General features: G+C 43.0%; 2 protein-coding genes and 1 long non-coding RNA gene across 7 annotated transcripts; 2 read left to right on the forward strand and 1 right to left on the reverse strand.

Moving 5' to 3' along the window:
* Positions 1-230: 230 nt before the first annotated feature.
* Positions 231-11,678, forward strand: LOC110525755 (mitochondrial sodium/calcium exchanger protein). 2 transcript variants are annotated; one of them, XM_036979893.2, is made up of 15 exons: positions 231-824; positions 1,388-1,540; positions 2,056-2,108; positions 2,614-2,671; positions 2,860-2,965; positions 3,182-3,349; positions 3,534-3,650; positions 3,995-4,060; positions 4,160-4,290; positions 4,494-4,635; positions 4,731-4,852; positions 4,946-5,099; positions 5,223-5,303; positions 5,783-5,847; positions 8,741-9,816. In XM_036979893.2, the coding sequence occupies exons 1-15, from the start codon at positions 630-632 to the stop codon at positions 8,927-8,929; spliced, it is 1,800 nt and encodes a 599-aa protein (XP_036835788.2). In that variant the 5' UTR covers positions 231-629; the 3' UTR covers positions 8,930-9,816. The 2 variants fall into 2 exon arrangements, with proteins under 2 accessions (XP_036835788.2, XP_036835787.2); XM_036979892.2 differs by having other exon boundaries at positions 244-824; positions 3,995-4,290; positions 8,741-11,678.
* A 132-nt stretch (positions 11,679-11,810) lies between these two features.
* LOC110525757 (two pore channel protein 1) lies at positions 11,811-36,525 on the reverse strand. 4 transcript variants are annotated; one of them, XM_036979890.2, is made up of 28 exons: positions 35,826-35,995; positions 29,393-29,659; positions 29,027-29,163; positions 26,933-27,109; positions 26,695-26,808; positions 23,894-24,024; positions 23,692-23,780; positions 23,438-23,472; positions 23,262-23,320; positions 20,550-20,649; positions 20,319-20,435; positions 20,107-20,231; positions 19,972-20,020; positions 17,679-17,742; positions 17,523-17,567; positions 17,335-17,391; positions 17,104-17,157; positions 16,913-16,985; positions 16,685-16,792; positions 16,447-16,518; positions 15,199-15,288; positions 14,896-15,011; positions 14,734-14,780; positions 14,537-14,605; positions 14,366-14,462; positions 13,515-13,654; positions 13,306-13,386; positions 11,811-12,942 (listed from the first exon to the last, which is right to left on the reverse strand). In XM_036979890.2, the coding sequence occupies exons 2-28, from the start codon at positions 29,514-29,516 to the stop codon at positions 12,805-12,807; spliced, it is 2,508 nt and encodes an 835-aa protein (XP_036835785.2). In that variant the 5' UTR covers positions 29,517-29,659; positions 35,826-35,995; the 3' UTR covers positions 11,811-12,804. The 4 variants fall into 4 exon arrangements, with proteins under 4 accessions (XP_036835785.2, XP_090093810.1, XP_021461848.3 ...); XM_090237684.1 differs by having other exon boundaries at positions 29,397-29,659; positions 35,826-35,955; XM_021606173.3 differs by lacking the exon at positions 29,393-29,659 and having other exon boundaries at positions 35,826-36,525.
* On the forward strand, positions 31,559-44,647 carry LOC110525758 (uncharacterized). Its single transcript, XR_002473821.3, has 3 exons — positions 31,559-31,857; positions 35,860-35,949; positions 44,467-44,647. It is a non-coding gene; the product is annotated as an uncharacterized LOC110525758 (long non-coding RNA).
* The last annotated feature ends 9,418 nt before the right edge of the window (positions 44,648-54,065 follow it).

Genomic DNA, 54,065 nt, shown 5'->3' on the forward strand with positions numbered 1-54,065 from the left:
TCATTTCAGTTAGCATTTTCATTCTTCTTTGTTCATCAAAGAAAAGACCTGGCTCCGAACAGCTCTTCATTCAGTAGCCATGATTGCTTTAAATGGGTGGTTGTCTCACTGGCCTCTACCTGGGGCCTCCAAATCACCAAGTCCGCCCATTCACACACACACAGTCACACACACCCGAAGGAGTCTGTCTGGACGGCTCCTCATTAAAATAGTGGGATGGGTTTATATTTGGACGTCAGAGTTTAGTCTAACTGATGACGTACCCTTGGAGGAGTGACCGCGAGTCAGACGTTTTGGTACATATTGTTCACGGACGTTTTTGAAAACTAGAACTGATATAATGTCAACAACTAGAAAAAAACGAGCTTTCCGCGCTTATTTGTAGCGAGTAGCTTACAACATAAAGAGTTGGCTGTCACAAAGGGTTGGTCAAGCAAGCTCTGTTATGAATTATTGCTGATCAGGGTGCCTTCCATCTGTCACTGCAACATTTAGTTTACAGCAACAAGGAACACTTTCAATTCTCCAGTATTCTATTCTCAGGTCTAATCCAAACCACCAAACCCACCTCCCACTAGTCTGATGTGGCAAGGAATCGGAATGGATGTATTTCCTGGACGGAGTAAAATATGACATCTCGGGTTGTATTTATATCCGTGTTGCTGCTGTTGTGGTGTCACTGTCGCCATGTTTTGGGCTCCGGTGATTCTGGGACCGGGATAGTTCCGTCTCCAGACCGATCCGCCGACGGTTCTGACCTGCTCTCTATGGGGACCATGGTGGACACACACTCCGTGATGTTACGTCAGGGAAACACAGACGAGGTTAGTCTGGTAACTAATTAGATTTCAACCTTGAATCTCAAGCTTTGTAACTCAATTTTCCCGACAGATGCACCCTGAAATTGCTATTTTTTCTTCTGAAAAAAATCTTGTTGATCTGATTTGTCACGTTTAAGTGGTGTTGAGCAATAGCTACACAACTGGCCAACTATTCAAGTAGGCATGCATGCGCATGTTGTATCTGGTCTCGTGACCGCTGTATGTGAGGGCAACCTTTTTGATTTAAGTTCAATTTGATATTATTTTTCGAGTGTTTTAAATCCTTCTCTCATTTCCTTCATCTGCACTGCAATGAAATAACACATGACATCAACCATATTGTTATATTTTACGTTAACATTTGATATTTTAGTCATTTAGCAGGCGCGCTTACCCAGAGCGATTTACAGTAGTGAGTGCATTCATTTCATACTTTTTCTTTTCTTCTCCGTACAAGTGTGTTCTGCTCAGTGCAGTAGATCATTGATGACGATGTATTTATTTGAAAGCTTCCCCTCTCTTCCAGTGTGATGTAGTAATTAAGTATTTGTGTGTGTGTCTTTCAGTGTGACATTGTGATGAACCTGAGTGCTGCTGATCGATGTGCGTTTGTGAAGGCCACTCCAGACTGCAGTATGGAAGACAGCTTCATCAACTACCTCAAGATGGCCTTCTGTCTACTACCACCCAACCTAACACCCCTCACTATCACACTCTGCGTAAGCACACTGTGTGTGTGTGTCTGCTCGCGTGTGCAGACCATTATTACATGCGTTATTACAGGCTTTATACACAAATTTGTCATTAGCAAGTGTTCTTAATCAGAATTACCTACATGCATTCAAATAAGGAATCTGAAGCAACCTCAATCTGGGCTAGTATCATGAACACGAATAAAAGCTGCCACTTCCCCTTGTTCTGAGTAGAGCTTCCTCAAACTGAGCCATGCAGTAAAACTCATGAGTCAGGGTTTAATTCAGGACTTCTTCTCACAGAGCTGAGTTAGTCTGGGTTACTTACTCCCCATAGGCCCATACTGTATTCACCTCATAGGCTCAATACTGCACACTTTACACTGTTTACCCCATAAACCTAGTCGTATATACCAGTGATTTTTGGGGGGAGAAAGAGACTCAATACCTGCTTGTCGATATGAAAGTTATTTTATAAACACTGACATTTCAGCCATGTCAGAAAACAAATCTAACTAATCTCTTTCCCCACCTCTCTACAGATTATCTGGTTGTTAATCTTGTTCATAGTTCTCGGACTGACTGCGTCAAAGTTGTAAGTTTCTCTCACATGTTCTGTTTCCAACATATCTTTACTGAACATGAGTTTTGTAACACTCTCTCTCGCTACCTGTACACTGGCTGTAAAGGGATAGGTATGGTTTGTAATTGTGTTCCGCTGACTGCAGTTACAACAGTAGTATCTCCAGCATTACATCCAGTAGTCCCTTGACCACTGGAGATAAGTGTGTCATGGTTAAGGTGTGTGTGTGTGTCTTTTGTTTTCCTCTCAGGGAGATAAGAGTTGCAGTGTTTCTGTTCACCTCTAACATTTGTGATCAGGTCATGTGATTGATCACATGTATCACAGACAGAGCAGCTGCTCTTTGTGTTTGAACAGTGAAAGCAGAAGCAGTGGTATCAACCAATGAACAGAGCAGTGTTTGATTGAAAGTAAACGGCACAGAAATATTTGGACAGTGTTTGGACTCTGTCAGGGTGTGTTCTATGTTAGCTATTGTTTGTTTGAAGGTGTATCTTTGTGTTTATTCTCTCTGCAGCTTCTGTCCCAACCTCTCAGCCATCTCCTCCAGCCTTCGACTCACACACAACGTGGCTGTATCCTTCTACAGGCCTCTCTCTCTCTCTCTCTCTCTCTCTCTACACACACACACACACACAACATATTTCCATGCAGTTTGCTTCAAATGTGCTTAAATAATCACCATTGTTACACACAGACACACATACTCATGGACAAACTCTACTCCAGTACCAGAAGTGTTTTCCCTAAATGTATGTGTCAGGGTGTGACGTTCCTGGCGCTAGGAAACGGAGCTCCAGATGTCTTCAGTGCCACTGTGGCCTTCTCCCGTCCACACACCGCTGGCCTGGCTGTAGGAGCACTGTTTGGTACATGCACACACACACACTGCCTGGCTATAGGAGCACTGTTTGGTACATGCACACACACACACTGCCTGGCTATAGGTGCACTGTTTGGTACATGCACACACACTGCCTGGCTATAGGTGCACTGTTTGGTACATGCACACACACTGCCTGGCTGTAGGTGCACTGTTCCGTAAACACACACAGAGTTTAATCCCTCGCTCCCTTCATTCATAGGAGCGGGTATCTTTGTAACCACGGTGGTCGCCGGGTCTGTGTCATTGGTCAAACCCTTCACAGTAGCGTCCCGCCCCTTCCTGCGGGATGTCATCTTCTACATGGCTGCAGTCTTCTGGACCTTCATCATCCTCTACAGAGGAACTATATCACTGGGAGAGACACTAGGTACACAGACAGACAGACAGACAGACAGACAGACAGACCACATTCAACATTACCCTGGGAGCTAAACAACACCAGACGTTTCTTGATTCATAGACACTGTGTTCCATGTACTTCAGAAGGTAGGAGGACTAGTCACGCTGATGGTTGGGGTGGAATAAGTGTTTGTCTGTGTTTCTCTCTGCAGGGTACCTTGGGCTGTATGTGGTGTATGTGGTAACAGTCATTGTGAGTGCCTACATCTATAGTCATCAGAAACACTCAGCAACTAGAAGTTCCATCCAGAGCTCAACACACGCACCAGGTGACACACACACACATATTATGTTCTTATGTCCACGTGGGGACCTAAACTGTATTATCCATTCAAAGTCCTATTTACCCTAACCCTAACCCTTAAGCCTAACCCTTACCATAACTGTAGCCCTAACACAAATGCTAACCCTAACCCTAACCTATCCCATAAGCTTAAAATAGCCTTTGTACTCATGGGGACGTGGGAAATGTTCCCCAGAGGGAGAATTTTCCTTGTTTTACTAACCTTGTGGGGACTTTGGGGGATTTTTAGGTCCCCACAAGTATAGCAGAACTAACACACACACACACACACCTACACCCTGTGTGTCTGACAGTTGATTCTCTCTGCAGAGCTCCAGACATCTGAGTCAGACCAGGCTCCTATTTTATCTAATGGCAGCATCCAGGAGGGCTATGGTAACAACCACAGTCACTGTGCACATTCCACTAAGTTATACCTCTGGGGTGTGCTACGAGAACCAATTCAGTCGAGTGTGTGTGTGTGTGCGTGTATAGACAGTGAGTACCGTCCCCTGCTTCCCTACTGTGAGTCGACCAGTTCCATCCTGCTGAATTCTCTAAACCCGGTGGACAGCAGGACCTGGAGGAGGAAGACCTGGCGCTGGAGGACTGTGAAAATAGTGAAGGTGTGTGTGCATGAATGTATGTGTGCGATTTGCTGGTTGCAGATCTGAATGTGTGTCTTTGCACTTTTCATTTGCAGATCTGTAGGAATTAGGGTTAAGGGTAAGGGGAATGGACAAGGGTTGGAAACAGAGCTAGAGCTTGACAGGAGCATCAGTGTGTGTTTGAGTGCGAGTGGTTGCTGAGCTGCAGTTCCCCCCCATAGATGCCACTGGAGTTGCTGCTGCTGCTGACTGTTCCAGTGGTGGATCCTGACAAAGAAGACAGGAACTGGAGAAGACCATTAAACTGCCTCCACCTTATCACTGCGCCGCTGGTTTGTGTGCTCACCTTCAGCTCCGGAGAGTGTGAGTCTGCATGCCTGTGTGGGGTCAAAGAACCTTCATCTCTATTCCTCTCCAGAGGAAGTGTGTTAATTGACTGGTGTTCTCTCTCTCTATAGACGGTTTGTATCTGATCGAGGGTCAGTTTCCTGTCTGGGCGTTGACGTTGCTCTTTGGCCTCTTCCTCTCCGCCATAGTCTTCCTCACCACTTCTAACGACCAGCCACCGGCATACCACTTAGTAAGACACACAGACTCATTCGTTCACTCTGTCGCTGTTTTTGTTTCTGCTAGGTGTTGTGGTGTTTGTATAATGTGTGTGTTTTTTCAATAGGTGTTCTCTCTGTTGGGCTTTGTGGTGAGTGCGATGTGGATCAGTGCTGCAGCCTCGGAGGTGGTCAGTATCCTGCACATGCTCGGTGTGGTCCTTAGTCTTTCCAACAATTTACTGGGTCTCACACTGCTGGCCTGGGGAAATAGCATTGGGGGTGAGACACACACACACACTGCGGTTACCGCTGCCCTCACCTACTAAATATACAAAAGATATACAAAAGACAAACAGACTGCTTACTTATTGTGGTGTTGAATCTGTTTGTTTCGGTTCCTAGATTGTTTTTCTGACATCACCATCGCTCGCCAGGGCTACCCACGGATGGCATTATCAGCCTGCTTTGGGGGAATCATCTTTAGTATCCTTTTGTGTGTCTGCTGTGCAACTTAAAAGCGAGTGCGTGTGTCTCTGCTGGATGTGTGTTTGTGCAAGTTAAAAGCGAGTGTGTGTGTGTCTGCTGGATGTGTGTTTGTGCAAGTTAAAAGCGAGTGCGTGTGTGTCTGCTGGATGTGTGTTTGTACAAGTTAAAAGCGAGTGTGTGTGTGTCTGCTGGATGTGTTTGTGCAAGTTAAAAGCGAGTGTGTGTGTCTGCTGGATGTGTGTTTGTACAAGTTAAAAGCGAGTGTGTGTGTGTCTGCTGGATGTGTTTGTGCAAGTTAAAAGCGAGTGCGTGTGTCTCTGCTGGATGTGTGTTTGTACAAGTTAAAAGCGAGTGTGTGTGTGTCTGCTGGATGTGTGTTTGTACAAGTTAAAAGCGAGTGCGTGTGTGTCTGCTACGTGTAGGTCCATGCAGTCATTTGTGCATCATGTTTCTGCCCTTGATCATGTTCCTTTCAGACATGCTGATTGGAGTGGGCATTGGCTGTCTGATACAGATGTTTAACAACGAGCCAGTGGTGACGGTACGTCTGCTCTTAGCTTCAGTACCATTCACCTCATATATGAACAAAAATATAAACGCAACATGCAACAATTTCTAATATTTGACTGAGTTCTTACAGTTCATATAAGGAAATCAGTAAATTGAAATAAATTCATTAGGCCCTAATCTATGGATTTCATTATGACTGGGAATACAGATATGCATCTGTTGGTCACAGATACCTTTAAAAAAAACTCAGTATCTGGTGTGATCACCATTTGCCTCATGCAGCACGACACATCTTATTCGTGTAGAGTTGATCAGGCTGTTGATTGTGGAATGTTGTCCCACTCCTCTTCAATGGCTGTGCGAAGTTGCTGGATATTGGTAGGAACTGGAACACGCTGTCGTACGTGTCGATCCAGAGCGTCCCAAACATGCTCAATGGCTGACATGTCTGATGAGTATGCAGGCCATGGAAGAACTGGGACATTTTCAGCTTCCAGGAATTGTGTACAGATCCTTGGGACATGGAGCCGTGCATTATCATGCTGAAACATGAGCAGTGGAGGCTGCTGAGGGGAGAACGGCACATAATAATGGCCAGAAGGGAGCAAATGGATACCATTCCACTGATTCCGCACCAGTCATTACCACGAGCCTATTCCCCAATTAAGGTGCCACGAACATCCTGTGAACATGAGGTGATGGCGGCGGATGAATGGCATGGCAATGGGCCTCAGGATCTCGTCACAGTATCTCTGTGCATTCAAATGACCATCAATAAAATGCAATTATGTTCGTTGTCTGCCCATACCATAACCCCACCATCGAGCACCCTGTTCACAATGTATACATCAGCAAACCCCTCGCCCACACGTCGCCATACACGTGGTCTGCGGTTGAGGCCGGTTGGCCAAATCCCCTAAAACAACGTCAGGGACGGCTTATGGTAGAGAAATTAACATTAAAGTCTCTGGCAACAGCTCTAGTGGACATTCCTGGAGTCAGCATGCCGATTGCACACTCCCTCAAACGTTGAAATATCTGTGGCATTGTGGTTTGTGACAAAACTGGACATTTTAGTGGCCTTTTATTGTCCCCAGCACAAGGTGCACCGTGTAATGATCATGCTGTTTAATCAGATTCATGATACCACACCTGTCAGGTGGATGGATTATCTTGGCAAAGGAGAAATGTTCAGTAACAGGGATGTAAACACATTTGTGCAAAAAAAATGTGAGCAAAATTAGTACGTATGAAAACATTTTGGGATCTTTTAGTTCAGCTCATGAAACATTGGACAAACATTACATATTGCTTTTATTTTTGTTATATTCTTGTTCAGTGTATATATACACAGTACCAGTCAAAAGTTTGGACACACCTATCCATTTAAGGGGTTTTCTTTCATTTTAATATTGTCTACATTGTAGAACAATAGTGAAGACATCAAAACTATGAAATAACACATGGAATCATGTTGTAACCAAAAAAAGTGTTAAACTAATCAAAATATATTTTAGATTCTTCAAAGTAGCCACCATTTGCCTTGATGACAGTTATACACACTCTTGGAATTTTCTCAACCAGCTTCACCTGGAATGCTTTTCCAACAGTCTAGAAGGATTTTCCACATATGCTGAGCAGTTGTTGGCTGCTTTTCATTCACTCTTCGGTCCAACTCATCCCAAACCATTTCATTTGGGTTGAGGTAGGGTGATTGTGGAGGCCAGGTCATCTGATGCAGCACTCCATCATTCTCCTTGGTCAAATACCCTAACACAGCCTGTAGGTGTGTTGGGTCATTGTCCTGTTAAAAAACAAATGATAGTCCCACTAAGCGCAAACCAGATAGGATGGCGTATCGCTGCAGAATGCTGTGGTAGCCATGCTGGTTAAGTGTGCCTTGAATTCTAAATAAATCACTGACAGTGTCACCGGCAAAGCACCCCCACACCTTCACACCTCCTCCATGCTTCACGGTGGGAACCACACATTCGTAGATCATCCGTTCACCTACTGCGTCTCTCAAAGACACAGTCTTTCGAACCTAAAATCTAAAATATGTACTCATCAGACCAAATTACAGATTTCCACCTGTCTACAGTCTCCTCTGAACAGTTGATGTTGAGATGTGTCTGTTACTTGAACTCTGAAGCATTTATTTGGGCTGCGATTTCTGAGGCTGGTAACTAATGAACTTGTCCTCTGCAGCAGAGGTAACTCTGGGTCTTCCTTTCCTGTGGCTGTCCTCAAATTTTCCAGATTGTCTGACCTTCAGGTCTTAAAGTAATGATCGACTGTCGTTTCTCTTTGCTTATTTGATTTTTTTCTTGCCATAATGTGTTACCAAACAGGGCTATCTTCTGTATACCACCTCTACCTTGTCACAACACAACTGTTTGGCTCAAGTGCCTTAAGGAAAGTAAGAAATTGCACTAACTTTTAACAAGGCACACCTGTTAATTGAAATGCATTTCAGGTGACTACCTCATGCAGCTGGTTGAGAGAATGCCAAGAGTGTGCAAAGCTGTCATCAAGGCAAAGGGTGTCTACTTTGAAGAATCTCAAATATAAAATATATTTTGATTTGTTTTACACTTTTTTTTGGTTACTACATAATTCCATGTGTTATTTCATAGTTTTGATGTATTCACTATTATTCTACGATGTAGATAATACAAATAAAGAAAAACCCTTGAATGAGTAGGTGTGTCCAAACTTTTGACTGGTACTGTATATAAGCTGTTTGTAACTGTCTGAAATAAGCATTTTGTAGAGGTAGTGACCAGAGAATTGAATTGGACTGGTACTCCCCTCTTGCAACAGCTTGATTTTATTTGTGTGTTAAAATGTGCCAAAGGTTAGTTTCTAATTTATTTTCTCCACCCCCCCTCTCGCTCTAACCCCCACCCCTTTACACCACCCAGTTGGAACCAGAGGGTTTGTTGACCTGGGTTCTAGCAGGTTCTCTGGGTCTCTCTCTGGTCTTCTCCTTCATCCTAGTTCCTCTGTGTTGTTTCCACCTGGGCCCGGCCTATGGAATCTTCCTCCTGCTCTTCTATGCAGTCTTCCTCCTGGTTGCGCTGCTCACAGAGTTCGGCTTTATCCACATCTGAAGCCTGTACGAGATGGTTTGGACCAGTCTGATAGAGCCACCTGTGAATACTGACCAGACGGGTTCGAGACCTGAGAGACTTTCCTCTTCCTGGGAGAGATGGAGTCACAGCCAATCACACTGTGCCTTAACGGAGTTGGAACCAATCAGACTGTGATTTAACTTTTGTCTGTTTACACTGACTATATTTTTTTATATTTAGATCGCCATTAGCTGTTACATAAGGACCAGCTTCTCTTACCGGGGTCCACAAAAAACAATTACACACATATACAGAAATAACAGTGACACAGTTTTAAAGTAACCCATGTACTGACAAGGAGTAAAAAAATGAAAAAAAGATGCAGTAGCACTTTAAGGGAATTTTCTCCTTTAAATCAATGTGAATGTAGTGTCTCGTAGTGAGAAACTGCTGTCTGGACTGGTTGTGAGTCAATTGTATAAAATGTGCTCTTTTGTGGGCCTCCCGAGTGACACAGTGGTGCATCGCAGTGCTACCTGTGCCACTAGAGATTCTGGGTTCGAGCCCAGTTTCTTTCGCAGTCGGCCACAACCCGAGAGACCCATGGGGCGGCGCACAATTGGCAGGGATGTCCTTGTCCCACCGCGCACCTGTGGCAGGACGGGCGCAGTGCACACGGAGAAGGTCCCCAGGTGTACAGTGTTTCCTCTGACACATTGGTGTGGCTGGCTTCCGGGTTAAGTGGGCATTATGTCAAGAAACAGTGCAGTTTGGTCGTGTTTCAGAGGACGTACTGTTCTCGACCTTCGCCTCTCCTGAGTCCGGACGGGAGTTACAGCGATGAGACAAGACTAAACTACCAATTGGGAAAATATACTTTTTTTTTTCTTCTTTTAAAAAAATAATAAAATGCTATTTGCAACACATTATCGATCATTTTGATTTCCTACTGAATTTTAAATAATATGGCTTAGAAACAACTACAGTGGGGCAAAAAAATATTTAGTCAGCCACCAATTGTGCAAGTTCTCCCACTTAAAAAGATGAGAGAGGCCTGTAATTTTCATCATAGGTACACTTCAACTATGACACAAAATAAGAAAAAAAAATCCAGAAAATCACATTGTAGAATTTTTTATGATTTTTTTGCAAATTATGGTGGGCAATAAGTATTTGGTCACCTACAAACAAGCAAGATTTCTGGCTCTCACAGACCTGTAACTTCTTCTTTAAGAGGCTCCTCTGTCTTCCACTCGTTACCTGTATTAATGGCACCTGTTTGAACTTGTTATCAGTATAAAAGACACCTGTCCACAAACTCAAACAGTCACACTCCAAACTCCACTATCGCCAAGACCAGCTGTCAAGGGACACCAGAAAGAAAATTGTAGACCTGCACCAGGCTGGGAAGACTGAATCTGCAATAGGTAAGCAGCTTGGTTTGAAGAAATCAACTGTGGGAGCAATTATTAGGAAATGGAAGACATATAAGACCACTGATAATCTCCCTCGATCTGGGGCTCCATGCAAGATCTCACCCCGTGGGGTCAAATTGATCACAAGACCGGTGAGCAAAAATCCCAGAACCACACGGAGGGACCTAGTGAATGACCTGCAGAGAGCTGGGACCAAAGTAACAAAGCCTACCATCAGTAACACACTACGCCGCCAGAGACTCAAATCCTGCAGTGCCAGACGTGTCCCCCTGCTTAAGCAAGTACATGTCCAGGCCCGTCTAAAGTTTGCTAGAGAGTATTTGGATGATCCAGAAGAAGATTGGGAGAATGTCATATGGTCAGATGAAACCAAAATATAACTTTTTGGTAAAAACTCAACCTGTCGTGTTTGGAGGACAAAGAATGCTGAGTTGCATCCAAAGAACACCATACCTAAGCATGGGGTGGAAACATCATGCTTTGGGGCTGTTTTTCTGCAAAGGGACCAGGACGACTGATTCGTGTAACGGAAAGAATGAATGGGGCCATGTATCGTAAGATTTGAGTGAAAACCTTCCATCAGCAAGGGCATTGAAGATGAAACGTGGCTGGGTCTTTCAGCATGACAATGATCCCAAACACACCACCCTGGCAACGAAGGGGTGGCTTCGTAAGAAGCATTTCAAGGTCCTGGAGTGGCCTAGCCAGTCTCCAGATCTCAACCCCATAGAAAATCTTTAGAGGGAGTTGAAAGTCCGTGTTGCCCAGCAACAGCCCCAAAACATCACTGATCTAGAGGAGATCTGCATGGAGGAATGGTCCAAAATACCAGCAACAGTGTCATAGTTGAAGTGTACCTATGATGAAAATTACAGGCCTCTCTCATCTTTTTAAGTGGGAGAACTTTCACAATTAGTGGCTGACTAAATACTTTTTTGCCCCACTGTATATAGTTCCAACTTCTGAGAAGGGGAACCAATCGTGAAACAGCAAGGCACAGCTATTTAAATCATTTGAAGATGGCCCTAAACAAGCTACTTTATGCAGTTGCATCAAACAATGTTATACATTTTTATCAAGGAATTGTATTATTTTACTACTACAGATGTACGATAGCTATAGAGGTAGTACATTATCGTCCCTGATGGATATTTGCAGGTGAAATTGTTGCATATAAAAAGCACCTTTGGTAAAGGATTCTCTTGTTGAAGCTGTCTGGGCTGTGTGCGTATGTGTTAAAGAAGGTGATATCAGGGTAAAAAGCACTTCTGCATAGACTCATGTCTAGGTTCTGAGATGATGATTATTGTGTATTGTACCCGTTTAAGATATAAATAAAAACATCCAAAATCCTTCCTGTAACATCCACACAGAGAAGATGGTTAAAATACCACAGGTGTCTATAGCCATGTCTCAGGGCTAGTCTGAGCCCTGCCACTTTAAAGCAATGGTAGCTACACAAACACACTTGGCAAAGTGAACAATGTATTTAAATGATTCCTCATTTAATACACCAAATACATTATAATACACTTACAGAATAACAAGTTATAAAAGTAAAGTCTTCTCTTAGGTTTGTTCAAACGCTGGCTAGGAGATATAGCTGTAGGTTACTGGACATGTGCAGGGGTTTGAGGTGTGTGTTGGGTGAGGGGGGTGGGCATAGTGGCTGTTGAGGGGGCTTAGCCTAGTGCTGGCAGACGGGGCGGGATCGTGTGAGTTTGTACGTATCTACAGGCAGCCTGGTATTCACCTACAGGTATGTGTCCTTTCACTGTCCAGACGTGTGTCCTCTCTGTGGTCAGAGCAGTGAAGAAGAGCAGTGAAGAAGAGCAGTGCGAAATTCCAAATTCTAGTGGCTCCTCGTACTCCGGTGTTGGCCTTGAACATTAGCTCTGTCTCACAGCTAGAGGGCCTAACTCTGACCCTTAAAAACCCTGCCCGTTAACCCCTAAATCGATGCTCTGCTTCGACTGTCAATGCATCAGCAGACTAAGGTCCTGTCAGGGTTGGGGTTAGATAAAGCTGTTAAACCTGTTTGAACACAGATCCATTCAGATAGAGAACATGATTCATATCAACATAAATCCCTGCTGCATCTCAACAGGTCCAGGATCCAGGCTCTAGTTCAGTGACACCATCACATCTGTCCACATCACAACTGTCCGACCAAGCTGCTAGAGTACACTTCCTCAGGATGGGAGGAGGGGGAAGAAGGGAAGGAGACAGACATAGAGACTTGAGGGGTTCTCGGTCTTGTCATTGTGGAAGACAATCACCATTAAGTTCACAGAGTGCTCTGTGACATGATGACAAGTTAAAGAGGTGTGTGTGTGTGTGTGTGTGTGTGTGTGTGTGTGTGTGTGTGTGTGTGTGTGTGTGTGTGTGTGTGTGTGTGTGTGTGTGTGTGTGTGTGTGTGTGTGTGTGTGTGTGTGTGTGTGTGTGTAAGAGAGAGAGAGCGAAACAGTGAGTGAGTGTTAGTTAATACTAAGTGGTCCTTGTGAGTTGGGTTGAGGTTCAGGGTCAGGGCAGGGAGGAGGGATTTCCAGCTCTCTTTCTACGAGGCTTCGGTCTGACTGGGGTAGGTTCTCTCTGGAGTACTCAGCATACCACTCCTGTACACACACCAATAACACATTAATCATACAATTTTTCTTGTCACAGCTGACATCAGAAATATACAAATGTATAATCCAATTTGCTAGACAGCAGAAGAAGCTGGTAGGAGGCGCTATAGGTGGATCTGCTCATTGTAATGGAACAAAGTATATGTTTGATACTGGTCCATTCATTCCATTCCAGTCTTTACACTGATCCTGTCTTCCTAGTAATCGTTCCACCAGCCTCCTCTGATAGAAAAGGCAAGATTAACATCACCTTTGTAGCTAGGTCACGTTAGCTAAAGTCTTATTTAAAGTGACAAATCTAGCATTGAGCAGTCAGCAGGATTCTGGTTGTCATGGCAGCATGAGGCTCACCTGGATCTCTTCCTCATACATCTTCATGCTGAGGTCACTCTTGGTCCGCGACCTCCGACCCAGGTACACCAGAAACGAGCTCTACACACACACACACACACACCAGTCTATATTTTTGAGAGTGTAGGACGGGGAAGGTTTGTGAAGCTGTGTGAGCGAGTGTGTGTGTCTGTCTATTTGTGAGTGTTGGCCTGTGTATGTGTTCTCACCCCGCTGCGGTCCATGGCCACCAGTACTCCCTGTAGAGAGTTGAGTGAGGAGAGTCCAGGGCACGTCTGCTTATAAAGCTCCAGAGTAGCCAACACCTCGTCACGACTCACCTCTGCCTCAAACACTATACCGTTCTCATCTACAACACACAAACACACATCTCAAACACTATACCGTTCTCATCTACAACACACAAACACACATCTCAAACACTATACCGTTCTCATCTACAACACACAAACAACATAGTTACACACATCTCAAACACTATACTGTTCTCATCTACAACACACAAACACACATCTCAAACACTATACCGTTCTCATCTACAACACAAACACACATCTCAAACACTATACCGTTCTCATCTACACCACACAAACAACATAGTTACACACATCTCAAACACTATACCGTTCTCATCTACAACACACAAACAACATAGTTACACACATCTCAAACACTATACCGTTCTCATCTACAACACACAAACACACATCTCAAACACTATACCGTTCTCATCTACAACACACAAACACAACATAGTTACACACATCTCAAACACTATACCGTTCTCATCTACAACACAAACACACACCTACAACACACAAACACAACATAGTTACACACTTCTCAAACACTATACCGTTCTCATCTACAACACGCAAACACACATCTCAAACACTATACCGTTCTCATCTACAACACAAACACAACATAGTTACACACATCTCAAACACTATACCGTTCTCATCTACACCACACAAACACACCATCGTTACACACATCTCAAACACTATACCGTTCTCATCTTACTAACATTTTTCATTGCACGCATGCACACACTTACCCTCAGGATCTAACAGTGGTTCTTTGTTCTTCCGGCTGTAGTTCATACGGAACACAAACGCATCCAGGATGAAGGCAACGATGATGGTCATCACCACCTAGAGAGGACAGAGAAAATTACACACACACACACGCACGCACGCACATGCACGCACACACACACAACTCTCACCATGGTGACAATGTAGAAGGTCATGAAGTAGAGGCGGCTCCAGTGAGTTGTCATGGAGGTCACTCCTTCCTGTTGGGTAGGGGACAGCAGCTGTCAATCAACCTCAGTAACTTGGACAAGCTTGACAGTCTGGCAGCAGCAGAGGTTTAATCAGACAGGTGACAGGCAGCATACAGTGTGAGAAGGAAGAGTCTTACCATGGTGATGTACCAGTTGTTTACCACAGTCAGCTCAAACAGAGTCACTGCAGAGAGAGAGAGAGAGAGCTGCTGAATCCCACATCAAAATCTATCCGTTTATTATATAACGAAATAGTATATAGGGAACTGCCTAGTATTGACGACTGTGTGTGTGTTTACCAAAGCTGCTGAGAATGTTGTCGAAGTTGTTGAGATAGTAGTAACCCTCATCCAGCACCGTCCTATTGCCTATGGTTACATTGATCTGCCTGTATGAATCTGCTACTGTACTGGTACTGTGAGAACGAGAGATAGAAGAGAGACAAACTGAAACCCAGGTGAACCACCCTGGCCAAGATGGCCGTCATATTACTGGAGCACCAATATCTTTTCTAGTATTCTTAGTCTGTGGTAGGCTCTGCTTCGAACAAAGTGTCAGGTTAGACTGACAGGTTAGGGTGTGAGAGTATATGCGTGACTCACTTGCAGCAGTTAGGGTAAACTACATCAGCGAAGAACTCCATCCCCACAATGGCAAAGGAGTAGTAGAAGATGATCAATGTCAGCCCCAGGCTGAGAACACATACACGTTTTTATTAAGTAGGTTCTTACACAAGGTTCATAGAGTTGTAGGTGGAAGTTCACATGCACCTTAGCCAAATACATTTAAACTCATTTTTTCACAATTCCTGACATTTAATCCTTGTAAAAATTCCCTGTTTTAGGATCACCACTCTTTTTTAAGAATGTGAAATGTCAGAATAATAGTAGAGAGAAAGATTTATTTGAGCTTTTATTTCTTTCATCACATTCCCAGTGGGTCAGAAGTGTACATACACTCAATTAGTATTTGGAATCATTGCCTTTAAATTGTTTAACTTGGGTCAAACGTTTCAGGTAGCCTTCCACAAGCTTCCCACAATAAGTTGGGTGAATTTTGGCCCATTCCTCCTGACAGAGCTGGTGTAACTGAGTCAGGTTTCTAGGCATCCTTGCTCGCACACGCTTTTTCAGTTCTGCCCACACATTCTCTATAGGATTGAGGTCAGGGCTTTGTGATGGCCACTCCAATACCTTGACTTTGTTGTCCTTAAGCCATTTTGCCACAACTTTGGAACTTCCTTCCTGAGCGGTATGACGGCTGCGTGGTCCCATGGTGTTTAGACTTGCATACTATTGTTTGTAGAGATGAACATACCTTCAGGCGTTTGGAAATTGCTCCCAATGATGAACCAGACTAGGTCTACAATTTTTTTCTGAGGTCTTGGCTGATTTCTTTTCATTTTCCCATGTCAATCAAAGAGGCACTGAGTTTGAAGGTAGGCCTTGAAATACATCCACAGGTACATCTCCAATTGACTCAAATGTTGTCAATTAGCCTATCAGAAGCTTCTAAAGCCATGACATTATTTTCTGGAATTTTCCAAGCTGTTTAAAGGCACAGTCAACTTAGTGCATGTAAACTTCTGACCCACTGGAATTGTGATACAGTGAATTATAAGTGAAATAATCTGCCTGTAAACAATTGTTGGAAATATTACTTGTGTCAGGCACAAAGTAGATGTCCTAACCGACTTGCCAAAACTATAGTTTGTTAACAAGAAATGTATGGAGTGGTTGAAAAATGAGTTTTAATGACTCCAACCTAAATGCATGTAAACTTCCGACTTCAACTGTACATGTGTTGTATGTAAATATGGTGGGTTATCGTTCAGGGGGAAAAGTTGTTACCTTGCCATCCTCGGGAAGAGTTCAAACATGGTGTCCAACACGTTACGATACCTCTGCTTTATCTTAAACAACCTAAGAGAGAGTACACACACACACTTACAACCTAATAGACGTGATGATCAACACAATATTTATGAATCTACATACCGGTAACACACATATATGCACCTAAACAAAATACCCACACAAACAAATTGCCCCGCTGACAACATACGTGCGTGTTGTCGTGGTAACCCACCTGAGTAGCTGCAGTGGTCTGAGCACCACAATGAAGTAGAAGGGCTCCATGTCGAAGGCCAGAGCAATCAAGCCCAGAAAGGCAAACACCGTCACAAAGAAGTCAAACCTGGTGAGGCAAACACAGAGACACTGATGGCTGTTATGCTACTGAATAAACACATTGGACAAGTTAAGGGTTGAGGGTTAGGGTTAAGGCTTTATTAAGGGTTTAATGGTCAGTACTCACAGGTTCCAGCCGGAGCTGAAGTAGGCCAACGGTCCCATGCCTGTTACCTTCAACAACACCTCCACCCCATAGACTAGAGATTGAAAAAGAGCGAGACAGAGAAAAAGAGAGCGAGCGGAGTAAAAATGTGTGTTCTCACTAGTGACGAAAAGGATGTGGCTCTTGGTGTATCTTTATGTGCGTGATCTTACTGGTGAGGAAGACAATGTAGCTCCAGGGGACTATTCTGGACGAGGAGAATCCACCTGCAGAGGGAGGGGACAGAGATCAGAAACAACCTTACTGTTCAACTTGTTGGCCTCTACTTGACACTTAGGGACGATTTCCTGGACCCAGATTAAGCCTAGTCCTGAATTAAAAATCATGCAAAATAGGGAATCTGCATTAAAAGTACTTAATAGTCTGGGAATAGGTTTAGTTACTATTCAACATGTAGGTTTCTACGAGGATCCACACTCCGTTGACGGCCACCACCACATCTACAGAGGAGAGAGAGGAGAGTTAAATGTGTCCTAGGGTTAGTCCTGTCCAAGAGTTAAGTTTGGTCCTAGGTTTACAACCCAGATGATAGTACTATAGCTAATACTACTAATAATGGATGTCCACTTACACATGGTGTACTGGAAGGCTTTAGACTTGACCAGCAGGTTGATGCCTGGTAGAGACATTAACAGAAGGAGGTCAGTCAGTCTGAGTCACCTCAGATAAGAGGAGAGGACCACAGCAGTGGATGCGATGGAAGAAAGAAGGGAAAAATACAAGTCACCTTTGAAGATAAGAAAAGTAGTGTGTGGAAGATCATCAAACCAGTGTTCCCCGCTCCGCCGTGCCTACAGAGTACAATCACACGCACGCAGGCACATATTTACACATTATATATATATATATATATATATATACTCCCCTACATATTTATTTGGACAATGGAGCTAAAACTTTTAATTTGGCTCTATATTCCAGCATTTTGGATTGGAGACCAAATGTTTCGTACATACAGTTGGAGGTGGAAGTTTACATACACCTTAGCCAAATACATTTAAACTCAGTTTTTCACAATTCCTGACATTTAATCCTGGTAAAAATTCCCTGTCTTCGGTGAGTTAGGATCACCACTTTATTTTAAGAATGTGAAATGTCAGAATAATAGTAGAGAGAATGATTTATTTCAGCTTTGATTTCTTTCATCACATTCCCAGTGGGTTAGAAGTTTACATACACTCAATTAGTATCGGTAGCATTGCCTTTAAAATGGTTTAACTTGGGTCAAACGTTTCGGGTAGCCTTCCACAAGCTTCCCACAATAAGTTGGGTGAATTTTGGCCCATTCCTCCTGACAGAGCTGGTGTAACTGAGTCAGGTTTGGAGGCCTCCTTGCTCGCACAAGCCTTTTCAGTTCTGCCCACACATTTTCTATGGGATTGAGGTCAGGGCTTTGTGATGGCCACTCCAATACCTTTACTTTGTTGTCCTTAAGCCATTTTGTCACAACTTTGGAAGTATGCTTGGGGTCATTGTTCATTTGGAAGACCCATTTGTGACCAAGCTTTAACTTCCTGACTGATGTCTTGAGATGTTGCTACAATATATCCACATAACTTTCCTGCCTCATGATGCCATCTATTTTGTGAAGTGCACCGGTCCCTCATGCAGCAAAGCACCCCCACAACATGATGCTGTCATCACCGTGCTTCATGGTTGGGATGGTGTTCTTCGGCTTGCAAGCCTCCCCCTTTTTCTTCCAAACATAACGATGGTCATTATGGCCAAACAGTTCTATTTTTGTTTCATCAGACCACAGGACATTGCTGCAAAAAGTATGATCTTTGTCCCCATGTGCAGTTGCAAACTGTAGTCTGGCTTTTTTATGGCTGTTTTGGAGCATTGGCTTCTTCCTTGCTGAGCGGCCTTTCAGGTTGTGTCGATATAGGACTCATTTTACTGTGGATATAGATACTTTTGTACCCGTATCCTCCAGCATCTTCACAAGGTCCTTTACTGTTGTTCTGGGATTGATTTGCACTTTTCGCACCAAAGTACGTTCATCTCTAGGAGACAGAACGCGTCTCCTCCCTGGTCCTATGGTGTTTATACTTGCGTACTATTGTTTGTACAGATGTTTGTACAGATGAACGTGGTACCTTCAGGTGTTTTTAAATTACTCCCAAGGATGAACCAGACTTGTGGAGGTCTACAATTTTTTTTCCTGAGGTCTTGGCTGATTTCTTTTCATTTTCCTATGATGTCAAGCAAAGAGGCACTGAGTTTGAAGGTAGGCCTTGAAATACATCCACAGGTACACCTCCAATTGACTCAAATGATGTCAATTAGCCTATCAGACACTTCTAAAGCCATGACATAATTTTCTGGAATTTCCCAAGCTGTTTAAAGGCACAGTCAACCTAGTGTATGTAAACTTCTGACCCACTGGAATTGTGATACAGTGAATTATAAGTGAAATAATCTGTCTGTAAACAATTTTTTGAAAAATTACTTGTGTCAGGCACAAAGTAGATGTCCTAACCAACTTGACAAAACTATAGTTTGTTAACAAGAAATTTGTGGAGTGGTTGAAAAACGAGTTTGAGCCCTGACCTCAACCCCATCGAACACCTTTAGGATGAATTGGAACACCGACTGCGAGCCAGGCAAAATCACCCAAAATCAGTGCCGACCTCACTAATGCTCTTGTGGCTGAATGGACGCAAGTCCCTGCAGCAATGTTCCAACATCTAGTGGAAAGCCTTCCCAGAAGAGTGGAGGCTGTTATAGCAGCAAAGGGGGGACCAACTTCATATTAATGCCAATGATTTTGGAATGAGATGTTTGACGAGCAGGTGTCCACGTACCTTTGGTCATGTAGTGCATGTATGAAAATACCCCAGAATAAAAGGAGAAATTCATTTGAAACATTTGATCTCAAATCCAAAACGCTGGAGTATAAAGCCAAATGTAAAAATGTTTACTTCACTGTCCAAATAAATAGGGGAGAATAGATATAGGTAAATCCACACAGAGACATATGCGAACTGTGTATTTGTGTGTGTGTGTGTTAGGCTTACCTTCCATTTGAGGCCAATTACTTCATAGAATTTATAGAAGTCATCTAGGCTGCAACAGAACATCACACACACCTCTTTAAAAAAAACAACACTTATAGTATGTGTGTGCTCACACACTATGTGTGTGTGTGTTACCTGAGCATGGGTGCTCCTGCAGTGTTTAGGGCCTTGTATGTGAGGAAGCGGTCTCTGGCAGACATACGGGGTCTGTAGAAACGCATTAGACCATCAAACTGCTTCAGAGACAGACCCATTGGCCTCTAAGGAGCAAACACACATGCACGAAATGCAACAGTTACACATAAGTTACAACAGCTTACCGACACTACCTGGGTGTGTGTATGTACCTGTCTGCTGACCAGCAGTTGGAAGGCATGGTCGATAGCGGAGCGTTTGTGGAGCATCAGAGATTTAAACTTCATCTTCTCAACACCGTTAAACGTATCGAACACCACTGCCAGAAGCTGCAACACAAACACACTATCAAACCATGGCCAAAGGGTACACAGGGAGGAAACAACAGCATGTGTGTGTGTGTGTGTGTGTGTGTGTGTGTGTGTGTGTGTGTGTGTGTGTACCAGGTTCATGATGAAATAGAGTTCAATGGAAAGGTAGACGATGAAGAAGACACAGGACCAGCGGTTCCTCGAGTATGCTGGCATCATCACGTCTGGGAAGCTAGAGGAAACAGGACACCAGCAATCTCATTAGGTACTATACTGTCTTGAGAGTAATACAAATTCAGCAAGCACTATGCTGTTCAGTGGTGTAAAGTACGTAAAGGAAAGGTTCACCCATTTTGAGTGATGTTCTATCGATTCCCTGGGTCATTTCATGTTTTCATGAGTATCTGAGTTATTGGCGTTCAAACAGGCAGAAATCCGGATGGTATGAGGTAGCACCGTGATAAAGTCGCTCTCACTACACTGGAAGTTAATAGGAATATGACTTTTAGATTGCAAAAACGTCTATAATACATGTCAGATTTCAATACTGACTGATGTCATAGTTCGGATGTCTTTTCTCGAATGAGCCATTGATCATATTTTTGTGATATTCCTACCTCGAGAAATGTGTAATTTAATGGAGGGTCTAGCACATTTTTCCTAATTGTCTGCCTCATAAGTCCAGGATGCCTTGCATGATGTCGTTGCCAAAGATATTATAGAAAGAAGATAGGAATCTAATGGCTGAAGGAATGTATAACGCCCCAACCAGACTGTCGACCAATCACACTCACGTTGTCATGCTGTGCCACGCGCTTGATAAGCTCATCGTCACGCAATCCCTTCTCAAAGTTAGTCTATATGTTGAGAAACGTGGCTATTTTCCTCGAAAGTACATAATGTCACAATTCCAAAGCTATAAGATACTACAGATAGAAAGTTAATTATCTCATATCTCGGCAAATCTTTGCAATGTTTTACATTATGTTGACGAAATTCGTGCTAATGTCGTGTTTTTGAGCTAGCGCCCTTGACTCCCATTCACTCTGAAGGAGAGAGCTCCTTTATGGGATCAACATTAGAGGTCGACCGATTATGATTTTTCAACGCCTATAACGATTATTGGAGGACCAAAAAAAGCTGATACCGATTAATCGTCCGACTTTTTAAAATTATTTGTAATAATGACAATTACAACAATACTGAATGAACACTTATTTTAACTTAATATCAATCAAATCAATTATGGCCTATGGCCCCTATGGCCTCCACAAACTGGAGCAGCAACACACACGTCTACACACAGGAGAGACCAGCTGTCAGTCATACGAAATGTTGAAACTATAACTGTTTGTAAACCATCTAACTGACAGGCAATAATGTGTCACTCTTGTGAGTATATAGGGTCTCACGGGGTCCCTCTGGGATCTATTCTGGGACCACTCTTGTTTGCAATCTATATGAACTGCTTGGGATGCTCCTATACAGTTGTGTGTATGTACTAGAGGTTGACCGATTATGATTTTTCAACGCCAAAACCGATACCGATTATTGGAGGACCAAAAAAGCCGCTACCGATTAATCGGACAATTTTTAAAATGTATTTGTAATAATGACAATTACAACAATACTGAATGAACACTTATTTTAACTTAATATAATACCTCAATAAAATCATTTTAGCCTCAAATAAATAATGAAACATGTTCAATTTGGTTTAAATAATGAAAAACAAAGTGTTGGAGAAGAAAGTAAAAGTGCACTATGTGCCATGTAAAAAAGCTAACGTTTAAGTTCCTTGCTCAGAACATATGAAAGCTGGTGGTTCCTTTTAACATGAGTCTTCAATATTCCCAGGTAAGAAGTTTTAGGTTGTAGTTATTATAGGAATTATAGGACCCTTTCTCTCTATACGATTTGTATTTCATATACCTTTGGACTATTGGATGTTCTTATAGGCACTTTAGTATTGCCAGTGTAACAGTATAGCTTCCATCCCTCTCCTCGCTCCAAACCTGGGCTCGAACCAGGAACACATCGACAACAGCCACCCTCGAAGCATCGTTACCCATCGCTCCACAAAAGCCGCGGCCCTTGCAGAGCAAGGGGAACAACTACGCCAAGTCTCAGAGCGAGTGACGTTTGAAACGCTATCAGAGCACACCCCGCTAACTAGCTAGGCATTTCACATCGGTTACACCAGCCTAATCTCGGGAGTTGATAGGCTTGAAGTCATAAACAGCGCAATGCTTGAAGCACAGCGAAGAACTGCTGGCAAAACGCACAAAAGTGCTGTTTGAATGAATGCTTACGAGCCTGCTGCTGCCTACTATCTCTCAGTCAGACTGCTCTATCAAATATCAAATCATAGACTTAATTATAACAAAACACAGAAATACGAGCCTTAGGTCATTAATCTGGTCGAATCCGGAAACTATAATTTTGAAAACAAAACGTTAATTCTTTCAGTGAAATACGGAACCGTTCCGTTTATTATCTAACGGGTGGCATCCCTAAGTCTAAATATTGCTGTTACATTGCACAAACTTCAATGTTATGTCATAATTACGTAAGATTCTGGCAAATTAGTTCGCATTGAGCCAGGCGGCCCAAACTGTTGCATATACCCTGACTCTGCGTGCAATGAAGTGCAATAGAAGTGACACAATTTCAACTGGTTAATATTGCCTGCTAACCTGGATTTCTACAATCACAACAGTCACTATTCTGTCTTGAGAGAGCATTACAATCAGAACAGTCAAAGAGCATGAAACATTTCAGACTATTAGAGACACAGGTGTATAAAGTAGGAGTTATGGTGTGTGGTAGATGAGCAAGTCTTACTTTGCGGTGGTCAGTAGTACAAAAAGACTAACGATGCTGTTCTCCAGAGTGTTGAAGTACTGAGAAGAGAAAAGCCAGACAAAACAGTATGAGACAGTCCCCTTCAGTTAGCACCACAACTAGCAGTCTTCAGAGGCACAACATACTGAAAAGGTCAGTCAAACTGTTTCACTTACTGGATCAGAAGTGTTAGGGGAGAACAGACAGAAGCCTGTAGAGAGAGAGAACAGATCCATATTCAGACAGGCATAATATAACATAATTTAATTTAGATTTTGTTTTAGATTTCAAGGTACAGTTGTTTGTAAGATCATAGAATTTCCACTGTTGTCCAATGTTTTTGGAGGCTCTTCGAGGATTGTCATTTAGGATCAATGTCATTATTAACTTCGATGAACAGCCAAGATGTGTGTGTGTTTGTGTGTCTCACCCAGGATGGCGAAGATGACCATGAAGAAGAGCAGCAGCAGCAGGATATCTATAAAAGGGGGAAGGGACTGGAAGATTTGACGCAGGTTTCTGATTGGACAAGAGGGTGACAACAACAGTTATTCATACTTTGGAAACAACAAAGCAGTGCGAGGTAATACAGGTAAAGGTGTGTATGTGATGTATCTGCGGTGTGTGTGTACCTGCGAACGGCACCACAGTATCTGCAGTCCACCAGGAAAATGGGTCTGAGAGCTCTGGTCACACGCAAGTGTGACGTCTGCCGGATCAGAACCACTATGGCCTCCACAAACTGGAGCAGCAACACACACGTCTACACACAGGAGAGACCAGCTGTCAGTCATACGAAATGTTGAAACTATAACTGTTTGTAAACCATCTAACTGACAGGCAATAATGTGTCACTCTTGTGAGTATATAGGGTCTCACGGGGTCCCTCTGGGATCTATTCTGGGACCACTCTTGTTTGCAATCTATATGAACTGCTTGGGATGCTCCTATACAGTTGTGTGTATGTACTAGAGGTTGACCGATTATGATTTTTCAACGCCAAAACCGATACCGATTATTGGAGGACCAAAAAAGCCGCTACCGATTAATCGGACAATTTTTAAAATGTATTTGTAATAATGACAATTACAACAATACTGAATGAACACTTATTTTAACTTAATATAATACCTCAATAAAATCATTTTAGCCTCAAATAAATGATGAAACCTGTTCAATTTGGTTTAAACAATGCAAAAACAAAGTGTTGGAGAAGAAAGTAAAAGTGCAATATGTGCCATGTAAAAAAGCTAACGTTTAAGTTCCTTGCTCAGAACATATGAAAGCTGGTGGTTCCTTTTAACATGAGTCTTCAATATTCCCAGGTAAGAAGTTTTAGGTTGTAGTTATTATAAGAATTGTAGGACTATTTCTCTCTATACCAATTGTATTTCTGTTAGTATAATTTAATTATGCCAATGTGCTTTCATCAATTGAAAGCCCTTAATCTATTTTATGAGAATTTGTAAGATTTCTTGTTTGCATAAAATAGACGCAGACCAGTCTTTAAATAATAGGTAATAGAATTTATTCTCGGAGCGCGCTACCACTCAAACACATGCATCAGTTTAAATACAGATCATGACGTCATTTCACTGCCTTAACCGAACCCCCTCCTGTCGACCGCGACAAAGTAAGGTGAAAAGTTCATTCTAACTTACTAACACACTCCCAGATAACCTTTGACCCCTCAACATTATCGATCACCACTGAACTGACAGTTTTAATTAACAGAAACCCTAGGAATGCACTCACTGCCTAATTTAAAAACCCAGAGCTAAGTTTCAGGTTGGGTCAACCATAGGCTAATGACCTTATGTGTTTACACAGTCCACAACCCATTTGTTCCTGCCCAGTTGGAATGGTGTTCTTTAACATTTTATTACTCCTTTCTCCTGTCACACAATTTCTTCTTATGAACTCATATTGTCTATTAAACATAATATAACAGAGTATAAGTTTATTTACAGTTCCATTTAAAATGACTTGTTCAGTCATATTAATCATAATTTCCTTAACAATTTCATATACCTTTGACTATTGGATGTTCTTATAGGCACTTTGGTATTGCCAGTGGAACAGTATAGCTTCCGTCCCTCTCCTTGCCCCTACCTGGGCTCAAACCAGGAACACATTGACAACAGCCACCCTCGAAGCATCGTTACCCATCGCTCCACAAAAGCCGCGGCTCTTGCAGAGCAAGGGGAACAACTAATCCAAGTCTCAGAGCGAGTGACGTTTGAAACGCTATTAGCGCGCACCCCGCTAACTAGCTAGCCATTTCACATCGGTTACACCAGCCTAATCTCGGGAGTTGATAGGCTTGAAGTCATAAACAGCTCAATGCTTGAAGCACAGCGAAGAGCTGCTGGCAAACGCACGAAAGTGCTGTTTGAATGAATGCTTACGAGCCTGCTGCTGCCTACCATCTCTCAGTCAGACTGCTCTATCAAATATCAAATCATATAATTAATTATAACATAATAACAAACAGAAATACGAGCCTTTGGTCATTAATATGGTCGAATCCGGAAACTATCATTTCGAAAAAAATATGTTTATTCTTTCAGTGAAATTCGGAACCCTTCCGTATTTTACCTAACGGATGGCATCCCTAAGTCTAAATATTGCTGTTACATTGCACAACCTTCAATGTTATGTCATAATTATGTAAAATTCTGAAACGCAGGAGAAGTGACACAATTTCCCTAGTTATAATAAATTCATGTTAACAGGCAATCTTAACTAAATATGCAGGTTTAAAAATATATACTTGTGTATTGATTTTAAGAAAGGCTTGATGTTTATGGTTAGGTACACATTGATGCAACGACAGTGCTTTTTCGCGAATGCGCTTGTTAAATCATCACCCGTTTGGTGAAGTAGGCTGTGATTCGATAAGAAATTAACAGGCACCGCATCGATTATATGCAACGCAGGACACGCTAGATAAACTAGTAATATCATCAACCATGTGTAGTTAACTAGTGATTATGTTAAGATTGATTGTTTTATTATAAGATAAGTTTAATGCTAGCTAGCACCTTACCTTGGCTTCTTGCTGCCCTCACGTAACAGGTAGTCAGCCTGCCACGCAGGCGCCTCGTGGAGTGTAATGTAAGGCAGGTGGTTTGAGCGTTGGGCTAGTAACCGGAAGGTTGCAAAAACGATTCACCGAGCTGACAAGGTAAAAATCTGTCGTTCTGCCCCTGAACAAGGCAGTTAACCCACCGTTCCTAGGCTGTCATTGAAAATAAGAATGTGTTCTTTAACTGACTTGCCTAGTTAAATAAAGGTGTAAAAATAAATAGATATGTTTTTAAATTGCCCACATTCGGTGTCCAAAAATACAGATTACCGATTGTTATGAAAACTTGAAATCGGCCCTAATTAATCGGCCATTCCGATGAATCGGTCGACCTCTAGTATGTACCTTCACCATGGTCCTCTTGTGTCTGATGAATGTGTGGAAGCCGAGCCAGCGCAGCTTCATGCAGAGTTCAAACGCCACCATAACCAGAGCCAATAACTCCAGAGTGGCGTGGACCTACAGAGACAGAACACATCCTTTAGCCTTTCACCCCTAACCTCTGACCTCTAGACCTAACCCAGCAGGTCCAGAGTGGTGTGGACCCGTGGAGGTGTGTGTGGCAGTGGCAGTGTGTACGTACATAAACATCCAGGCGTAGTGATGGTACAGCGGGAGCCTCAGAGAGAGAGAGCACCATCAGTAGGAGTCCTGTTAGCAGCTCCATCATGTAGAACAGGTGGTTGTGAGCAAACAAGTATGCTGCCAGCGCCTTTGGATTCCGAGGATGTGTGAAGAACTTATCATTGTTCTCTCCTTCCTATGGACCGACCACACACACACTTGCATCTGAATTTTGTTTAATGATACAAGTGTGAAAATAATACATTTGTTCTACAGCTCTCTACCATTCACCTGAGCTATACCTATAGCTACAAATAAAATGTACTGTCATAACTCTCCTGTGACCATCTGAAGAGTCAGGTTACAGTGGGTCCGCTCTACAGCGTGCACTCTCTCGTAGAGGGGGAGAGCGGGAAGTTGGCTGTTTTATGGTCGGTCATAAAATACGCTGCCCCCATGCTCTGTAGTGTTCGAGATTGGAATGTAAACTGTGGAACACAGAGAGACCCTTGGACATCGAAAGTTTGAGTAATTAAATAATATTTATATTTGAGAGAAGGTGGGAGTGGTCCGTGGACACTTAAAAGAGAGTCATGACAAGTGTGTTTCATTTGGTGATCTCATGAAGACAGGAAACACACATAACTGTATCTCTTAGTGTACATTTCCCAGCTATCAGGTTTACATCTAAATATTGTGAAACGTTGGTGATTAAACATGAAACTATTTGTGAAGAGATGTAATGTGATGTTAACCTTCTAAATGAGAAAACATGGGTTTTTATATCAAGTTAATTAAATCAATGGCCACGCCCACGTGAGCATAGACATTACGTCAGCATCATGGACTGCCTTTTTCTCAGAAGTTTATAAAACCCACTCCTGACTAAATGTACATTTGACCAGAAAATATGGAGCTGACGCTACATGTTGAAATGGTTAAGAACTACAACGCTATAGGCCACGGAGACCATACAGATGTAGTTTTGCCTACACGGTTGGAAATGGTTAAGCTCTGAGACTATCAATCACTACAGAATAAGAGTAAATCCTAGACGTATAATTACTAGTCTGCAGCTGGAAATGACGTAAGTCTAGTATGAGAATACCGACAACCGCGGAAACATCTTTACTATGCAACGACCATCTGTAGGCCTGACGTATCCATTACAATAGACACTATCCAGAGCCGCAGAGAAAGCTACAACCACAAAGGACATTGTGACTTCTGGAGAAGTTAACCAGACTCTGATGAACTGACTCTCCAGCAGATGGACAGGTGATTACAACAGAGAAGACAACAACATACGGGTGTAAATATATACATTGCAATTATTCTCGAATGAGCGGCCGTTCTTGTGCAAAGGATTAGCATTTCAATTAATATTATAATTATCAACTGTGTGGAGTGAATCCATTTTGTCTTTCCCGCTCTTTCTCAGTCTCCACCCCTTTGTCTAACAAGCTGTCATATCGGCTTTGTCCGCTAGGGACTTTTTATTTGTGTCATGTAGTAACCCAAATATCTACTCTTTGTTTGTTATATATTTCTGTAATTATTTAGTTAGTTAGTAAATAAATAATTAAGCCAATTTGTATATCACTGATTCATCATTTAGGCTAGGGTTCGTGCAGATATTCAAGGGTTTGCGACGTTCAGTAATGAGAACTGATGAGGTAATAATAATTCATTAATAAGCGACTGTTTTGATAAGATATGAAAATATCTGAAGAGACGATTCGGGAAATAGAGACTCAAAACATTTTCCCGTGGTGCCCCGACTTCCTAGTTAATTAAAGATGACCTGATTAGCTTAATCACATAATAATAATTACACATAGAGAATGTATTTGATAAAATAACAATCTTCACATTTAATGGTAGTCATAGACACGACAGTACACAAAAGGTTTAGCACACAAACTCACATGATCTACCTGCAACAAGATGCTGATGTGTCCCACCACAGCTAGGCTTTCTTGCAGTCAGCTTACAACTCATAACATTACAATGTAGCTTATCATTACCATCTAACTTTTAAAGAAAATACCAAGCAGACAGTAATATAGTCTAGCTAGCCAACATGCCAAAATGGCTGTGTGTGTGTGTGTACCTGTAGATAGATGGCTGCTTCCTGGTAGTTAATCTCCCAGCTTTGTTGAAGTGAGGCAATGTGTGAACTGTAGTTTGGTGGTGGCCCCGGTGTTGGTATCACCTGGTTATTCACTATGTCATACCCCCCTCCTCCATCTACACAGAAGAAACAACCACAACATTATTAATTCGTTACTAGAAAATAATTAAAGAGCCTCCAAAACCTGACAGATATATTTAGTCATTTCCTATACTATTACAGAGCTAATACACACTAGAGTAGACAAACTGGTGGGACGGCTTCAACAGCACTGTATCCTGCATGTTCACAACATATCCTACACGCAAGCACACACACAACACACCCACACATACCCACACATACCCACGCTATCTAGCTGTAGCTCGGTGCAGAATGAGGAGATGAGGACCGGACTCTCCTCCAGGGTCATCTCTACACTGTTGTCATGGATACCAGGAGTCTCCGTCTGCACTGCCGAACACTCCATGGCTCTGCTAGCTACCAGTGGTCCAGGAGTTTGAGTGTGTTTGGGTGTGGGGACGTGGTCCACTAAAGCAGTGTGTGTGTCATTCACAGTTCACAGGTCCAGCGTCCTCGCGCCTCCAGGGACACGCACGGGCTAACATTCCACTGCACATGGACACACGTCAGAGAGACAATGTAAAAACAGATCCCCCACAGGGATCCCCAGACAGAGGTTCACCACAGCTCAGAGTTCCAGACACGCGCAGAGTAGGTGGTTCACCCTGTGTTCTTAGAGACAGGTATGTCCTCTGTCCCAGGAACAAACAAACCATTAAATGAAAAACAAACGTTGCTGGAGCGTCCGATGACAACTGGTGGACAGATGAACCATCCAGAGTGTCTCTCTTCAGTCAAAGGGCTAGGGTAGGATCCCACAGCCTCTGTCAGCAGCCTACCTCAGCCTGGGAGACTGGGGAGTCCAGAATGCACAGTCACACTCTCTGCACACAACTTCTCTTACCCTCTTTCGCTTCTCTTAACCTCATTTTCCCTTCCTCTCTCCCTCTCTGGGCTCCTCCCTCTCTCCGCTCAGTGCAGTTTCACCTTTGAACTCAGTTCTGCTCTCTGTGCACATGGCTCACTTTTATAACCGACAACGCCGCTCTTCACTGATGTTAGATTGAGGAGTGTCCTTCAAGTTATAGGCAGGAAGTGGGGTCACCTCCTGATGGTGAGACACCAGACTGAGAATGAAGAAGGTCCTGATTAGATCCGTGCGATGTCTGGTTTGGCTGTCTGGAGCAGGCTGAGGAAAATCTAAACTACTGTCTTAAACTTACCCTAAGTACTTACAATCTGACTTCAGTCTCTGACACAACGATATAAATAATCCTTCAAATCAACCCAACCCATATTTAAATCCAACTTGAAGTCATGCTTACTAAAGATAATATACAACCAGCTAACCATTGACTCTAAAAAATCTAAAAGAAATCTATATTTTTATTTTTAAATCTTCATAAAACCAAGCAGTAATGTCTCCTCCTCTCTTTAGGAATTACAGACAGACATCTGTGATCACTGGATCTGACTGCCAAGTAGGCAGGAGTCATCGATATTATGCCAGCCAGCTGTCAGCCAGTCGGATCCTGCACACCGAAGCCAATTCAGGTACTGTGACAGTAGCGTGTTCTGAGCTCAGTCTGCTGCTGTGTAGGGATCAAACTCCAGTTGAGTGATAATAATCCTGGTGAGGCTCCTGTTCTCTCAGGCCTCTGGCTACGTGGTGATAATGAAGTGGCCTAGTATCTGCTGTTGTCCTAATAGCACTGTGTCTGTGGGTAAAGTCCCAGCCACTCGTTTGTTTTTCAGAACAATAAAACATTCAGAGCTCCCGTCAACAACGCACTGAGGTCAGGCCCCGTGCCTGCCTGTGGCTCCACAGGCCCATACAAACACACACAGGGCAGTCCTGATCAGTCCTCTGTGCTAAGAGGAAAATAGTACAGAAATCCTCTCTTTCCTCCACAGTGGCTTCTCCAACTAGGCTAGATCACAAGAACAAAGCCAGCAGCTGGATCATGTCCTGTCGTGAGCAGGAGCCTGAGTGACGGTCTGCTCAAGGCTGTGTGTTTTAGAGCAGGCCTCCTTTTACTGTGTCCTGCTCTCTACTGCCTGTGGAACAATCTTCTCCTCCCAGGCCTCAGGGCAGTCAGCCCTCCTCCCACTCCAGATATCCTGGAAAAACACCAGTCCTTTTCCTGTCCACTTCCAGAGGAGCTCTCTCTCACTCACACACACACACACACACACACACACACACACACACACACACACACACACACACACACACACACACACACACACACACACACACACACACACACACACACACACACACACACACACACACACACACACACACACACAGAACCAGAGAGGCCCAGGGGGCCCTAGAGAGGGAGACACACACACACACTGCCCTGCGTGCGCTGTGGGTGGGTGGGTGGGTGGAGGGGGGAGCGCGGGGCGGGCGGGGCACAGCACACACAGAAGTATCTGCCTTTGCTGATGCTGCTGTTTCCAGTGTGTATGTGAGAGGCAGTCTGCAATGTGTGTGTGTGTGTGTGTGTGTGTGTGAGGTACAAAGGCTACAGGATTACTGAAGAGGAGACGCACACAAACACGATCTCTGGGTCAGGGGGACACATCTCTCTTCTAATTTAAAGCGACAGAGGAGCAAGCCAGCTCTGCGTTTATCTGCTCTGATGACAATCAGCAGAACCTCCCAAACTACTGTACCCTCAAACTGTACCGCCATCAGCCAAAACCTAACCTCAGCTTGCAGAGGAGCTGCCTCTCTGGTGAGTGTCCTAGAAGGGGTTATGATATTTTATCTTCAAATAATTTACAGTCGCTGTTCAAGTAGATGCCTTTGGATGTACTCTTTGGTTCATGGTCGTTGCATATGATTTCAATCACTTTCTTACTGCACACCTTTATATATGAATGAATCCTTTCATACATGTTTGCCCATGGTAATAGTGGTCAGAAAGAAATGTTGCTCAAAGTACACCCATTTTGCATACCCCACCCTACCATGAGACTTCCATGTCTTCATCACTGAAAAAGATAAACGTTTGAGTTTGAATTCATTTGAAAGCTTACAAACAGGGTTGTCAAACAATTTGATAATTTCTTCAAAATGTTTTTATTTTATAGCCATTTTAATGCCAATTACCTAAAAACACGTAAACTCAGATTGTTCTTATTTTCACATGTTAGATCCTCCGATGTGTTTTTGTTGTGCCCTTATCGGTTGAGACACAGCATATTCTTAAATACAGGGTGGGTGTCAATTTAATCATAGAAAAATAATTCATAAAATGGACCTATCCCATTTGAGTAATTTTGCAGACGCTCTTATCCACAGCAACTCACAGGAGCAATTAGGGTTAAGTGCCTTGCTCAAGGGCAAACAGATTTTTCACAGTCGGCTTGGGGATTCAAACCAGCGACCTTTCAGTTACTGGCCCAATGCTCATAACTGCTGGGCTACCCGCCATCCCTTCAGACCACTGCAATTTAGCTGGTACACCATTGAAAATGAATTGAAATTGTAATTTCCATTTACTACTAGAAAGATGGCCGATCGGTCAACCAACCGTCGAATGACAAATTGAATGGGAATGCCTATTCTATTATCTATACAGTGCATTCGGAAATTATTCAGACCCCTTGACTTTTTCCACATTTTGTTGGATCGGTCAGGTTGGATGGGGAGCGTCGCTGCACAGCTATTTTTCAGGCCTCTCCAGAGATGATCGGGTTCAAGTCCGGGCTCTGGCTGGGCTACTCGGAGACATTCAGAGACTTGTCCCAAAGCAACTCCTGCATTGTCTTGGCTGTGTGCTTATTGTACTGTTGGAAGGTGAACCTTCATCCCAGTCTGAGGTCCTGAGTGCTCTGGAGCAGGTTTTCATCAAGGATCTCTCTGTACTCTGGTCCGTTCATCTTTGCCTCAACCCTGACTAGTTTCCCAGTCCCTGCCGCTGAAAAACAGCCCCACAGCATGATGCTGCTACCACACTTCACCGTAGGGATGGTGCCAGGTTTCCTACAGATGTGACGCTTGGCATTCAGGCCAAATAGTTCAATCTTAGTTTCATCAGACCAGAAAATCTTGTTTGTCATGGTCTGAGAGTCATTTAGGTGCCTTTTGGCAAACTCCAAGTGGGCTGTCATGTGCCTTTTACTGAGGAGTGGCTTCCATCTGGCCACTCTACCATAAAGGCCTGATTGGGGGAGTGTTGCAAAGATGGTTGTCCTTCTGGAAGGTTCTCCCATCTTGGCGGTTCCAAACTACTACCATTTAAAAATGATGGAGGCCACTGTGTTCTTGGGGACTTTCAATGCTTCAGAAATGTTTTGGTACCCTTCCCCAGATCTATGCCTTGCCACAACCCTGTCGCGGCCCTCTACGGACAATTCCTTCTCTGACATGCACTGTCAACTGTGGGACCTTATACAGACAGTTGTGTGCCTTTCGAAATCATGTCCAATCAATTGAATTAGAAACATATCAAGGATAATCAATGGAAACAGGATGCACTTGAGCTCAATTTTGAGTCTCATGGCAAAGGATATGAACACTTAGGTAAATAAAGGTTTCTGTTTTTTATTTTTAATACATTTGCAAACATTTCTAAAAACCTGTTTTCGCTTTGCATTATGGGGTACTGTGTGTAGATTGATGAGGACATTATTATAATCTTTTAAAATCTATTTTAGAATAATGCTATAACGTAACTTAATTTGGAAAAGGGGAAGGGGTCTGAATACTTTCCGAATGCACTGTATTTCTATAATAAAAATAAATGACATTTCAATCGTGCTTTTCATAATCTCAAAGCGATTCAAAAGCAAAAAAAAACAAGCATCATCATGAGTAGCCTAGCTACTGTATAGCAGCGGCAGGTAGCCTAGTGGTTAGAGCATTGGACTAGTAATCGCAAGGTTGCTAGATCGAAACCCCGAGCTGACAAGGTAAATGGCCTAGGAACCCACTGTTCCTAGGCTATCATTGTAAATAAGAATTTGTTCTTAACTGACTTGCCTAGTTAAATAAAGGTTTTAAAAAAATAGTTAGGTCAACCAATACAGAATCATGAGTAGCCTAGCTACTGTATAGTTAGGTCAACCAATAATAGATGCCAAGTTGTTGAGTGCATGCATCCTCCAAAGATGGAGGGACAGTTCATGGCTTGATCAGAGGAAGGTGCTCAGGGAGATGGTTGATGAAGATGGAGTCTGGTGTTGATCTTGTAGAGGGCTACTCTGAGAACCAGCCTGAGTTGTGTAGCTACTGGACTTCTCTTCCTTCACAATGCATGGCACCCACTTGGGTGATGACTCAGCAGCTAAGGGAGGCAGGAAGCTCACCACACACAGTTCAGAGTACAAGCCAGTCATCCTCACTACAACCCCTTTGCTTCAGAACTGCATCTCCCATTCCTCTAAAGCTTCAATTGATGTTTTCAAAAGATCAGCAACCAGGTGAAACTAAAAAAAAAGCTGGTACAGTACTGCATCATTTGGAAAAAAAATAAAAATAAGCCAAGCCAAAAAGAGTTGACCTGCCAGTCAAAAACAAAACAGCTGATAAAAAAAAACACACTATTAAAAAGACTTACAAATAATTAAATATGTTCATATTTACAGGAGCTCTCTGCTTAGGCTGCTACTAGGGCGCCATAGCAACTGTAGTACTTGTGAACTCAGAACACATATGATTTCAATAGGTATGACACATATGATTCCAAGCTTCCTGCCATCCAGGACCTCTATACCAGGCGGTGTCAGAGGAAGACCCTAAAAATTGTCAAAGACTCCAGCCACCCTAATCGTAGACTGTTCTCGGCAAGCTGTACCAGAGCGCCAAGTCTAGGTCCAAGAGGCTGCTAAACAGCTTCTACTAGCCATAAGACTCCTGAACAGCTTCTACTAGCCATAAGACTCCTGAACATCTAATCAAATGGCTCCCCAGACTATTTGCATTGCCCCCCCCCCCCCCCCCATCATCTATGCATAGTCACTATAACAACTCTACCTACATGACTCTGTACTGGTACGCCCCTGTATATAGTCTCGCTATTGTTATTTTACTGCTGTTCTTTATTTACTTGTTACTTTTATTTCTTGTCTGTTTTTTTGTTAACTACATTGTTGGTTAGGGGCTCGTAAATAAGCATTTCACTGTAAGGTCTACTACACCTGTTGTATTCGGCGCATGTGACTAATACAAATTTGATTTGATCATCAACCAACAACCCCCAAACAGGACAGGTCACCAAAACAATAAGGCTCTGAACAGTTCATAGTTGTTCCGTATAATCTGATTTAAAAAAAATATTTAACTAGGCAAGTCAGTTAAGAACAAATTATTATTTACAATGACGGCCTAGGAACAGTGGGTTAACTGTCTTGTTCAGGGGCAGAACGACAGATATATATATACCTTGTCAGCTCGGGGATTCGATCTAACCACTAGGCTACCTGCTGCCCAATCTATGCTGAACATTATAAATAATAGAATAGAATTAGTAGACTGAAGCTAAGCGCCTAGCAAGTAAGCTAATGATCATTATTATGAGACAAGAAAAGTTCAAACAGATTACAAAAGACAAGTCCTAAAAATGACGATAGCCATTATGAATATGCTGTGCTAAATGCAATTAGATTTGTCACGGGTTGCAACCACCTTTGATATATAACGTTTGCTAGGTGGGTCAGCTAGCAACGCAGTAAAATGTGGATGTCAACAAAAACTTACTCTCGTCTCCCCTCTCTGTCTCCTCGCTCAACAGACCGCTGGTAGCATCATCCCATGTCAGGATGAGGGGCACGTCGTCATCGGTACCCTCCATTCTCCCGGACTGGCAAGATGAAATCCACAGGTAAAAGCAACGTAGTACCCCCAAACTAGCTAGCTAGCGTTTTTAGCTGATAATTCCTGCTAGCTAGACTAGCCCTTAGCTACTGGCTAATGCTATGGTCAAAACATAAACGACATAGCTAGCATAACGACACATAGTGCTAGCTAGATGACATTAGCTACCTCTTGCTACCTGGATAACTAGCTAACTTTCCACGTGACTCCACTAAACTAAGAGTGCTCGAAAAGCACCCGATAAACGAGCTTATCTTCATTAACAGTCGTCTATTAGTCAAATGGCTAGATACTGCTGCTTGATTTATCCCGAGTTGACATCTGTCATTGACCAGTAAACTATGCTATTCTAACTCATCGATGTCCAGTCCATCAGCATTAACTGCCTACAAAAATATTTGCTAGCGGAAAGACTGAGAATAGTTTTGTAAATCATGACTCATAAGCATTTTGTTGGTACCACCATCAACTAAGGTTTGTATCCAAAGTCGAAATAAATATGAGATATTTTCAAATAACGGTATCTCCATCCAAATAGAGCCCCACAGTGAAGGTGTCATAATACCCATAAAACCTAGCGGTCAAACAGGGAAATGGTTCCAATCGTTTTTCACCCATTCATTTTTTTTCCATAGGGAATTTTAGAAACGTTTTGATTACCTTATAAATCTCTCTCGAACAAGGTGACTTTTATCAATATATTCAGCTCTCCTATTCGAAAATGCTAATTAGCATCAAAGTAGACATCATGTAAGACTACAAATCCCTGCAAGCTCCTGCATGTCATCTATAGTTACACCTTTGCTAACAGGTATTGTGTCAATATAAAACTTGCACAAGTCAGTTCAAAGAATTGTCAATTTAAATACATTTACCAAATGTATTCATTACTAAATTTAGCTAACATTAGATAGTTAATCCATAGATTCTTACATTTGCCTCGATTCAACAGTCTCGTCCAGATCATAAGGGCATTTATAGTTCTTTATGATAGCTACATTATCAGCTAATCAGCTTTTCATTTTTGGGGGGTAAATACAGACAATTATATTGATAAAATTCACCTTGTCCTTGAGAGATTTACACAGTTATCAAAACATCACGCCAGGGTAAACCTACATTAAACACAGCCCTTATTTGAAGTATTTCTAAAATCCTCTATGGGAAAATTTAATGGTGGAAAAATGATTGGATTTATGGGTATTATGACTCATACTGTGGCACTCAATAGCTTGCACAGTAGGCTGTACAATTCACTTGACATTTTACTACAACGCCACTGACGACCAGCAGTCCCTGTTTTTCAAAATGAGAGTTGTGGCTTGAAATTCTAAAGTTTATCCATCAGACTGGCTGCCATAAGCCTGCCTTTAATAATAATGTTTTTTTGTTGTTACCCTAATTTAATATATACAGTGGGGCAAAAAAGTATTTAGTCAGCCACCAATTGTGCAAGTTCTCCCACTTAAAAATATGAGAGGCCTGTAATTTTCATCATAGGTACACTTCAACTATGACAGACAAAATAAGAAAAAAAATCCAGAAAATCACATTGTAGGATTTTTAATGAATTTATTTGCAATTTATGGTGGAAAATAAGTATTTGGTCACCTACAAACAAGCAAGATTTCTGGCTCTCAGAGACCTGTAACTTCTTCTTTAAGAGGCTCCTCTGTCCTCCACTCGTTACCTGTATTAATGGCACCTGTTTGAACTTGTTATCAGTATAAAAGACACCTGTCCACAACCTCAAACAGTCACACTCCAACTCCACTATGGCCAAGACCAAAGAGCTGTCAAAGGACACCAGAAACAAAATTGTAGACCTGCACCAGGCTGGGAAGACTGAATCTGCAATAGGTAAGCAGCTTGGTTTGAAGAAATCAACTGTGGGAATTGAGGATATGAATTGAGGATATGGTATCGCATACCCCCTGCCAGAAACCATGTAGTTTTGAACACTGCCAAGTGGAATGGAGGAATGTTCCTTCATCTGAGCCACATCTAAACCATATGGAGGAGATATCTGGGTTGAACTTGTGCAGTCTAGATGGGGTGATATAGAGCTGATGGAGGAAATTAAACTGGATCAGTCTGTATCTGGAGTTCAATGTGGATGTAACACCATCCCTGCATAGGTCACTCCATAGATCCTCATCAAGATCAATACCCAGATCTTTTTCCCATCTAAGTCGGGGTTTATCTAGCCCAGGCAATGTTAGTCCTGACATAAGAGCATCGTATACACGGGAAATGGTCTTGAACAGTGGTTGGTCTGCGTGGCAGAGTTGTTCAATAGGTGACATCTTAGGTAGGTTCCATTGTCCCTTGAGAGTCACCCTAATAAAGTTTCGTAGTTGTAGGTAGCTAAAGAAGTCCCTGTTAGGCAAGTGGTATTTCTGTTTCAGCTGATCAAAAGACATAAGAACTCCCTCCTCGTAACAATGTTCCAGAAGAGTGATCCCCTTATCAGACCATGGTCTAAAGTTACTATTCTGGAAAAACATAGGGATCCATCTATTGTTCCATAAAGGGGTTTTAGGGGAAAGGAATCCCCCTCGTCCGAACAGCTCATGCAGTTTGCACCATGCCAGGACAGAATATATGATTAAAGGGTTGTCTGTGATGGTTTTTATAGATTTTCTGTCCCATTTGTAAAACAAATCTGCCCCAGTGTCATCATTTACCTCAAGCTTTTCAATGTTCAACCATGAGGGAGAGGGACCATTGTCAAACCTCTGAGCCAGAAACCTAGACTGTGCAGCCCAGTAGTACATTTAAAATTGGGGAGGTTTAAGCCCCCTTGACTGTAATCAAGTGTCAGTTTATCCAGGCCAACCCTAGGGGTTTTGCCGTGCCAGATAAACCGTCTGGTCAGCTTGTCGAGAGAGGAAAAAAATGCTGCGGGAACAGGGATAGGGAGAGATTGAAACAGATATAGAAATCTGGGCAGGACATTCATTTTAATTGCATTGATTCTACCCAGTAGAGTGAGAGGTAAGTCCATCCATTTACAAAGGTCAACCTCCTCCTTTTGCAACAAACTGGCCAGATTGAGTTTATAGAGGTTGTTCAGATTACCATCCACCATTATGCCCAAATATGTGAAGCCCATAGGCGACCATCTAAAAGGAAACTTGTGCTTGATGGTATGATGGTCAAAGACGGACAACGGTAAGATTTCGCTTTTATCAAAATTGACCTTATATCCAGAGAAATAACTATAACACTGTAGTAGGATCTGCAAGTGAGAGCGGGACTGTTCTGGGTTTGTTAGAAATAAGATAAGGTCGTCCGCAAAGAGTGATAATTTATGGGTATGGGGGCCCACCTCAAAGCCATGTATGTCAGGGCACGTTCTAATAGCCTCAGCCAACGAGGGCAAAGAGGTGGGGATTAATTGGGCAACCTTGTCTGTTCCCCCTATAAAGAGGGAAAGAGGAGGAAGTAATCCCATTGGTAGCAATACTAGCTTTAGGAGATTTGTAGAGTGATTTTATCAAATTTACAAACACGGTACCTAAACCAAACTTTTCCAAGACGCGAAAGAGGTATGGCCATTCAACCCTATCAAAGGCATTTTCAGCGTCGAGGGAGACTGTGACACTAGGTATTTTGTTTTTGTTAGCAAGGTGAATTATATCAAAGAACCTTCTGAGATTATTGGAGGACAATCTATTAATTATGAAGCCAGTCTGATCTGGGTTGACCAACAGGGGAAGGCATGACTCCAGTCTCTTAGATAGCATCTTGGTGACCAGTTTACAATCTGTGTTAAGGAGAGAGATTGGTCTATAGCAGGCGCACTTTAGTGGGGTTTTCCCTTTCTTGTGGATTACAGTAATCACTGCTTGAGAGAAGGACTCTGGAAAGCAGTTGTCTTCTCTGGCTTTTTTAAGTACCTCCATAAGGTAGGGGACCAACAGGTCCCTAAATTCTTTATAGAACTCTGGAGGGAAGCCAATCTCCCCAGGAGATTTATTAGAAGGTAAGGATTTAATGGCCTCCAACAATTCAGGAACTGAGAAGTGTTCACTCAGGCGCTCGCTTTCTTCCCCTGACAGGCATGGGAGGTTGAGAGAGGAGAGAAAGGAGTCGATCTCTGATAGATCATCGCTTGATTGGGAAGTGTAGAGGTCTTCATAGTATTTCTTAAAAGTATTATTAATTTCAGTAGGGTCGAAAGATATCTGATTAGTAAGAGTTTCTATGGCATTAATTGTCCTCTTACTTTCCTCTGCTTTCAGTTGCCATGCCAATACTTTGTGAGCTTTCTCTCCAAGCTCGTAATAACGCTGTTTTGATTTAGTGATGGCCCTCTCAGCTTGATATGTGTTCAGAATATTATATTTAAGTTTCTAATTACCAAAAGCCTGTATAGATCTTTAGCCGGGCCTCTTTGGTAGGTTCTCTCTAGCTCGGAGATTTCAGATTCAAGGGCACTCAGTTCCGCACCGTGTTTTTTCTTCAGCCCTTTAGTATAGGAAATAATCTGTCCCCTCAGATAGTCTTTCAATGTGTCCCAAAGAATGAAGCTGTCAGGAGCACAGGGTTTGTTTGTCAAAGTAAAAATATTGATCTGCTCTTTGAATGCACAAAATTCAGGTTGCTTTAGGAGTGTAGAATTTAGTCTCCATCTATATGCTCCATTTACCTTGGTAGGAATGGAGATTGATAATACCAGAGGAGAATGGTCACTAAGCAATCTGGGGAGATACTCGACATCTAACACTCTATGAAACAGTTGTGTCGAAAGTAAAAAGTTATCTATGCGTGTGTGTGTCTTGTGTGGGTGTGAATAAGAAGAGCAGTCCCTATCCTGTGGGTGCAACTGTCTCCAGATGTCTAGTAAATTGAGATCTTTCATGAATGACATGGTGAGCTTGCCGGCTTTGGTAAGAAGTGAGGGTTTATCAGAAGACCTATCAAGAACTGTATCTAAGCAAAAATTAAAATCTCCTCCAACCACTAGCCATCCTGGTGGTGCTTGAGCAACCTGAAGGAAGACATTCTGAATAAACATATGGTCATCGAAGTTAGGAGCAGAAATATTCAATAGGGTCCAAGACTCTGAAAACATATGCCCCTGCACCAAAACAAACCTGCCAGAGGGATCAGAGATGGTGTTGTTGACGCAGAAGGGGATGTGTCTACTTATCAACATTGCAGTTCCTCTTGCTTTGGAGTTAAAAGAGGATGCAAAAACTTGTCATACCCATTCCCTCAATTGTTTGTGTTCACTGGCTGTAAGATGTGTTTCTTGTAAAAACACAATGTCAGCCTTTAATTTCTTAAGGTATGTATAGACTCTTTTCCTTTTAATCGGGCTGTTAAGACCTTTTACGTTGAATGTGACATTTTAGTGGATTAAGCATAGGTTGGGTTTTAAATATGTAACTGAATAGAAATCTATCATATACAGGCAATTAGGAAATGTTTCAACTTTGGTTTGAGCACAAAAGTGACCTGTGTGTCTCTTTAGGAAGGAAACAATAAACATAGAAAAAAGGAAGAAAAAAAATAAAAATCCCACCCTTGTCAGACTAAAACAACAATCCCAACAATCAAGCATGAATACACTTGTAGAGATACGTTGCTGCTCGCTTTCCATCTTGCTCTTACTAGCTAAAACTTGGCGTAAACTAAAACCTGCGAGCTCTCTAAATTGAAAACAAACGTTGTGAATAGATATTTATGGCTGAATATTTACTGCCCACGGTAAGGGATGCTTGAGTCTCTTTTCGAAAGATTAACATAAATGAGGGGGAAAGCAGTGGGCCTAAGCCCACTTATTGCTTCGCCCAGTAGATATGGACTAAACCAAAATATACTCTCCTGTAAATGTAATAGAACTCACCCCGGGAAGATACGGTTAGTTGAAAATGTACAAATCAATTATAGTGACCGGGAGATACCAGCAGTTCAATCCGGATAAGAGAAAATAAACTAACTGCATTTTATCCCCCAGAGAGACTGTCCTGGCTCAGACGTTGCTCAGTTCTTTGAGAAAAGTGTGCACTTCTCCCGGTGTGTTGAAGAGATGGCTTCAGCCTTTGTACTGAACTTTCATCCGAGCAGGGTGGATGAGGTAGCCGGTGATGTTCTTCTCCTTCAGTGCTTTGGCGGCAGGTCTGAACTGCTTGCGACGTCTGGCAAGATTCGCGGTCATATCTGGGAAAAGGCTGACCCTCTTTCCATCGATGGTGATGTCCCCTTTGGCTCTTGCGAGTTGCAGTATCTTCTCTCTGTCTCGGAAACCGAGGAACCTGATCAGGACGGCTCGTGTGGGCTCATCTGGCCGGGGTTTCGACGCTGATGTTCTGTGGGCGCGTTTGATTTCCAGCGGCTTGGTGAAGTTGATTATGCCTAGGACCTCTGGGATCCATTGAGTGAAGAAACGGACCGGGTCACGGCCCTCGCTGTCCTCTTTCAATCCCACCACACGGATATTACTACGTCTACTCTGGTTCTCCATCTGATCTACCTTGTTTTTGAGGTAGGCATTGTCCTTTTGTAGTTGTATCAAGACCATGTCATGTCTAGCGATGGTATCTTCAACTGTGCAATTGCGCAACTCTGCCTCAGTCGTTCTCAAAAGGAGATCATTCATGGAGGATTTCAGGTCGACAATGGAAGAATGGAGTTCAGACGATTTCTTATCAATTTTCAGAGAAAGACCTCTGTTACCATCCTGAATTTCCCGGAGGAGAGTAGCCAGCATGTCGGCAGGCTCGCAAGAGGCTGCTGAGAGCAACAGTCTGGAACTGTTGTCTGAGTTATGAGGGCTAATGCTAATCTTGCTAGCTGTAGTGTTATCGTTATCTTGGGAATCAACAACGTTTTGGTCGTCCTTCTTGCCTCTTGGTCGGAGGTCCATGGCTCTTTGGGAAGGTAAGTACTTGACAATTTATCAGCCGATGTTAGAATATTGTTTCAACGTTGTTATTTAGGTAAAAATAGAATAACTTTGAAGAGCTCAGTTTATCAACGTCTGCTCAGCTCCGCGGCATCACGTGCTCCTTCTCTTGTGATCATTTTGACCCCACAGGGTGAGATCTTGCATGGAGCACCAGATCGATGGAGATTATCAGTGGTCTTGTATGTCTTCCATTTCCTAATAATTGCTCCCACAGTTGATTTCTTCAAACCAAGCTGCTTACCTATTGCAGATTCAGTCTTCCCAGCCTGGTGCAGGTCTACAATTTTGTTTCTGGTGTCCTTTGACAGCTCTTTGGTCTTGGCCATAGTGGAGTTGGAGTGTGACTCTTTGAGGTTGTGGACAGGTGTCTTTTATACTGATAACAAGTTCAAACAGGTGCCATTAATACAGGTAAACGAGTGGAGGACAGAGGAGCCTCTTAAAGAAGAAGTTACAGGTCTCTGAGAGCCAGAAATCTTGCTTGTTTGTAGGTGACCAAATACTTATTTTCCACCATAATTTGCAAATAAATTTATAAAAAATCCTACAATGTGATTTTCTGGTTTTTTTTCTAATTTTGTCTGTCATAGTTGAAGTGTACCTATGATGAAAATTACAGGCCTCTCTCATCTTTTTAAGTGAGAGAACTTGCACAATTGGTGGCTGACTAAATACTTTTTTGCCCCACTGTATACATATAGTTGAAGTCGGAAGTTTACATACACTTAGGTTGGAGTCATTAAAACGTTTTGCAATCACTCCACAAATTTCTTGTTAACAAACTATTGTTTTGTCAAGTCGGTTAGGACATCTACTTTGTGCATGACACACATGTCATTTTTTAAACAACTGTTTACAGACAGATTATTTCACTTATAATTCACTGTATCACAATTCCAGTGGATCAGAAGTTTAAATACACAAAGTTGACTGTGCCTTTAAACAGCTTGGAAAATTCCAGAAAATGATGTCAGGGCTTTAGAAGTTTTTTATAGGCTAATTGACATAATTGTCAATTGGAGGTGTACCTGTGGATGTATTTCAAGGCCTATTGTCAAACTCAGTGCCTCGTTTATTAACATAATGGGAAAATCTAAAGAAATCAGCCAAGATTGTAGACCTCCACAAGTTTGGTTCAAACGCCTGACATCCCATGATGTCAAGCAAAGAGGCACTGAGTTTGAAGGTAGGCTTTGAAATACATCCACAGATACACCTCCAATTGACTCAAATGATGTAAAATAGCCTATCAGAAGCTTCTAAAGCCCTGACATCATTTTCTGGAATTTTCGAAGCTGTTTAAAGGCACAGTCATCTTAGTGTATGGAAACTTCTGGCCCACTGGAATTGTGATACAGTGAATTATAAGTGAAATAATATGTCTGTAAACAGTTGTTGGAAAAATTACTTGTGTCTTGAACAAAGATGTCCTAACCGACTTGCCAAAACGATAGTTTGTTAACAAGAAATTTGTGGAGTGGTTGAAAAACGAGTTTAAATGTTTCCAACCTAAGTGTAATTAAACTTCCGACTTCAACTGTATATATATACGTTTAATGTTGATATTGTGAACCTATGTTTTATTTTTTTTACCTCCTGTTTCAGGAAGGGATGTCCCTGAGTACCCCCCCATTTATAGAACCTTTCACCCCCACCTGGGGTATGGATGCCTGATGAAGACCTAAGGGTTGAAATCTTATAATAAAATCACCTGGGAGCATGAGCAGCAGTGTGCAGCATTTTCCTGTGTATTTGTCATGTAATACAACTATCTAATGAGCCTAAATAACATGATCATGACCATTATTTACCCCCCCCCCCTCCCCCCCCACACACACACCTCTTAGTAACTGTGTTGTAAAACCTTGTCCCTTCAGTAAGTATTCATACCATTTGACTTATACCAAATGTTGTAGTTTTACAGCCTGAATCCAAAAAGGATTAATGAGGGGCTGCTGGAGTTGCAGGGGGTATTGTTAGAGAAACTGATGACCAGCCCGGCTGAGGAATGTGAAAGAACATGCTACATGCAGGTGTCGCCTCGCCATGACACGTTCGTCGTTGGGAGAAAGAGAGGAGGACCAAGGTGCAGCGTGGTAAGTATTCATTATGCCGTTTAATGAAAATGAATACTCGAACAAAACAACAAAAATTGTAAACGAGAATGACACGAAACGAAACAGTCCTGTCTGGTGACATACTCAAAGACAGAAAATAATCACCCACGAAACACAATAGAAAACAGGCTACCTAAATATGGTTCTCAATCAGGGACAACGATTGACAGCTGCCTCTGATTGAGAACCATACCAGGCCAAACACAGAAATAGCAAATCATAGAAAAACTAATATAGACAACTCACCCAACTCACGCCCTGACCATACTAAAACAAAGACATTACAAAAGAACTAAGGTCAGAACGTGACAATGGAGCTGGTTGCAACACTGGAGACGGAGGTCGCTGCCGCCATCAAAGACAGATGCAACGGTGCCGATATATACAGTTATCATTATACTACTGTTGTTATTACACCAGAGTTTAGTCCTTGAAATATTTAACCCATTCTCCAACCGCTGAAACACACTTTTCAAAGTGGCGAGATGACCAGACCAAGTAGACGAATGAATCACCACATCGTCAAGGTAAGCAGTACAATTTGGCACATCCACGAACACAATGTTAACTAGACGCTGAAAAGTAGCAGGTGCATTACACATTCCAAAGGGCATCACAGTGTATTGTACAAAGTTATCTGGCATAACGAAAGCCAAGATGTCTGAAGCTCGAGAGGTCACCTGCCAATAACCTTTTAGCAAATCTAACTTACTAACTTAAGCAGCAGAGCCAATTCTATCAATGCAGTCATCTAAGCGAGGTAGAGGAAAAGGATCAGACTTTGTAACGGCATTTACGCGACGATAGTCTGTACATAAGCGGGACCATCAGGCTTAGGAACAAGAATACATGGAGTACTCTCGGAGCTGTTACTGGGTTTTGCCATGTCATTCTGTAATAAATAAGCTACCTCACTTTTCAGTACCTCTTTTCTTTGCATTAACCTGGTACGGATGCTGACATATAGGAGGAGCGTTCCCCACATCCACGTCATGTTCCAAGATGGACGTGCAACTTGGAACGTCCTGAAACACATTGAGAAAACTATCAATAGGATGAGATCATTAGTTTGATCGTTGTCCAAATGTTCCATTTAAGAGGATAACTTTTTCAGCATCCCTGAATTACATAAGCGTTCATACTGCTGTAACATATGGCGTAACTCCAAACCGTCCTCCTTATCCTCCTCTAGGTCCCAGCCAGACTTTAGCACCACGGCAGCCACACTGGAGACAGCGGGCTGGCCCGGCTTACCTGAGGAACTGTTGGGAGAATCACGCACATAATATGCTTTTAGCATGTTAACATGACACACACGGGAAGAACGCCTTCGATCTGGGGTCTTTATCACACAATTGGTGTCACTGAGTTTCTTTTCCACAAGATATGGCCCAGAAAAACGTGCCGACAGAGATGAGCCAGGGATTAAAAACAAAACTAAAACTTGATCCCCTGGTGCAAAAGAACAGCCAACAGCCTTTTTGTCATAATGAAACTTCATGCGTTTTTGAGACGAGGAGAGAGACTTTTGGGCTAACACACATGCGGCGTGCAGTCTCTCCCGCATCTTACTGACAAAATCCAAACAAAATACTGGGTGTAGGAGATAAGATATGCTCCTTCAAAACTTTTAGCAGACCCAGTGGGGTGTGTCCAAACACAAGGTCAGCATAGCGTAGCCTAGTGGTTAGAACATTGGACTAGTAACCGGAAGGTTGTAAGTTCAAACCCCCGAGCTGGCAATCTGTCGTTCTGCCCCTGAACAGGCAGTTAACCCACTGTTCCTAGGCCGTCATTGAAGATATGAATTTGTTCTTAACTGACTTGCCTAGTTAAATAAAGGTAAAATAAAAATACTTGCGTAGCATCGCCTTCAGCGTCTGATACCAGCGTTCGAGAGCCCCTTGACTGATGGGAAATACACAGTGTCTTTAACACATTTGAGAACAGTTGACATAAAGTTGGATCCCTGATCAGTTTGGATTACTTTAGGGAGTCTAAACGTAGAGAAGAACTTCACTAGTGCCTTCACCACAGTCTTAGCCGTTATAGTACGGAGAGGAATAGCCTCTGGGTATCGAGTAGCACTGCACATTATTGTTAGTAAGAACTGGTTACCTGACCTGGTTTTCGGCAACAGACCTACCCCATCGATTATCACTCTTTCAAACAGTTCCCCCACCACAGGAATCGGGCAGAAGAACTGTTTGATACACTTTCCCAGTGAGTTGACATACATGACATGTCTTACAGAATTGGACCACGTCCGACTTCAGACCTGGCCAGAAAAAAACGTTGAAGGACTCGGTTATAAGTCTTTGTGATCCCCAAATGTCCGGACCACGCCTGGTCATGGGCGAGTGACAGCATCTGCTGTCGGAACGGTGTAGGAACAACCACTTGACACACTTCACCAGTCACTAACGGTGTCATGAGCTGCCCATTTACGCATCAAAACTCCTGCTTCCATAAAGTAGGCGGTTTCTCTAGTTTTAGCTTCCTCAATGGAAATTACCGAAGCAAAACTCTTGCGAAGACTGGTGTCTCCTTTTTTGACATTCAATCACCTTCTCTTTTTTGACATTCAATCACCTTCTCGGGGGTGACAGACAAAAGAATGTCATGTAATGGGGTCGCAATTTCGCTTTCCCCTGCCTTAGTTTTTACAGGGGTAAAAACTGTCAGCCTTGCAGAAGGAATACTCGGTGCATTGTGTTCTACCTCAACATTCTCAAAAATGGAACTAGACATATCCACCACATCTCCTAGCTTGCGAGATTGTGCCCTTGTTAACACACAAGCAGGAAAAACATGGGGAAATGCTTGAACCAATTTCTCATCTGTAGTTTTGATTTCTGGGTTGTCTACTACCTCTAACACAAGAGTGAGGTTACCACCAGCGATATCATTCCCTAGTAGCAATTTGACTCCTTTTACTGGCAGTGTAGACACTACACTAACATGGAAACGTCCTGATACCAAGTCTGACACTAAGTGGACCCAGTGTAATGGTACAGGTACTGTTTTGTCTCTATCCCCTGTAATATGACATGCGAGCCACAATACGTTTCAGGAGACTAGGGTAAAGCATCAGTAACAATTACTGACTGTGCCGCCCGGTGTCTCGTAATATTTAAATGGGCTTTTGATCCTCTTGTTCTCCAGTTAAGGAAACACAACCAGCAGAGATAAACAGAGCATAGACAGGATCCGGTTTCTCAAATGCTGAATCAATAACTCGGTCCAAAGGGAGCCAAAGACTTAACTAAATCCACACTTTTCATTTTAGGGGATGGTGACAGGGACTGTTTCTGGGCCAATGTCGCCACTTTCTGTTCATTTAAATGAACTACAATTCTATCAGGGAGGTTGCTTTTAAAATCCTCCAACAGCATCAACTCCCGCAAAATCAACAAAGGTGTTACCTACAGTCCCATACCTCTTTCACTACACAGGGAGTTGAGTTGTAGCAGGGTGTTGCGTTCCCTCTTCCTAGAGGCGTACATAACATATATGGTCTGATATACCACAGCTTTCAGCCAATCAGCATTCAGAGCTCGAACCAGGTTTATAATTGTAAATAAATCCCCTTTGCGCATGTGCATAACTATAGATCAATCCGACAGGAGAGTTTGACTGAAGTTGGATAGAGGATCTCAATCTCTGAGCAAGAAACAATTGGATGGACATAAAAAAACAAATGTTATCCTATTTTCTAGCAATTGTGCCAGATGTTAAGACTACAAACCGTTATAAATGGCCCATTTGCGAGATTAACTTGTCATTTCAATAGGCATAGGCTACAGGGTTTATGATTAGAATGACATTTTGCCATAGTTTCTTAGATACAGATAGGTAGCCTATAGACCCTGGTAGGCCTACATCTTATTTCAGATTGTCTACAGTAGCCTAGACAAGATGTAGGCAAGGTTTAGCAGTTTGCTTAGTTAAAATTAACATACTCATTTATTCAACATGAATAGCAAGGCAATTTCGCAATAAGAAGTGCTTGTTTCCCCAATAGCCTGCTGGAATAGGCTACAGAGGATGGGGTCATAATTTCAATCACTAAATTAAATATTAATAATATGTATAACAACTGAATATGCTTGTCAACAACAGCCAGTGTTTATTTTATTGCATTTGTTTTACCAGTAGCCTAATCTGACTAATGTTACGGTCAATCTAATGCGTTCACAATAACACTGGTTACAACAACAATAAACTGAAGTTATTTATTAAATTGGTTTGCCTGTCTCCACTGATATCATAATTTCAACATATATATTGTATCAAATGTTGGCCTACAATAGCATATACATTAATAGGCTAATTGATGGCCAACAGAGACAAATGTATAATTTTCCACATTTAGCCTAATGTCAGTTTCATTGAGGACTTTTCCCCATAAAAAGAACCAGACGAGGGAGTTCCATAATGTCCATTTCAAATTTCCACTTGGGCAGGCCCCGAGACCCAAGAATTGAGGATGCGTAAAGCACTTTATACATTTTACTCTTTGAGAGTGGTAGTTAGCAAACCAGGCCAAAGACCCCTCAGAGACTCCTTAGATGGCCCACAAGAATGGAATTGTCTACAATATCAAAAGCTTTGGCCAAGTCAAAAGAAAAAGCAGCACAACATTGCTTAGAATCAAGAGCAATGGTGACATCATTTAGGACCTTTAAGGTTGCAGTGACACATCCATAACCTGAGCGAAAACCAGATTGCCCACCAGAGAGAATACTATAGACTTCAAGAAAGCGAGTCAGTTGATTATTGACAAGTTTTTCAAAACACTTTTGATAAACAGGGCAAAATAGAAATAGGCCTAAAACAGTTAGGATAAGCTTGATCTCCCCTTTAAATAAAGGATGCACCGTTGCTGCCTTCCAAGCAATGGGAACCTCCCCAGAGAGGAGAGACAGGTTAAAAAGGTCAGAGATAGGGTTTGCGGTGATAGGGGCGGCAACCTTAAAGAAGAAAGGGTCTTCTCTAAAGCATCTGACTGAGCTGTTTTTTGGGGGTCAAGTTTAAGGAGCTTCTTTAGCACCTCGGACTCTGTGACAGCCTGCAGGGTGAAACTTTGTAGAGGGGCAGGGGAAAAAGAGGGAGGAGGAGGATTGGGGCTAGTCATGTTAGAAGGGTAATGCGCTCTACTGCGCCCCAAGTTGTTTTCCAGGGCTTTGTCTCCATTATTTCTTGATGTGCATCACTTCTAGTGTATGAATATGTTTTTATGGAAAATGGTTTGTCGCTCTCCTCACACTCACGTGACTCAGCCAATAACTGTAGTGCTCTCTCAACACACACACACAAACACACACCTCCAGCCCTCCCCACCACTCACTCGCTCAGCAACAGTCAGGCAGTGAAATACATATTTAAGAGAAATGCCATTGCGGCCGTGGAACAATTTAGAAATAGCCCCAAAACCCGCAGCGAATACATTTTCACCCGCAACATCGTTTTCAAGTAGCCCAATTTGTCAGGAAAATCGTGAACATGTCACCACTGCCGACAAGTAGGGCGGATAAGATGCCAAGACCTCAGAGAGTGCCCGCATGCAGCAGGATACCAATAAGCTGAGAGTTCAGTTTAACAACTTGGGCCGGTTTCCTGATAGCGATGGAACTTACATACTGACCACACCAATTGCGATACAAAATTCTTAAAAGATCAAGAAAAAAAGACCTTGTGCATTTCAGGTAAAATAGCAACCGAATGTTTATATTAGCTAGCAACAGCAAGCTAGCTAGCTAAATGGCCATGTATTTTTCATTTCCCCCCAAATTAATATATTTGGTTCAGATTTCGTTTTGATATTTCAACCTATGTGTCCTGATCAACTTTCTCCATTCAAATATTTTTTTAACATACAAATTATTTCCAAATACTGATGATGGGATCAGCTCCTAGAGAGATATTACCACATACGGCTTCATATATTGAGGCGGCTTATTCAAATGCTTGCCCAAATAAAAATGCATGTTAGGCTACACATCATGAAATATTGAAATGTGTGTACACATTTGAATGTCTGTCAGCCATACCTTCTGCCCGAGACAATACCGTGGAGCTGGGGTCCGATGGTGATCCGATTGTCGTTGATACCTGGAGGTGGTCTTGAGGAGGGCTGACCGGGCTCTCCTCCAGGTACGACGAGAGCGGTGGACAAACATCTGGGCAGAAGGTATGCTGACCTCTTCTTCCTGCTCGGAGAATAGCGGGGCTGATATCCCAGGGAACACTCAAATGGTGATAGGCCCATGGCAGAGCAGGGAATGGTGTTGTGGGAGCATTCCACCCACACAAGCTGCTAGCTCCAGGTGGCGGAGACCAGGCAGCGCAGAGTAGTCTCGAGGTCCTGGTTGGCTCGCTCCGACTGGACATTGGACTGGGGGTGGAATCCAGAGGACAGGCTGGCCGACGACCCAATGAGGGTGCAGAATACCTTCCAGAACCTGGACGAGAACTATGGACCCCGGTCGGAGACCATGTCCATGGGCAGTCCATGGATCCGGAAGACGTGCTTTTTGGACCCTGGGCAGTAGGAGATGGTGAAATTGAACCTGGTAAATAACTGGCCCAACGGGCTTGCCTTGAGTAAGGCGATTGGCAGTGCGGAGGTATTCTAAATTCTTATGGTCAGTGCACACCAAAAATGGATGTTCCGCCCCATCCAGCAAGTACCTTCCCTCCTTCAGAGCCATCTTAACTGCTAGGAGTTCCCGGTTCTCAACGTCATACTGTAGTTCCTCTCCACAGAGCTGAGACCATGGTATATGAAGGCACAGGGATGAAGCTTTTGGTTCTGGGTGCTTTGCTGGGAAAAGATGACCCCTACTCCCATGTCGGAAGCGTCAACCTCCACCACAAACTGATGGGTCGGATCCAGATGGATGAGGATGGGGGCAGTAGTGAATCATTGCTCCAGATCCACAAAAGCCTTGTCCGCTGCTGGGTACCATGTGAACAGTACCTTGGGAGAGGTGAGCGCAGAGAGGGGAGCTGCCAGGTTGCTGTAGCCCCGAATGAAACTGCGGTAAAAATGAGCAAACCCCAGAAACCGTTATAGCTGCACCCTAGACGTGGGTTGGGGCCAATCCACCAACGCTCTCACTTTTTCCGTATCCATCTGAACATTCCCTTCAGTGATGATGTATCCCAGAAAATAGACAGTGGAGCGTTGGAACTTACACTTCTCCGCTTTTACAAATAACTGATTCTCCAGAAGGCGCTGAAGGACTTGTCGAACATGGAGAACATGTTCTTGGGCAGAATGGGAGAAAATCAGGATGTCATCGAGATAGACAAAAACAAAACGATTCAACATGTCCCGGGCAAGATCGTTGACCAGGGCCTGGAAGACAGCAGTTGGTGAGTCCAAACGGCATGACCAGGTACTCATAGTGTCCACTGGCTGTGTTGAAAGCCGTCTTCCACTCATCTCCTTTGCATATCTGAACAAGGTGGTAGGCATTCCGGAGGTCCAGCTCTGAAAAGATGGTAGCCCCCTGGAGAGGTTTGAAAGCCGAGGAGAGGAGTGGTAGCGGGTACCGATTCTTGATTGTGATGTCATGGAGGCCCCGGTAATCAATACATGGACGCAGGGTCTTGTCCTTCTTTCCCACAAAGAAGAACCCTGCGCCGGCGTGAGAGGCAGAAGGGTGAATGCTCCCAGCAGCCAGAGAGTCCTCAATGTACTCCTCCATGACCTTGGTCTCAGGGCCAGACAGGGAATATAGCTGGCCTCGAGGCGGTGTGGTGCCCGGGAGGAGGTCATAAGGACGATGTGGTGGAAGGGAGGTAGCACGAGCCTTGCTGAAATCTCCAGGAGGTCATGATACTCTGCGGGAATGGCAGAGAGATCCGAGGCCGTACTTAATCCTGGAGGCAGACGTTCCGGGGAAGGCTGCGCTGCCTTTAGGCAGTGTGAATGGCAGAACGGACTCCAACCCGAGATTGAACCCGTGGTCCAGTCAATATTGGGGTTGTGCTTCTGGAGCCAAGAAAATCCCAAAACAACAGGGATATGAGGGGACTCAATGAGGAGAAGCTGTATTTACTCAATGTGGTTACCAGATATCCGCAGATTAATGGAAACTGTGCTGTGCGTGACTCTACCAATGGAGTGGTCATGCAGTGCTCTGGCATCCATGGGAACGGAGAGGAGTTGAGTGGGACCTAGTTCAAATACCTAGTTCCAATACCAGTCCATGAAACTCTCATTGGCCCCTGAGTCAATGAGCACCCGAAGAGATTTTGACTGGTCTCCCCACAGCAGGATAACAACAAAAGGAGTATGGGTAATAGGAATTAGAGGATTCAGAGTCTGTGTACTTGTACCTACTAATGGTCTCTTAACTGGGCAGGTTGCTATGAAATGCCACGCAGCACCACAATACAGACAACTGTTGGAGCCTAGCCTATGTGAACGCTCCCTAGGTGATAATCATGCTCTGCCCAGTTGCATTGGTTCCAGTGTATCTGACTCACCCATCGCTGATGATTCTCGAGGGAACTCGGATGGCTTCGGGTCTTCTTGGAAATATAGCCTTCGGGGACATCCGGATTCCTTCGGAGATGAACGAACAAGCAGCGGATGAACGAGTGTCCCAAGACCACACCTCCTCTCACTCCTGCGTTCCTGTAGATGCCCATCAATCCTAAGAGTAAGGGCGATAAGAGAATCAATGTCCTACTAGCTCGTCTTTTATTTCCTCTGAAAGTCTGTGAAGGAAGGTATTGAATAGGGACTCCGGATTCCAGGCACTCTCAGCGGCCAACGTGTGAAAATCTACTACGTAGTCTGCCACACTTGACACTTGGGAGTCTTGACGTAATTCAAGTAATTTTCAGGCCGCCTCTCTCCCGGCTAGCGGAGAATTGAACACCTTCCTTACCTCTGCCATGAAACTCTCCAGATGATGACAAATGGCGGATTGTTGCTCCCAAACTCCCGACAGTAGCGTAATAATATACTCTATCTTCGATCTGTCCAAAGGGACTGAAGATGGCTGTAGCTCAAAAATAAGGGAGCACTGAGAAAGAAAACCCCGGCAGGTTCCAGTATAACCAGAATAT

This window comes from Oncorhynchus mykiss, chromosome 6, assembly GCF_057628025.1.
Source record: "Oncorhynchus mykiss isolate SJ-2025 chromosome 6, ASM5762802v1, whole genome shotgun sequence".
Taxonomy (NCBI): Eukaryota; Metazoa; Chordata; class Actinopteri; order Salmoniformes; family Salmonidae; genus Oncorhynchus; species Oncorhynchus mykiss.

Bases quoted from the DNA above. Each gene is read 5' to 3' on its own strand.
- LOC110525755 (XM_036979892.2), top strand. From the start codon at position 630: ATGACATCTCGGGTTGTATTTATATCCGTGTTGCTGCTGTTGTGGTGT. The intron at 4,291-4,493 runs GTGTGTGTGCAT...TCCCCCCCATAG, and splicing joins GGACTGTGAAAATAGTGAAG to ATGCCACTGGAGTTGCTGCT. The intron at 5,304-5,782 runs GTATCCTTTTGT...TGTTCCTTTCAG, and splicing joins CTTTGGGGGAATCATCTTTA to ACATGCTGATTGGAGTGGGC.
- LOC110525757 (XM_036979890.2), bottom strand. From the start codon at position 29,516: ATGGAGTGTTCGGCAGTGCAGACGGAGACTCCTGGTATCCATGACAAC. The intron at 13,655-14,365 runs GTAAGTGTGTGC...TGTGTGTTGTAG, and splicing joins ACCACTGTTAGATCCTGAGG to ATGAGAACGGTATAGTGTTT. The intron at 12,943-13,305 runs GTGAGCCTCATG...GTGTGTGTACAG, and splicing joins TGTATGAGGAAGAGATCCAG to GAGTGGTATGCTGAGTACTC.